At 48.3% G+C, this 71,642-nt stretch overlaps 1 protein-coding gene across 1 annotated transcript; it reads right to left on the reverse strand.

The window, feature by feature from the left end:
• Positions 1 to 5,941: 5,941 nt before the first annotated feature.
• Positions 5,942 to 23,535, reverse strand: DISP3 (dispatched RND transporter family member 3). The gene is made up of 20 exons (XM_009811232.2): positions 22,608 to 23,535; positions 21,107 to 21,326; positions 19,329 to 19,465; positions 18,758 to 18,892; positions 18,386 to 18,546; positions 17,853 to 17,992; positions 16,922 to 17,067; positions 15,279 to 15,440; positions 14,703 to 14,864; positions 14,160 to 14,282; positions 13,409 to 13,545; positions 12,542 to 12,723; positions 11,956 to 12,086; positions 11,648 to 11,820; positions 10,517 to 10,643; positions 9,252 to 9,397; positions 8,730 to 8,889; positions 8,233 to 8,346; positions 7,064 to 7,230; positions 5,942 to 6,337 (listed from the first exon to the last, which is right to left on the reverse strand). Exons 1-20 carry the CDS (start codon positions 23,533 to 23,535, stop codon positions 5,975 to 5,977), a joined length of 4,014 nt encoding a protein of 1,337 aa, XP_009809534.2. The 3' UTR covers positions 5,942 to 5,974.
• Between the last annotated feature and the right edge of the window lie 48,107 nt (positions 23,536 to 71,642).

Here is a 71,642-nt window from a genome sequence, read left to right on the forward strand (position 1 = left end):
TTACAACAGGGGTTTCACCAGGGACTTCGGCCTCATCCATAGAAGTGTGGGCTTGAAAACATGGGAGGTTTTTGCCGCAATGTGCTGTTGGTGCTGTCCTTCCCAGCAGCGTCATCACTGGGTGCAGCATGAGCACACCCACGTGAGAAGGTGCGGGGAGCAAACCTCACTCAGCACAGCTGCAAAGCCAGGTAAATGCCTGGGTTCTCCTCCTGTCCTGCTGCTGGCCTCTGCGCGCATCGGTTCAGCGTGGTCCTGGGAGGTGCAGGGTAGCACTTCGCTGCTGCAGCGCAGGACACAGAGACAAAACCTTGACCAGAAGCTCACACCAGGCATTGTGCGTAGTGAGAAACCGCGGTGCCGCAGGCACACGCAGTTGAATTCCCTTCTCATGGGGTCAGCACAGAGGTGCAATCTTCACACGCTACAAGTAGCACAGTACAAAGGAGTAAAATGCCTCCGCAAAACTTGGATAAAGCTCCCATGTGAGCCAGCCCTCTTGCAGACTTGTGTAGGATCCTGAGCTGGCTTTTCTGGACTGACAGGTTTTCTGGATGTGGTAAGTTGGCTTCAAGGGGCCTGATTTCAGCCACAGGAGCAATCCTGTGCACGCTGGGAACTGGTGCTGTGGCCTCATCCCCACTGCACTGCTTAGAGACAACACATAACGTGTCAGCGCCACTCCAGCCGCGCTACACTTACGTGCAACGGTGACACAGTGATGAGTGAAGGATCCAAAGGTGCGAATGTCAAAATTTTTTATTTACAACAGTCTCCAAAAATCAAGGAACACTGAAAATAGTGAGGGTAGGAGACGACTTACAAAAGTAACACGCGTACGTTACATCAGGAATTGTGCTACATCACTCTGAGAACCGATACTCTAAGGTCTGCAGACGACGTGGTGAAAAGGCAGTGCCCTCCCTCCTTGGGGTGCTCACACCTCTTCTCCCCTTGGCTTTTGAACCATTCTCCCTCCCATTTGTTCTCTTCCGCTTCCCCCTGCAAACCTTTCTGCTCAGCTGCTTGTTGCTCTGCTGGTCCTGGCCATTGCGCTCCTGTCTCCTCCAGCAACTCCCCAAAGGAGGAGCGGCGAGGAGAAAGCCAAACAGTCAAACAGCTACGTCCTCAGGATGGAGACAGGCCTTGAAAGACTTTTAGCTCTGGGACCCTGGGTACTAAGCCAGGGCACTGCAGTTAGCGAAGGCCTTTGAAGAAGTCTAACCTGTGAACTATGGCTTGCGTGCTATCTGGGGTGAGGAGTGATTTCGGAAGAAATAACCAAGAGACTGCGAGTTTGTCCTGCCTGGCTGCAAATCGATCAGCACAGCTTCCTTGGTGGACAGTGTGGGAGGATTTATACATGTCACAGGGTTAAATAAAAAGCCTTTTATAATCTTCCAGGAGGGCAGGCTCCTCTGATAAGAAAATTCAGTGCAGGACAAGCTAGAAGAATTAGATGCCATGACATAAAGCAACATCCCAGTTTGCTCCAGCGGAGACAAAGTCAGGGGGTGTCTGGAGACGACTGCATCCAGACTACTCTATCAGTGGTCTCAGTAACTCTGTAAGCATGCCCCATGTCCTTCTCTTTGGGCATATTTCCCAGGCTGGCTTTGCTCTGGCCTGGTTTCAGATCCAGCAGAGATCAAGAAACACAGCCCAGCTCAGCCACTGATCCCCTTTCAGCACTTGCAGCCTTTGAAATTGCCGAGGTCAGTGGCCAAACCCGATGCCCCGGTTGCCTGTGCAGACCCCGTGTGAACCCAGCACCTCAAGAGGCACCACGACATAAGGCAACAAACAGAGCGAGGAGACCTGGGTCTATTCCTTCCTCTGACACTGACCTTTGCAAATCACTTCAGCTCTGTTCCTCCTTTCTCCAAAGCCGATTTTGACAGGAGTGTTGTGAGCAGAGACCCTCTCCCGGAGTGTCCACCGCCACGGGGAGCCTTAAACTCACTCAGCAGCAGCTCCACTGAAGGCAAGGAGCAGCAACACCAGCTCTGTGCATGTATCACAGTGCTTCAACGCTGGTGAGCGGTGCCCTTCTGCAGCTGCCCTGGGCTGGCAGGGAGAGAGCTTCTGGTCAGGACGGGACCCAAGCCGTTTTGTAGGAGACTGCAGTTTCAGAATGACCCCCATCCTGAAACATTAATATCAACTTTTCAGAATGTAACCCTCAAAACAGGATTTACCAGAAATAAAGGAGTGGGCAGTTAACAGAAATATTCCATCGCAGTGTGCTGTAACTGAGGACTTGTGCACATTTCTTTTTAATTGCAGCAAGATTGTTTTGAAATGGAAAATTGGAGCATTCTCTTCCAAGTAAGGCTGGCTTGCTGTGTTCTATTGTTTAAAAACATCAAAACCGACAGCTTCGTTCGAAGCATTTTAACTCCCTAGCTGCCTCTGCCTGAGAAATTCTCCCTGAGCCAATCTCCAGCCATTTTTAGTCCAGACTCTGTGAGTACCTTAGGCACGAGCAGCTACCATGGAGAAGGCTGAACTTTGCTCAGCAAGATGACAGGGCCCAAGAGATGGTTTGGGAAACAGGGGAGTCATTAGAGAAAGAAGATAGGCAGAGATGTGGGAGGAATTAATTTAGGGTGAGCATCTGCTCCCGGAACAGTGCCAGACAGGTGAGGCCTCGCTTTTTATTGCTACGAGCGTCTGCCTCGAAGCACCGATTCCCAGCAGGGTTGTGAGCCCCACCTTCGCATTTGCTCAGATAAACCGATCTGTTTTCTTACCTCTATAATTTTATGAATATTTTCTAATCCCAAGGAGGACACTGCCTACATGAAGATGGATGTACACATCTGCTACTCATTTATTGTCTCCACAGATGCTTGGGGATATCAGGGTGCTGTAAGCATTTTGGGGAAGGCTGGGCCCCACCTCTAAGCCTCTTTCACTCCACAGCTCAGGGAGAAAGCACCGGCCACTCTTGACCACAAAGCTGTGCAGAGTAAAATGGTGATGGGGCAAATGTCTAGTTAGACCTTAAGTGTCATGACCATGTTTAATCAAGTTTTCAGCTTACCAACATCCCGTGGGTCCCTGCAGTGAAAAGCATCACCTAGGATCATCTCTTGGCTCTTCTGCCATCCTACTACAATCTGGAGTAAGTTCCTCCTCCTCTCCTTGCCTCAGTTTCCTTGCTGGAGGGACACAATCTCCTCAGTAAGTCTTTGTGAATCATCTGCTACAGCTCTGCACTTAGTGTCTCCTTGTCCTTTCTGAACCGCTCCAGCCATTGCTCTCCCAGTACCACCTTGGACAAACAAGGGCAAGGTGATGCCCTGCTCCTGCTCGTGCCAGCAGCCCTTCCGCACTGAGTGAGCTTGCCAGAGAGGAGGAGGGAAAATGATAGCTTGTCCTTTCCGCTGCCTGCTCCAGAAAACAGGACAGATCCTGTCAGGTGCCAAGAACTCTGTTATTTTTGTCTGCAGATCAGACACTGCCAGATCAGACCCAAGAGACATAAAAGGTTTTCCGCTACTTTGAAATTAATTTTTGCCTTCCAAGAGTGGCTGAATGAATGGTCCCAGCATGGTGTGTCCAGAATCACTCTGGAGGTGGGGGCTTACATAGCCTCTTCATAGTGAGTGCAAACATAGGACACCAGGGGCTTAAATAAGCTTTAAACTTCGCAGGATTCAAAGCACATCTATGCCTTGTCTTAAAGGCCTTCCAAGGCTTCCTCATGTTCACAGAAGGAGGATCCTCCTCTAAGGGTGCACTCAGCACCTTATTCTCTTGTCTGGTGACCTGGAAATAATCCGTCAGCTTTAATCACCCCAAGGAGTTTGAAGCATTAGCTAAACTCAGGTCAAGCCGCCAGCCAGAGCATCCTTGGCAGCAGCACTAGGGCTACCTTGCTCTCCCCTGCAGCACCTACACAGCCACATGGGTCTCATGGGGCTGTATATCATCAGCACACTGCCCTCTGTGCTCGCCGCCGCTTAGGAGTGCTCAGGGCACCACTAGTAATTAAATCTGGAGAACAGACAGAGGGAAAAGCATGGCTTACAGTTCAGTGTTGGGGCTGAACTGTGCACAGCAGCCATCAAAGCAGCACAGCTTAAGTAAGGGTAGTCAAAAATCCTTTCCAGAACCATTTATTCATGGGCACAGGGTTCATTATGAAGGAACTGGTGCAGATCAGAGGTAGGTGCCAAGGAACATTTAACACTTTGCAGAAAGGGGTAACTCAGCTGCACCAAGGGATGGCGAGGAAGAAACCATGTCTGTTCTGCTCATGCTGTCACCACTCTCGCTACCTGCAGCAGGACCAGGAGAGAAGGATTTCTCCTGGCATCAATGGGAGTCCTGCCCTGGCACTCCTCTCTCCAGCTGACACCTTGGGGAACATACTTTAGGAACAAACATTTGATCCAGTTTCACAGGGATGGCACGACGTGAAGGTGTAAGACTGCCAGGGATCAGAGCGGGGATACACTGAGCCAAGCAGGAGCAGCTGCTGGCCTGTCTCAGCAGCACAGTCCCCAGAACTTGGCTGGCAATGGGGATGGGCTTCCTGAAATTTCCATCTTAAAAAGGGGGTCAATCCAGACAGAGAACACAAAGCCACCGGGGACATGGTATCTGCAAACAAATGGAGTCAGGCTGCTTTCTGGCCACCCCTCTATTGGCAACCCTGTAAATAACGTTTAATGCATCTCCCAGGGGGCCCAACCCCTCCCCTTCTGCCGAGGACCAGATGTGCTGCACATCAATGCACGCACTTAGCTATTTCAATTTTAAAAATATGATAGAATCAGTGATGCTTAAAATGTACTTGTTAATGGCACCAGTTTGCGATTTCATTTTACTTTAATATAAACCATCTGCTCTGAGCAGGCAGCAGCCGCAGGCTGAAACTCCGCTGCCCTTATGTCTCCACAATGGAGGGTGTCTCTAAGCTGCCACAGAGGATGCACCACTGTTTATTCATGCATGCCACCAGGCATGGTCTCTACCTGGTCCCAGTAGTTAGCTCGTCCTCAGGCTAAGAGCTGACTGCCATGACCAAAAGGCTCTGCAGGGACCTCAAGGCTGTTTTCTCTCCACCATGAAGAGCACAGGCAGTGACTGGTAAGGTCACACACTAAGCAGGAGGTGGGACTGGGCACTGATAGTGCCTTGGCCTCACTACTGCAATGAGGGAGAGGACAGCAGGCCACTGAGGGCACCGACTGCATTCCTGACGGCTGTTGACAGACCCAAGAAATCCCAGTGAAAGGTGCGCTATCCCTTCAGAAAGAAGGGGAAAGACATGCGTCCTGATGCCTGCCACCAATGATGAAAGCAGGTCACTGCAGGTGGTGCCTCCCAACATCTCTAGTTTGGATCCCACAATGACCCCCATAAGAGCTCCTGTGCAGCGAGTTCACTGCTGGTCTAGCTTGGGGACCGGGCATGGCAAAGGGGTCCAGACGACGCTATTTCCCAGGCCCGTCCAACAGCTCACTGCTGTTTTTGAAGGCTCAGGTAGTGAGGCACGGGCTTGGCATAGGAGCAGGACATCACCTCAAGAGCCATCATTGCAATGCTGACCCTGGCCAAGGGGGGGGGGCGGGACAGAGGGAAGCGTTTTTGAAAGGGATCAGATGACCTTCTCAACTTCTCCACTTTTAGCTTTGCGGTTCCAGAAAGCTCTGTTCATTTAAAAAAAAAAAAAAGAAAAAAGAAAAAGAAAAGCAGAAAGAAAATTGAGAGAAGGAGACCTCCTCCCCTCCCACTCATGGGCTGAGGTATTCCCTGGGCAGCCCTCACTGTCCGTCATCCACCACTACCGAAATAAATACAAGTTCAGAGCAAAACCCATTAGAAAATAAAGTGCATCTGGAGTTGAAAAACTTCTGGAAAAAGGGGATTTTTTTCCTCTTTTTTTTTCTTACAAAAAATATCTTTAAAAAAAAAAAGAAAGGGAGCAAGAGGACAGAGCATGTGGCTCTTGGCATATGGTCTAGAGGGCTGTCCCATTAGGCAGAGGGATCTTAAATCCACTCTTCAGCAGGGTGAGGCAGATGCATAGACCCAGCAGGCCAGCGAGAAACACCCCCACCACGGCCTTGAGGCAGGAAGTCCTGCTGCGGATGAAGGTGCCAGGCCCCATGATGCTCAGCAGGGCTGTGCTCACAGTTAGCGTGTACAGGATGGAGACTCCTGTGTTGAGGGCCACAATCTTCCCAAACTTGGCAAAAGGGGCTATGATGCAGAAGAACAGTGGGACGGTGGCAATCACTGTGGTGACGGCGCTTGAGACAATTGCCACACCCACGTGACGGACTGCTTCAATCGTCCTCCACTGGCGGCACGCTGTGGGGTCCTGGCAGAAGGGACAGCAATGTTAAGGGAGAATGGTGACAAGTACATGGGGCTGCACTAATATTTTAGCCTTTGACAGGGTGGCTTAGCTCACGGGGTCCTGGTCCAGGACAGAGATGCTGTGTGAGTGCGGATCAGACAGTTCATGCAGTCTCTGAGCACGCTGGGCAAACAGCCATGAGGTTAAAACCCAGTAGAGGCAAAGTTGGCTGGATTTTGTGCCTCCTTTCAGCCACATCAGACTGACTGCTGGGCTGACACAGAGGCACTGCATGCAGGCACTATACCTGGGATCAGAGATCCCCCAGCTTTTGTGGTCTCCTTCTTCCCAAAGAGGGAAAAGGTGTTAACAAGGCCGGAGAAGATTTTGAGGTCCAGCACAGCAAAGCAATTTGCAGAAGTTACAGAACAAGTGTAGGGCCATTCCTGCCCAAGACTGTCTTCACTGGGGCATGAAAGGGGGTTGCTTCGGACACAGCTGTGGCCAGTAAGAAAGGGACAACCACGTGGGTTGGACCCTCAGCTGGGTTTACTGTACTCCAAGTACACAAGCTCACATCAGTCTCTGACCAGTCAGCTGGACAAGCAGCAAACATCCCAGGCATGCTGTGAGGGTGGCAGGATGCATCCCCCCTTGCCCATCATGCCTTAGGTCCTGCATCACAGCCAAGTGGCACGGAGGGCATAAGGGGAATGGATGCAAGGCTATAGGCAGAAAAGAGCTCACCTCTGCCTGGTGTAGTGGCAGGTTTTCCCCTGCCAGCAGGTAGCCCTCCACCAAGTGCACGCAATAATCGACAGAGGAGCCAACGAGGATGGAGAGGGAAATGGCTTCCACAGCTCCCATTTCCCAGCCAGACCAGTACATGATGGTCACCACCAAGCAGACCACCCCTGTGTGAAGAAGGTCACGTTAGGCAAATTTAAAGGGGACTGCTGCCCAGGCCTACTGACACAAGTCAATGACTGGGGAGTCTGGGATCGTACCCCTGCAGGTCTGCATGCTAGCCAGTCTGAATCTTCTACACACTCCCTCCTGCCCACAGAGGCAAACACTTCCCTCACCTTCCACTGGCCACAGGGACCATTCAATCAGATAATCAGACCTGCTGGGGACAGTGAAGCACATAATTAAATATCAGGCAACAGACAGACTGATGCCAGTCTAGACTAATGCTTGCTAAATGAATCCAAGCCCAGGCAAGTGTGCCTGTGTGCACACATGCGCTACAGGGAAGAGGGCCCTTTGTTTTGCTTGCTGGAGTTACACACAGGCTGAGTGCATGTACAAGTTTTTCTTAACCACAAGAGTGATGTTTGTTTGTGAGTCATGTGTGGGAGACTAAGTGGTTTTAAAATGATAGATTTGATTTTTAAACTGAGAAGTTTAGCAACACACTTAGTCCACGATATCATCAAATCACCAGCCAGGGAGAGGGAACTATTTACAAGTTTGCTTCAAATACTAACAAAACCACTAAAATATTCAGCTTTTAAAATCTCCCCTGCTTGGAAACAGCAGCCGTGGTACAGATCCTTGGGAAGTAGTGCGATTGTTATTCAGAGCATGTGGGACTTAATCACATTATTATACACAACAGGCAGGGATGGCATTTGTGTAGCTAAAACCCTTATTTAAACAAATAGAAGGGATTGTGTAGATAAAACACACTGGGAATTCGACACACAAATCTATTTTCCCAATGAGGTTCCTGTGCATTTGTTGGGAGTTGCTCCCATTCACCTAGGTATATATCAGGACTGGCTCCTGGAAAGCCAAAAGAGTTTACACAGATTAAGAGCAACTCGGTTCAAATCACCAGAGACTCAGCAGTGCCACAACCCACCAATTTCAGACAAAGGGAAAGCTTGACACATTGGAATTGGTGTTTTTACCTAATATGCTGAGCAGCACTGGCAGCAGGAGGAGGATGTGAGTGGTAAACACCGCCACTGCAGCCACACAAATAACCAGCGAGAGGACAAGACCGTACAGGGCACTCTGCACTCCTGGAAGAAAAGAGCCAGCTAATTTGACTCCTGGAAGGTGACAGCCTGGATGAGAAAGGCACTGTGTGCCTGCTGGCACCAAAGCAGGCAGGCACTCACACTGGGAGAGATGGGAAGGGGAGCGTGAAAGTGGAAAGTGCGTGATCAACTTCTTGCCTCTCACATCAGCGGGGCAGAGGCCCTTCCCTTCTCTATTTCCCTGGGCTCTGCCTAGGATTTTGACAGTATACGCTGCTTGGGGCAGAAACAGGCTTTAGGAGTTTGCACAGCAATGGTAAGGGACTGAAGATATAACACGTGCCCATCAGATGGGACAGAGTGTGCTGTGAAAATGTATCAGAGAGCATGGGCTCCTCAGGGAGAAAAACATGGCAGTCACTTGCCTATAATCTCCATGAAGATCTGCTTCCAGTGCTCACAGGTCTGGAAACCGTGCCGGAGAGCAGAGCCCTCTGGGAAGAGCTGGAGTTGCTGCTGCAGGAATGTCTCCCATTTCAGGTAGTCAGCATAAGTCTGGAAGGAAGATTTCCCTTTGTAGGTTGTCTGTAAGAAGATGAACATGTTATTCTTGTGTCCTACTCTTTGGGACAGGGTATGTATGGAAAGGGAAGAGATAGAACAAGCCAGCCAGAGTTGCAGCACCAGGGAGAACTGGCAGTGGCAGACGGGCAAGTCTGCCACCAGCTCTTTGCCTGAGCTCTCATGGTAAGAGCAAGTTGTGGCATAAGCCACCACTTCTAGCAACTTGTGAGTGCAGGCATCTGTCTGCAACAAGGTACAAACACTAGCAAACACTAAGTTATGGCTGCAAATGGAAGTGGCCAGTGCGGAAAGAGCAGAGCTAAACGCCCAGAAGTCACAAGAAGAAACTGTCACAAGGGTAAATGGCGATGCCATGTGCTCACCGATTCAAATGCCATGGAAATCCACTGCACCTTCCCATCCTTCACCCCCACTGCCCCATGAGAGAGCTGTCCAGGCAGCAGGTTTGGCTCAGGGATGTTCTTGCACTCAGGGTGCAACATCTGCAGGAAGGAGGAGATGCTGTATCCTGGAAAGAAAGAAAGAGCAAGCGATGGAAGACAGGACAGTGAAAGGAAGCACATTGGAGCAAGGCGGGTAAAAAACCCAAGAGAAAGTTGCAGGCCCCATTTGTCAGCAGCTGCTTCCCCTTGTAATTCTGACTTGCCAAAGCCCTTGAGGTCTCAGCACCAGAGCCCTCAGCTGCTGCCAGCATGCAGTGCCATCAGCACTGGACAGGACACTACCACCAGCCAGCGCTGAGTTACATCAGCACAGGAGCCATCTGCTTGGCCTGGCAGGCATTTTCTCCAGGCATGAGACTGGCTTTTGGCCTGAAGCCAATGTACACTTCCCAGACTCAGCTCCACAACATTGTGACCTCTGAAGTTGGAAGGCAGAGTTACTGGTTAGGTATGTGAAGCCACAGGGGTGGCTACTCATTGGAGTAGCCTCATCTCAGTGAGATCAGGTGTGATTTTCTGGTTATTCATGAGCTACTAAGATGACATTTACTAGTCCAAAAGATTGGAAGTGTATCAGCAGCAACACCCATGACTGGAAAGAACAGATGCAATTCTGTTCTTATCTTCACTGGATTAAATCCCAAAGAATATGCCCAGTGTCTCTGGAGTTAAAGAGACGATTTCTTTTTCTCATCTCCCAGAAAGCATGACCAGGGGCATGTTCTAGCAGGCTAAAACTGCCTTGGAAAGAAAAGGAGGCAGCAAGAAGCAGCCACCCTTTCTGGTTTGCTGTTGAGGACCCCAGCTCAAAACACACACTGCTGCCAGCAGAGCTGCAGAACAGGAGTCTGATCTTCCTGTCCCACTTGCTATGTATTTCTCATCCCCAAAATGGTTGGCACAGCACATGGAAGCATGGGCTGAATGGTCCACGGAGCTGTGACTTAAGCCAGGTGGAAACAGGCAGAGCTGTGCTGCAGCCAGGTCAGGAATGCTGACTGCTGAGAAACACCTCTCCTCCCTGCATTGCCTGCATTTATCACCGACTGGTACCCTTTCCTTTCCCTGCTTCATCAAGCAGGGATCTGAAGTTTAAAAGCCCTTAGCAGCCGTACTCCTCAGACTGGAGGGTGAGAACCAGTCTCCAACCCAGGGACTCTGTGGCTGGTGTTAGTCCTACCTACCAGAGGGCAGGCACTGAGCTCCTCCTGGCTTCACCAGCTCGGCGTTGCTGGCGATGGCTTTGCAGAGGCGGCACAAGTTGCCAATCTCTTTGAAGAGGTCGAAGCTGTCATCATAGATAACGCTGCCCTTTCACAAGGAGACACAACAACAAGAGCACCACACATGAGGCACACAGACAGCAACTGGCACAAGAAGGCAGAAGCTGAGTCCTCTCCTGGCTACACGGCCTGGGACTAGCTTATACAGACCACAGGTTATACGGTAGAAAAACCCACCAGACATCTTTGCCTCATCAGACAACCCAGGAAGAAACTATGTCAAAAAAACCACAAAATAAAAATCGGCCAGTAAGACAGAAGCACTGATAAATGCACAGCCACCAAGCCATGCCTAAAACCATTAGGGTCTGCCTACGGAGCAGCTCTGAATCCCTAGCAGTCACCAGCACACAACTCCAGCTTTCTGCCCACTCCACTGTCTGCATTTTACGCTGCCCCCTCCAGAAGAAACAGTCAAAGGCCGATTCCTCACAGTGCCCCCAAATCAGAAGGCAAGAAGAATGGCAGAAAGTGCATCTGCCAAGTGACCAGAGTTAAGCATAATTTTGCTGGGGCAAGGCTGTGAATGCGTCAAGGTATCAGATCTGCGAGATAAGCTGTTCCTGAAAAAGCCACATGTAGTAACCTTTCCCCAGAGTGATTGATTTGTGTTTTTTCATGTTAATATCTCATAACTAGAGAAACAATTAATAGAAAAATATCAGTTCCCTGGATCTTGAATTTGTAGTGAGATTTTCATACTGAGCTCAAGATGGGTTTGCTTCTCAAATCCTCAGGAAAGCCAGATTTAGACTCAAAATTAGAAGGTTAGATATTGCACTCAGAAAGGGATTTTCTGAAAAGTCTAAAGTGATTTCAGTAAGGGCTTCCTGATCTTCATTATTTGTGAATTTGCTAAAACAGAAATGTACTTTTGGCTCATCACAATGCTACCATCTCTACTATTCCACCTGCCTAGATCGCTGGACCATGCTGCCTGGGCTGCGGGGATTAACTAAACACCATCCAGGGAGACGGTCCTTCACTCATCAGCCCCGAGCATGCCTGTCCAGCATGTCAGAATGTGTGTACCATGTCTCCGATGACGTGGTTGTCCGGGCGTCTTGTGCGATTAACACCTCTGATACCAAACACTACAAACACCATGGCTCCTGTGTCTACCAGTGGCCGCACCGCTGGCTTCCCGCAGCCCGTGTTCATGCAAGGATTAAATCCAGAAGTGGCTGACAGCTTTGCTTTGGGTGCTGCTGTCAAATACAGAAGAAAGGTTGGTTACATCAGAAGGCAGCAAAAAAAAAAAAAACCAAAACCAAAAACAAAACGTCTGACACTCTGGCCCAGATAGCCAGACATGGCTGAATAACTCCTTATCAGCTCACCTTTCTCACTGGGAACGTAAAGGATGCCTTTGGTGGGTCCATCTGGGCTAGAGCTGAGAAGACAGCCAGGAGGTGCTACACACACTCGGCCATGGTAAGGGGGCTTGTGCGACTGGGCAAAATACAGTTTCCTGTGCAGCAAAGAAAGTTTGTTATGGGGGACCAGAGGTAGTAAAGATGATGTGTCCAAAGTATTAAGTGGAAATAGAGGTTCTCAGGGACACAAGGAAAGGAAACGGTGAGCAACTCCAGAGCTGGATCCCTAGCCACTGCATATTCTGTGCTGCCTGTTCAGCCCAAGAGTTCAGGTGGGTAAGGGTGAGACCAAGATCCGCAATGTCTTTTTGGCACCCAAAGCAGCCCCCAGTCACAGTCCTGCACCTGTCAAGCCTTTGGTACATTAATGATGCTATGGGACTGCAAAATAATTTTGCAAAGATGGGACACATTTGCAGCAAAGCAAGTCCTAGGGCCATGGATGTCATCAACTGAGGGCAGGACTGACACTGGACATTAGGCATCCCCTGTCAGCCACTCGGCTGTGCTGGTTTTGCTACCTGACCCTAAGTGGGTTTTAGAAGGTTACCGTGTTCGCTGCTGCTCCTTGGCGGCCACGTAGAAACTGAAGTCGAACTTCCAGCCTCTCTTGGTGTCACAGGACAAGGTGGTCATCATCCACTTCCTGGGGCTCGTCTGCTTAAGCAGCCCTACTGTGGACACACAAGCTGTCAGCTTCCTGGTGAAGTTACCGAAAGGCACTCTATACACCTAAGCAATGGATTAATGAAAACAGACACTTAACTCCACAGGGTTGCAGCCTGTTGCACATTAGCATCACACACTCCCCTCCTCCCTGAGCACTGGCACAGCGACACAGAATGGGCACTGCAGGCACAAACCCAGCCAGCCCCCAGCCTGCCTCCTTCCCAGGGTTGGCCAGCGTGTGACGGGGCCCCCCGCCATCCCCACTCTCTGTGGCCTAGGCTGAATAGTGGCTGCTCTGTCCGGGGTGAGGGACATCTGAAAACGAGTCCTCCTGGGGATGTGTGTGTCCAATATGGCCTGTGCACAAGCAGCGTTGCCTGCTTGCCTGTGTATGTGGACGGACAGAAGGAGGCAGCGGGAATCCAGCTGTCTCAGTAGCAGTTTCCACTAGAATGAGCTCAGCTGATGATGCCAGGCCTCACCTGATCTCCACAGGCACCCACACTTCTGCTCCCATTGCTGACAGTCACATCGCAACAGCAACAGATCAGTATTGCGGCACTGCGAGTCATAATCTCTAACGAGGCCAGGCACAATGCCCTCCGTGTTAGCTACCTTACTGCAATGCTCCACAGATTTCACCCTGAGCTACCTAGGACCCCCTGGAGAGACAGGAGGAGGCTCTTGTGCTCACCTGTTGAGTGCTGCACTCTTGATAGAGGGGTCCAGCATCCCTGGACTGACTCACCTGGAATGAAGGCACCTCCCCGTCTCCCGGTGACACCATCTGCCAGGGGGCAGGGACACTGGCATTGAGTGAGAATCTGTAGATGGCTGGCCTTCCCTTGCTTCTGGACTTGGAGATATACACAGTGCCCTGGAGATCTGAAGAAAAAAGATGGCATGAGGGCTAGTGGTACTTCTCAATCAGCAAATCCTACAGACACGGACAGCAGCAAAGGAGGGTTCTTCTGGTCTGCTGTCTCTTCTGGGGCAGCAGGCCCTCTGCCTTCTAGCAGCACAGCACACCTTTCAAAGGTTTTCACAAATATATCCTGAATTGCAGTAATTCCTGACAGCTTATTGATTCATGTCATCTAGGGACCTGGCCCAATAACTCTTTTAGCCTCAAAACCCCCTGCAAAGCAGGCTGAATTTACTCTCTTCATGGCCTGCCAACAAGGTTGTGACACAGGACTGGGACGCAAATTCTCTGGGCTCCTAGCCCTGTACCCAGACCAGGCAGACCAGAGGGATTTGTCACTAGACTGTACTGCCACCTGGGTTAAAGGACCACATCCTAGAGAACAGCAGATGTTCAGGGGAAGGGAGATTGTAATGATGCCCCTTACATCCAGCACCAGGCTAGGGCTCAGCGGGGCAGGGTCTGGAGAGAATTATTCCCCATCAGCTAGTCAGATCATATGATTTAGTTTTCACCTGAGAGGACGCTTGGGCCCTGGACCCAAATGTGGTCAGAGTCACCATGCCCCACTTACCTTGCTGCCCTGTATCACTTATGCTCCCTTTGCTTCCCCAAGGTGACCCTGAGCCCCTCTTCTTTTTTTCCAAGGAGGTTCGGATGTTGTTCTGCAAACTGTGGGGCTTTTCCTGAAACAAACCTGTCCCACAAGGTTAGTCAGGGAGGAAAGCATGAATGGCATGACAAGAGACCTACCAGCTCTGCACACATCACAGACTCTGCTATTGAACACAGGCAACACAGAGCCACAGACCCCCAGCTGGTCACTGGCACGTCACCAGCACTTATGAGTAGAAGTAGTCAGTTTTCATGGACTATAAAAGAATTGCAGAAACACTCAGGCAGTTTCTGGCTAAAGCAGGAAATACTTTTCAAAATACTCCACTCCTACGGGCAACTCAACCATCCCACTCCCAGGGTGCACCTCCCTTCAACGGGGTCCATCCAATGTCCAATGAGATTTTTGAACAATGTAGGCCTCTACCTCACGTTTCAGCTCCTCCAGCCCAGGGCTTAGGCCAGGCTGCACCCACGGTGGTCTGGGGACTAGCACTCTCACCTGAGCAGGTAATGCAGGAGATGCCTTCAGCACTCAGGTTGTATTTCAGGTCTAGCAGCACCTGGATGTTAGTGTCTGGCCGGAACAAGACTGGAGCACGGCTAGCTGGATGGAGGCGGCTAGCAAAGAATATGGACAGGAGCAAAACCAGGAGAAAGAGCCCTGCAAAGAGAAACTCGGGTAAATGTATAGGACCCTACATGCATCTTGCACTTAGGACATACTCAGACAGCGGGGGTGTGGCAGAAAGATAGCATTTTCAACAGGAAAAAGGAACAGTCTCTAAAGCACACTGGCAGCTGGGCTTTCTTGTAATGAGCCCCACGCCTGGATAACCCCATCAGGACTTGCCATTTCAGATCTGAGTGAAAGGAAAGGGATGGAAAAGTGAGTTCCTCATGCAATTCCCTTAGGGACTGACTGTTCTGGTGACACTCTTCCACTGAGTTAGAGGCCATCTACTATGTCCCTTTTCTCAATCTCTTGGTCATTAATAATCAAGGTTTGAGGACTGACTGAGATGCTGTCAAACCCTCTAAAATCCATGCAGATAGAATATCCCCCCTCCTTCCTTACCCACAATCACCCATCTGTTCTTCACTGCAGACCACAGCACCCAGTGTTCCAGCAGCTCCTGCAGATGAGTTATCAAGTGACCCCGGTTGCTCTTCTCTGCAGGGAGCTGCAGATTTTCTGGCATCACAGATACCAAGGGGACATCCCCCATTTCCAGGGAGACTAGAAAGAGAAAGAAAACAAAAGCAGTCTCAGTGCTCAGTGTCACAAGTGTCTCTCATAGCCTTCTGCTCTCCTTCACAAAATCTGCAAGGTGCTGTACAAACTCATTCAAGCTAAGGAGACGGATAAGACCCAAGCAGAGGCAATGACTTGCCCAGGATGTCAGAGGAAGCATCTTTGTCAAGTCCCTGCCACATGACAGCTACACTTCTAAATCCATAGCTCAGTCCAAAGCCTATGCTTCAGGCTGTTCTTCCTCTGCCAGATCCCACTAACATTGTCCATATGGTCACAGGGACACTGCATGTTTCTTGGGCCAAGAAAAATTTGTCCCTGTCCCACTAAGTGTGTCTTCCAGCTAATTCCTGACTGCAGCCTGGCTCCTATCTGATCTCTTTACTCCAGCTCAGGGATGCCTAGGGAACTGCCCTCTTCTCTACACGTGAGAAGTGGGCATTTGCTGTAGTGGAGTCCAAGTGTGCCTGGTATGCTGTACAGGTGACCCACAAACCATGCTTGGTCACCAACTGGAACAAGCTGCTTTGCTTCGTCACAAGTTACCTGATGCTCAGCAGCCCCTGGAGAAAAGCATCCTGCTGTTTACTCTGCTCAAGGGAAGGGAAAGAGTTATTTCCATACATTACCATTGCATGTGGCTCTGGCGTACTAAGGAGACAGCTCTTGCAGCACAGTGCCAAAGCTTAGCTGCCTGCCTATCAAAGGCAGCTCAGAGCCTACCGTGCAGGGAGGGGGTCTGCACGCTGCTGTGGGATTGATGGGCTCTCAGCCATTGATCCATTTGCCTCCAGTTCCAGTTTGCTGCTAGGCCTGACGGCTACTCACTGCCCAGACCACTCCTGTCAGGGGTTTTAAAAGGAAGAGATCCCAGCAAGTTTTAAAAGCCAAGTACAACAGAGCATGACCCTGTAAGCACCCTTATCTTCGATCAGGGCTAGAAGGATTATCTCCTGCTAACAAGAGATAGGGAATTTCTGGGCTCTTTTTCTAGATTGCTTATGTGGTCTCTCTCAGAGTAGTCATTGCCCTCTTCTTGCCATGACGCTCTGAGGAGGAGATGCTGGAGAAAAAAACCAAAGTGTTCTCCTGCCTGTTTCCCAAATGCAGTGCTCTGAATGGCAGGGAAGAGGGGAAAACTCTTTCTTTACTCAAAGATGAGCTGTCCTGGTGCTATGGATTAGATGTTTCATGGCTACATCCATGCCACAATTAGCGATTCCAGCCAGAAAGTACAATCCACATCAGACCCAAGAGGATTAGCAAAGTAGTTAGAAAGCATGTATCAACACCCACTGAAGTTCTCAAAGCAACTTAAAACCGTTAGTGAGTTCAGACTCCTACAACCTCCTGTGACAGCACCATCTCCAGCTTAAAAGCAGGAAAACTGAGGCATGGACAGGAAGAACTGCAGGATGAACAGGGCAGTGTGGTCCCCCTGCAAGCACTACACGACAGGCACATACCAGGCTCCTCCTCCACACTGAGCAGTGGGATGTCGTCATCGAGATAGGGAAGCGTCTCTCTGCCTGCTCTGGAGATGGCCTCCGAGGCAATGAAGAGATCTTCAGCCAGATGCAAGGCACTCTTTTTGGTGCACTTCTGATTACAGCTGGATTGGAGCAGGGAAGGAGACAAAGGCATGAGTTTTAAGCCACATAACCTGCAAAGAGTTACCAGTGGGCTCCTTCAGTGACAAGGAGAGCAGCAACAGCCTGCTCCAATTACTTGGAAAGACAACAGGCACTGCCATGAGCAATTTCCATTGCTAAGTGCTGAGAGGTCAGGGGCTGAGCTGCTATGGCAAAGCAGTAGCAGGCTGGGCTGGATACACAGAGCAGGGCTGAACCATGAACACTGGGCGCTGAGTGATGGGAGTTTCAGCAGTTCATCTCCCTGCTAATGAATTAAATCAGGCCAGGTCATCTGCACTGCTAAAGAGCAGGGGAAGGGGAAATGTGCTGACTTAGAAATACAAATCTGCATGCACTGCTTGTGCTTGCAAGCAGGAGCAATGTTGATCTGTCTGCCTTGCAGAGCCTGTGTCGCCACACCTTGAGGATTTAGCTGTGCAGTAAGTGCTCTGAGGACACAGATAGTCCCAATACCTCTTCGTTGAATCCCATGGAGTATGACTGCCATTGCAGTCTGGCTCCTGGGAGGCACCTATGTGTACACCAGGGCTAATGAGACTGAGACCCGGCCCTTCCATTTTGCTCCAATCTGGAATGGCAGAAGTTAAATTTCCCTTCTGTTAGGGACTAACAGGGAGTGGTGAAGCCAAGCTGCCTGACAGGAATGAGGATGACTAAGAGGATAGGGCAGGCATTTGCACACTGCCTTGGCCATGAGTTCCACAACAACTTCCCACCGACACGAGGAGGCTCCAGGGCTCACCTGCTTTGGCAGGAGCTCTCTAGTGGGGACATATAAAGGGTCCATATTCCAAGAGCAGCTGGCATGGTGAAGAGCACAGCTACCCAGCAGCAGGACACAATCAGTGACATGAAGAGTCCAAAGTCATGCACGGCTGGGATCTACATGAAGAGAGAGAACATGGAGTTGGGATCACCTGGGGCAGGAAACCTGGGCAGACATCAGGCCAGAAAGAGCTATCTGGAGGAACCCAAGAATAGCACACGCTGACCTCAGTTACGGTAGTCAGCAAACCCAGCAGGTACAGAGCTGAGCCAGAGGCTGACAGCCACTGGATCCTGTTTGATCAGTGGCACAGGAAATACTGCCTTGGATGCTTATACAGGGAGAGTGTCCACTGCCTTAGAGCAGGTAAGGGACAGTCCTCTAGGGCAAGCAAGTCCAGCATGCTCCTGTGCTGGAGGAGAGGACAGAAAGACGGTGCTGGCAGCTTCCCTCTCTATTAGGGCCTCTGGCAGAAACAGAAAGCCCCACATACCAAAGCTGCAGTGTACCTGAGAGAAGATGTTGGCAGCATATGCTGCAGCCGTGGTCAGGGAAGTGAAGAAGGTGGCCTTCCCTGCTGTCTGGATAGTGTGGATCATGCGCAGTCGCAGGTCCTTGAGGTGGGTGGCTTGGCGGTAGGTGTTGATGAAAACAAAGACATCATCAACCCCTGGGAAAAGATGGGGGAGATTTTGATACTTTGCTCACAGTAGGGACACATGCTAAAAATCTAATATTCCCTGCAAATATTTCACTTACAGGTAATGGAGGGAAAGGGCTTGAAAATCCAGTCTGCATTTGCCACCATCACCTTTCTCTCTCCTGCAGGCAGGAGTTATGGTAAGGCAGCACAAGTAGGTTTTGAGTAAGGATGTGCTTACCAATCCCCACAATGACGAAGGCAGCCACACCATTAAGTATACCCAGGTACTGGATCCCAAATACGACGTGGTACAGGAACAGAGCCACCAGGCAGCTTAGTCCAATACTGGCAATGCCAAAGAATGACAGGAACACTATAGGAGGAAAGAAACATGGGAAAAAGAGTACTGCTGGCTGCCCCCTGGGAGAACAGATACCTCTCACCTGCCCTGTTGGGATACTGGCTCCCAGGAGTGAGCTGGTGACACAGAATAGCTCAGGGCTGCAAGAGCACTGCTTGCAGACTGCTTCCCAGGAGGCCCATCCATAAAATTACATCAGCTTTACACTAGCATTAATAAGATGGGAATTTGCATCTTATTCCTGTTCTCCTGCGAGCCTTCCCCCCACCATGCCCACAAATCTCTGCTCTGGAGAATCAGACTTGCATGACCTTCTACATGCTACTGCGCCACAATGCCAGGCTGGTGTCAGGGCATCAGAGCCTCTCCTGGGGCTTGCACACAGACACAGGGCATCACAGCACATTTGGATTTGTGAGAGAGCAGGGCAGCCGTGACTGCAGCCTACCTGAGCAGGAGGTAAGGATGTAGACCAAGACAGCTATGCAGCTACTGCTGATGAAGGCCAGCAACATGTCATTGTTGAAGGTCCTCCTCACTTCATAGTCAAACAAATCCGTCCCTCCATACAGCACCTGGACTTTGCTAGAGTGGGAAGACAAAGGAAGGAAGAGGAGCAGGCAGAGTTGAGTGTAAAGGGAGCACAGCCAGGGGATTTAACAAAGCAATGTCTCCCCTAGAGCCAAAGGAGGTCACGGCTCTAACAAACTTGGCAGTTCTCTGAGGAAACAGCCCAGAGTGGTGAGAGCAGGTTGAGCAAGGTTGCTGCTGGAGGTGAAGTTCACACAAGAAGGGAGAAAAATAAAAGAGCAGGTCTAATATTTTTCAAATTCCTCCAGTGCATGGTGGGTCTTTGGCACTAATAGACTTCTTGCTGTCAGCAAACAGCTCCTGAAGCCTCCAAAGCCAATTCCATCTGGAATCCTAATCATTGCTTATTATATTAAGCACAAAGGTAATAACCAGTGGATGCAAGCAGAGTCAGAGCTTATCAGGAACCATATGATTTACCAGCTTCTGCTTCTGGAAGCAGGCTCTGAGCGGAAGTAATCCAAGATAATTTAACCAGGAGTACAATAACATTGCACCATAGGAGGCTATCAGGAATCCAAGCTTCAGAACTGAGCCTTGGCCCCAATTCCCTTTCGGCTTCCCATAACTGCAACCCACTCTACCAGCCCATTGCTGAGAACGCTCTGTGGCTGCCTGCTTTCAGGGCTGACAAGGGCTGGCTGCGTTTCGCTCTGCTTTTGAAGATCGGCATCCCTTCGTACTGGGAGTTACTGAGATTCAGAGCAGTAGAGAGCTGGAGACTGAGAAGTTACACTGACATTGGGACTCACTGCCTTCCCTCAGCTGTCTGGATACTGAGCTACTCTTTTAGCCCTTTTAGCTCTATTTTATCATCTCCCTCTCACAAGCACTGAGCAAAGCTCTATTCAACCAAAGTCATACAGACCTGATGGTGAAACAAGCGTGCATTTCCTGAAACTTATTCTGCCCTGACACTCCCCTCCCCGACTCTCTGTACAAAGAGCAAACACTTTTGGAAGGAATTGCACTGGCATGAGCAAAAGCAGAATCAGATCCACAGATTGATGCCTTGAGTAAGGACCACTTCACCCCCCTTCATCAGACCAACTGGGACCAAATTCAGACCAGGAAGGCAGAGAAGCAACTATGTTGGAGCCAGTGGAATTGGACTTGTGAGATGGAAGCAAACAGATCCAATGCCAGAGAGGGGCTGAGTGGAAAGGCAGGCGCTGGAATCTTTGGCTCCCTTTCATTGTCTCTATTGTTGTCTCTGGCATGTTGCTGCAGTAGGAAGTGGCATTAAAGGGAAGCATATAAGTGGTTTTCTGCCATATGCTTCCCACCCTCATTCACAGCACTGTGCCTGAGCCCAACTTCAAAGGAGATGCTTTTTCTCCTTCCTCTGGAGCATTGCGCTGTGGCCACTGTTCGAGACTGACTAGCAGTCTGAGCTGGAACACCGAGCCTTCTGTGCCTAGTGCCTTCCAGGTGAGAGTCAATGCTGCAGGGCTATCGGAGCGGAGCAGGCATGACTGCCCTGAGTAAACCTTAAGGCAGAGCTTTTGCACCCTGAAGGGCCTATTCCACCCATTCCTTTAGTGCAACAGCAAGCACCACGCTCTCCAACCTCTGCCTTTCCCTTCTCTCGCCCACTCCCAGCAAGACACATGCCCTGCCTGCACACACCCTCACCTCGTGGACTGCTTCGCCAGCATGGCCACATAGGTGATGACAAAGTTCTGGAACTTGCGGCGCTGCTCCTCCCAGCGGTCCTCCACTGAATAATAGTTTGGCAGTGGTGCCCCAAAGAGGATTTCACTCCGCAGCAGGGAGCTCTTCATGTTCTCGGCAGACAAGCCCTCGTCCACATACCAGTAGAACTCGGGGTGGGTCATGGCCAGCTCCAGGGACCCTGCAGGAGAAAGCAGTGCCACTTTTGTTAGGTCCTGCTTAGCTGACTTGGCAAGGCACGGGGTCTAGTCTGACAAAGGGAAACTGGGAGCGATCCTGTCTTTCAGAGTGATGCTGACTGCTGCTGCCCTGCAGAGAGCAAGGAGGGCTGGGAATGCTGGATTATAAGACTCACCTTCCACTTCTGCTTTGTGACTTCTGCTTGCGACATTGCCTACATGCAGTCCCCATTAGGGACACATCTTCCACCCAAGTGTGATCTGAACCACAGCTCCCCCAAGCAGCAATGCACACAACATCCCCATCAATACCCCCACTGCTGGATGCACTTAGCTCTCATACACTGGGCCAATATTTGCTCTATCACACAGGGAAGCACAAGAGCTAAACAACGCCCATGGAAGATGAGGAATCCTGGCTCTGCTGTGACCTGGTACCTCTGCCATCTGACGGTGTCAGGAATGCAGAGATGGAGGCACTCAGCCAGTTCTGAGTAAGAGACACTGCCTGTCTACCGCCAAAATCCAAGTTCGCTTGAGTTTGTACCAGAAAGACCCAGAAACTAGGCTCTTTCCTGTTTTGGTAGCAGAGCTGTTACTCATACTGGAGCAGATGGAGTTAATTCTTTGCCTACTCGCTGTATGGCTCCTGGACAGCTATCATCTCCAGCCTTTGCCTGGGAGACAGATGGAGGCTTCATCCCACAGCCACATCACACCCACAGACTCCTCATGATTCACCTCTTTTTTACCATTCAGAGCCTCTGCTCTACTAGAGGGGCACAGTACAGGGTACGAAGCTGGAAGGAGGCGGCAGGGCCTTCCTCCTCCTCTCCTTATAGAAGCCTTTCCAGCTGGTGACTCACAAACTGCCTTTCAAGCTCCAGAGCAGCCCACAGAACTCTTTCATCTGCTCCATGGTGCAGGGAAGCTCATGCCTACTGTCTGTCCAAGACCTGACATTCCTCTAGTTAACCACAGTCATTCAGGGGGGACAAGGGTCAGTAGAAGGCATCTGTACAATGGAGGACTCCCCCTCATTTGTCCCTCTTGCTTGCCTGTTGGGGCCTGTGTGGCCCATGACTGGGGTTGCAGGGGCTTTGCTGAAAGGGTAGAACAGTGGCCCTAGTGCAGAAAAGATCACTCCTCAAGGCACAACATGGCAGCACCTTCCTCTTTGCACAAGACAATCGCCCCTCTTAGCTGCACACCAGTGACTGCTTGAACTTGCAGGAGATGCATGCCTTATATATGCCGGCCTGCACCCACAGCCCCCAGCTCACCTTGGATGTCAGCAAGGTCTTGTCCCATGCCATCGTAGTAAATCTTCCCTCCTCTCTCAGTGGGGAAGAAGTAGGTCATGAGGGAGCTGGGAGGGGAGCAGTAGGAATAGGAGCCCAAGGGCAGGTCCTTCAAGACCTCATGGGGCTTCCAGCAGAACTCCCGGAAGCGAGGGTGGTCCATGATCTTGCGCTCGACCTCATGGATGGTAACCAGGCGCTCAGTGGTGAAGATGTTGTTCTCAGAGTCCCCCCGTGCCAGAAAAATGAGCTCAATGCGCCAGTGGGCATGTGTCTGCGTGTTGGCACTGATGTAAGTGCTGGAGTAGTCCCAGCGCGGGGCACCCCTCCCAGTTCGGGAAGTCCGGTTTCCTGGGTTCAGGTGGGCATGCGGCTTGGGGGAGCTCGTCCTGCCCTCTGGGGTGCTGCGCTTGACCCGCGCGCTGACCCCGAGATGGGAAGCATTGAGGTGAAGTTGCTGGAGCTGCTCAAAGATGAGCCTCTGCAGGGTTTCAGAGGTGAAGTCAGCCAGGTCCCGGCGGTTCCTCCCCCATGACCCAAACTGGGACTTGAGGGCCAAGGCAAGTGCATCAAAGCGCTGAGAGGACTCGTGGTTGCGGATCTCAAAAGCATTGTAGGAGATGTCAATATCCAGGGCTGGGTAGTGGAGGAACATGACAACAGCAAGCACAGCAGGGATGGCACAGCCCAGGAAAAGGATGAAGCCAGCGCAGTACGGGTTGGTGAATACCCAGCCAACAATATTCCAGAAGCCAGACACGGGCAGCGTGACACGCAGCGGCCTGACTCTGCATGGGCTCTTCCCACACAACAGAGCACCCTCCCGCCTCTTCCAGGAGCTGAAGGCTACCTCTTCATCTTCCTCGTCTAGCCAGGCATCCTGTAACAAGGGGTCATCCTCTGTGTCCATGTCCAGCACCTGCACAAAGGGGTAGGGAAAAGCAGTCAGCAAGGCCCAGCACTGGGTGTCACCAGGCACAGCCATGAATCCACAGCAGTTGCCAAAGGGCCTCAGCAGCAGAGCCGGGGAGGGAGGCACACTCCAGCTCTCTCAGTCCTGCGCCTCAGCAGCAAAGCACGACTCCTTTCAGCGACTGTAGCAAATCTGTAGGGTTTGAAAGAACAGGCTCGCCATGGGGTATCCCACACCCGGCCTGGTAGAGGAACCAGAGAGAAGTTCAAACTACCAAACTACCCTCCCAGAGCTCAGCGCTCTGGCAGAAGAGAGCTCTGCGTGGCTCCAGGAACACCAGGCATGGAGGTGGCAGGGGAGTCACAGTATGCTGCTCAGACTGCAGCAGCAGGAATATTTAATTAGCTAACTTGGTTTTCGTGCTCAGGAACAGTTCATGCTACCAGATGAAAAATGCAAGGGACCCTATCTTCCTCTCCTTAAAACTGACACTAGGTTTCCCCCCAGCTATTTATAGCTGTACTCATCTTTCCCACAAAGCGTGAATGCGGTGCACACACAGAACTAGAAGCACATGCACCCATGCCTGCAACCACACATGTATGCATGTACTTGCACATACCAACCCCAGAGAGAACTCGCTGTAACCCTGCTCTAGTCCCTGAAGGGCTATTCACCACCAGCATGGGAAGGGAAAGGCCTGAACAGCCCTGCTTTCCTTTCACCCCTGTGGGATATTGTTTATGGAGTGAGTTTTCCCGGTTCCTATGGAAAAACCAGGAAGCAAAAGCAGTCACTGGTCCCATGGAATGACAAGGAGGAAACTCTCCCTGATGAGGCCACACTCGGGCAGGAAAGAAAGGGAGACTCCCTGGGAGGTGCTCTCCTTTGCAGGGGGCTGCCAGCACACACAGGTTCTTGGACTTTCCCATGTGCCCCTCCCGGGTGTCGCATGGAAGCCTCTCAGGCCAGGAAGCCACGGGTGGTGGTCCCGGAGAGCAAAGCCCAGAAAGCCCAAACCCTGTAAGCGTCACTCCCGGTCCTGGCAGCAAAGCCTGCAGCCCCCCCTCACTGAACGAATGAAGAGATTCAGTTCCTTGCTTGACCCTGATAGTTGCAAGCAATTTACACACAGGCCAGAAGCAATTTACACGCTTTGCTCCTAACCAGAATTTCTATTTTAACAGGACTTCTATCAGCAGGAAGATGAATTGCCAGCACCCCTTAACTCTAGGTCCTCGAGGACCTGGGAGCTGCCTGAACTTGGGCTGAGAGGAAAAGCAATGGGGTAGAAATGCTCCCTGGCAGAAGAGGGATGTGCAAAGGAGCAAGGGTCACGGCAATCTCCCTGGCTCTGCTCAGCCTGGGTGATGCCTGTGGCTTTGCTCACAGGGAGTGGATGGGAGCTACAGCAGCTCCCATGGGATTCACGCTGGTCTGGATGGCATCTGTGCTGGCAGGCTGGGCAGAGCGCTCCCAGTGTTGCACAGCCTGTGGAGAACAGGGAACCTCCGAGCTCCAGCCTCCCTGCTCCTGCCCACACCAAGGAAAGCACGAATGTTGATCAGTGGCTTTAATCTGCAACTGATATTGTCTCAAAACATCCCACCCTTCCTGTCAGCGTAAGAGCAGGGACTCTTCCACACCCTTGCCGTGGTTAGGCTCACGTAGCTGGCTTATCCACCTCAGCCAGGCTGCACAGAGCTGTGCAGAAGGGCACATGTAAGCCTGCGCCGAATCCTCCTCCTGCTCTGCGATCTCACAGATCAAAAACAGACGGGCATCACTGATGGCAGATGGCCACAGTCCCTCTTCTGCCAGACCTCCGCATCCTCGGGAGGCTAAGAAATACGTTGAGGAGGGGGCAGCTCACAAAACTCTGCTGTGTTGATTGCCCCTTCACATGTAGGGCTGTTAGACAGCAAGAACAAAGCAAAGTGGCGTCTTTCCAAGTCTCTGGAAAGGTTAGCAGAAATCTAGCTGGTTTTAGTCTCCATTAAGATCTCTTCAATATTCAGGGTGCATAATTCTAAACAGCCAGGGAGCATCTGAAAGCTTCCCTGAACGGCCACGCATTGCAGCATGAGCCTTGGGCCCTGGGGCAAGCCAAGAGAATACGAAGAACGCTGCCCAAGACAGCTATATGTGCGCAGGTGTTCCTCCGCCTCAACTTCATGGGCACACATTCCCATGTGGTCTTCTGTTGCTTACAGAGAGCCTTACTTGCACCATCACACAGAGGAGGCTTTCCCAAGTGCCTGAATCTTGCATATAAACCCTCTCCCAGCTACTCCTTACTGCAGTCCTGCCTTCTCGCCCCCTCTCTACACTCTCCCCACAGAACAACCATAATCCCATCAATGCTGACAAAGCAGTGGAGGGCAGTGACATCCTCCTATGTGTCCGAAGCCTGCTGGTACGCCAGCCCCCCCCCAAACACAGCACAGCACCAGCCCCAGCTCACAGGTCGCCCCACACTGCTCGCCTTGGCAGACGGACATCCTCAGCACATGCAAGCCCTTGGCCAGTGTGTAACTCCCATCCACTGCTCGGCTGACAAGTACTATCACCCTTCTGCCTCTAAGAGACAACCAAGCTACAACTTCAGCTCACGTTAGCAGTGCAGATTGGTGTTGCATGAATGTAAGTGCAAACCTCACTCATCCCATCTGGGCAAGTTGGTGTGTACATGCAGTTACCTCCATGCCACCCAGCTGCCCTTCCTCCCATTGGCCTGGGCTCTCCTCCAGCAGAACGGAGTTACCGCAAGACCTGATCAAGCACATGTATTCTCTCTTTAGAAAGAGAGGTAAAGAACCATAGTAATTTCCCATTTATTGAGCTACTGAGGAGAAGGAGGGAAAAGATTCTAATCCTGAAACAGAAGAGCCTGCATGTGACAAGAAAGTGAAATGAGAGAGACTGAGATAGTAGTAAGCCAGCAAAAAAACCCGATCATACTATCTTCTTTTTTAACCAAGAGCTAAATCCCCAACTCAAGGAAGGGATCAGACCTCAGACATCTCCCTCTGGCTCTTCCATCCACTCTCAAGGTGACTGCAAAACCCACCTTATATCAGATGGGCACCCACAATGTATGAAGGCCATTGCATGCTACCCTCTAGCTAAAGACTGGTACAAATTCTGACACTGGTGTAAACCCCAGCACAGCAAATGCTGGAAAAGCCCCAAGATTATATGCACTCACATGAGAACTGAGTCAGGGAAGGATCAAGATTCGGTCCAGGCAGAAGGGCAAGGGCAGCGAGGGAGGCACCTGGGCTGTGCCGTCCCCGACAGTGACAGCCTCCCTCTGCATGCGGGGTAAGCACATGCGTGCATGCTGCCCTATTCCCCCACAGCTCTGAACTCCCTTCAAAAGAGAGTTTACCACATGATTCAGCTGCAAAGCCAGACTCAGCTCACTTAGCATTGCCCTCGGGACTCGTCTGGCTTTACGGCCTTTGTCAGATCCTGCCTGGGTCAGGATGAAAGCTTATCCAACCCAAAACACAGCAAACTGAATCAGCGGGGGAGATAAACCCTGAAATCAGCCAGAAGGGGAGTGAAATGCATTTTTTCTGCTTGAATTCTACTCGGAGGCTGGCCTGTTTTCCCTCCACCATTTCCCATACTGCCCAGGGACTTCCAGCATTGAGGCACAGCCCATTTACTTTTTCAATTCCAGGATACGCACAGTGGACCTAATCCTGCAGCCCTAATCAAAGCCCTGCCTCACTTCTGTGCAAGCTTAGCCTGCTCCAGGTTGGAAGGAACAGAGGATAAGAGTACTCCTAAGATTCCTGGGTCCATTTCTTTGGAGAAGAGGCACTAATTCAGCCTGTTAGGGTGGGCATTCAGATTTCTTGGGCTTCCCTCTGCCCCTTCCAAAACAAACAGGCTTCCTCCGGGTTCAAACCCAGTCAGGACTCTGTAGGGTGGCAGAACCTCCTGTAAAGAAGGTTCCTGGCTCAGATTTAAGGTGCTGCCACAGGCATAGCTTCCATTACGTCAGAGAAAGGTAAAGGAAACTGGGCAAAGCAGTTAGTAAATAAATAGTTTAATTGAAAGCTTCTACCACCATGACAGGTTCTGCCTCACAAAACACCCTCTGCTTCCCGAGCCACTTGCTTGGCCATACGAAGCCAGATCTTGCAGGAACCTACAATGTCACATTAAAGACAGCCCTGATCCAGACTGCAAGCAGGGAGCAAGAGCCACAGCTGCAGTCACCATGGGGTGCCTCATGTCAGGGACCCCACTTCACTGTCCTGATGCTTTCAGGTTTGTCTGCCAGAAACATACAGGCATTGAATAGATGTGTGGTGAGAAGGGCCTAGGCTGCCACCACACACTCAGTGAAGGACAGACCCTGAACCAACTGCTTGAGCAAAAAAAGCTCCTCAAGCCAACCCACGCAGCCCGCAGCAGCTCCTGCTTTCTGCACAGCCCTGCAAAGGCAGACTGTGCACACTGGATAGCCAGCTCACAGAGCAAGACAGGGGCAAAGCAAGCGACAGGTCTGCGCAGGGTACCTGCCACAGGGAAGATGTGGGGTGTGAGGCTCTTTCCCTTCCCCACGCTACCACGGTATGGATGAAGTTCAACAGCAGGGCTGCAGAGCTGCTTACAGAGAGGGTCTGTGGTTTCTGTGCAGCCATTAGGCAAGAGGTTTGAGATTGAGATTGTGCCCTCCTCGCAGCATTGTGCCCTCCTCGCAGCATGCCTAATGGCTGCACAGAAACCACAGAACCTGTGTTCTTTTGGCAAAGCTGGGCCTGCACAGTTCATGTCCAGCTCACCCACCTCCTCGCCTGGCGTCGGCACATGTTCATCTGCACTGCCTCGTTCGTTCAGCCAGCCAAGAACCACCTGGGGATGGGGAAAGGGGAAGAGGCAAGCGAGCTGCTGACTCAGCAGCACAGCTGAGCTTGGAGGAACCTTGTAGAAAACTGAGCTGGAAAGGGAGGGTAGGAAGGGAATTCAAGAGGGGAAGGGAAGGAGGAGTCTGTAGTACAGTACATAAAAAACCCTCTTCCCTTCACACTCAGCCTTCAGACTGCCAGGCAGTTTCAGCATCCTCCCAGGATGAAGATTCTTCCTGATCTGAAGATGTGAGTTCAGAAAATCCATCACAGCAAAGAGACATGCGGCCATGAAGAGACTCGCATCTTCCTACCCTGTGCCGGTACAAAGACACACAACTTTATGGAAGGTACCAGTAATGCCAGGATCCAGCTGATGATCTGGTTTGCCTCTTCACACCCACAGCAGCAGTGTGGAGACATGACTAGGAGGCAGACAAGGAAGGCCTCCTTGCCAAGGCTACTTTTTCAGCACCAATGGGCGCTTCTGTCTAGAGGAGCATGGAGGCTATCTCGTGTCAGATCTGAGCCACTCCACCCCAGCCCTGCACACCAGACAACCTGCAGCTGAACCTCAGCACCACAGCCACGAATGCTACCAGAGCCCAATGGAAGAGGCTCACCCCTTTCCTCCTTGGGTGACTGTCACAGATGAACCAGTGACTGGCAGACCGGGCATCCAAGCCCCTCAGTATTTGCACCCCCATTCAGCAATTTAACCTGGGCATCCTCCATGTCTTGCTGCAACTTACCAGTCTGACCGGAGTAATGAATTAAGCATTTAAAGCACTGCAGGGCTATGGAGCACAGGGTAGGAATAATTATGACTCCTGTGAGCCTGACACACAGCAGAAAAGAAGGGACAAAGCCAAACATGTGAGACCTTAAGATCAGCAAGAGTTTTGCCCCTGGCTGCAGCAAGTGGGATCCAGCTCAGACCCCAACAGCTCTGCAGGTATTGTCACTCACTTGCACCCCAACCAGGAACAACATCCATGTAGCTCCCACGTGACAGGGTTCTTTCTTTTCGGTGAAATCTAGGATAGAAGAAAGTCATTGACAAGCTGGGGAGAGGCAGTGACAGATGAGGAACCTAATTACACCCGACCTGACTAATTAATGCTGACTTTCAGATTAAAAAATCCTCACTAGTGTTCCATTTCAATTACTCAGTTGTTCCTTCTTACAGGAAAAAGGAAGCCTTGTGCATCAGCAAGCTAGAAGGAAAAAAGGAAAGAAAGCACAAGGCTACAAGGGGAGGGAAAGACAATTTCCGTAATATGGAAGATTCCTATCGACAAAATAATTAAACTTCACATTTGTTTCTCCCATGGGCAAAGCTTTCAGAGCAGAGCTAGCAGTTTTGTGGTCCTATTTGTATTCCTGAAAACTCAGAGTTTCTACCAAAGGCAGCTTTAGGTCCCTTTGTTAGCTATATAAAGTTCTTCTAAGAGGGAGAGAAATGGGCTTTGTGCTTGCAAAACCATGCGAAGAGCATCCTGCTAAAAGCCCCCTCTCTGTAATGATGCACAGTTGATAGCAGGGACGGACACAGTGCCTCCCAGGCCCTGTTATGCTGAAGAACACTGCACACAGCTCTGGCCGTGTAAAACAACTGGAGGGCATCATTAATGTATACCCACTCTAAAGCAGGGCTCCACAGTGACACTGAGACTCAGGACCCGAGTTCTGCTCTGCACTTGAATCACTGAGACCAGCCTAGAAATATCATTTAAAAAACCAACCAAGACAGGCTTTCTCAGGTCTCTGCTCTCCCTTTATCAACACAGCTGTAACTGAGCGCACCGGAGTAAGCCATGTGCTGTCCCTTGCCAGTGCAGACAAGTCTTGCTACCTTTCATGAGTGGGAAAAACGAAACAGTAAGGAGGAATTAGATACAATTTCTGGGCCCCTAAGTGGAGGTCTGATTTTCAGAGATGCTGCACTCCTGGAAAAGCAAAGCAGGCCCAGGAAACCTCAGACTGGGCACCTGACCCTGACTCTCCTGAAATTCTTCTGAAAACACTGGCTTAATTCAGCCACTGACCAGAACCTGTGCCTGAGGATACAACCCAGAACGTATTTCAGTAGGATACAAACCCAAAGACACACATGGTGCTTAACGTTACTGGTTTAAACTGCCGGCTGGGCTGGCTCCACCATTATTAATCAAACAGATCTACTTTCCAAGCTGTACAGCACAACGCAGAAACAAGGCTTTAATCTGTTTTCTTTCCAGGCCCTTTGCATTTCCCTTTCCACTTGCTTTAAATCCTTTGGAAAGATGCACAAAAACATTGCCAGACCCCAGGCACTTTGCAGATCAGAATGACATCAAAATGCTCCAGCAGCACAGTGCTGTTGGAATTGTAACACAATGATGTAAATATCTGCTTGCTGGGAAACAAGTTAAACAAAATGATTTTGGAAAAAAAAAATGTTTTTCAAGCTCTGTTGTCTGCAATTCCGCTTACCCACGGGAGGCAAGACAATAGATAGGGCTGTATACAGGATGGAGGATTGTTTGATCTCCCAAGCTTTATGAAATCAAGCACATGCATGCACACTCACTCCTAACTGAGACGTCCTCTTTCACTGCTGACTGTTCTACCCTTCTTTCCCCTTACCAGCACTTACAGACCCTGGCTAAGATAAGAGCAGCTGGAAACGGAAGGAACCAGTCAGATCTATCAACCTGCTTTCAGAATGGACAAAGGCTGGTTGGAGCATTCTCAGCCTACGTCGAGGATCTCCTGCCTGCACCTGCCTGCTATTACAGGTGTCTGACAAGCACTGATTAAATCTACTCATAATTACAGGCCAAAAACAGCCTGGAAAAATTAGCTGCAAAGTCAAGCACTCACCAGTCAGGAAATGCCAAATTCAGGGCTGACACAGCATCCTTAATTTGCCCCCCTTCCGTAAATGCTTCGCAGTGCAGTTTTTCTTCCAAGCCCAGCGTCCAAAGGCAAGGACTCTGGCCTCCACCAGTGCATGCAACGGATGATGCTCCCTGAACCCAGCAGCTATTCGCTACCTTGTTCTCTCCTCATTGTTCAGCGTGTGGTCTCACGCCTCATTTCCTGCACGCTGCTCATGCCTGGCTCAGAGGCAGAATTATTAATTTCCTCATGAGCTTTTCAACACTGCCTGTCACGACAGAGTCTGAGGGCTGAGCAAACAGGACTGAGCTGAATCTTCTCCTAGCATCTCTGAGAAGGAGGGGGTGGTGTAGTCCACATCTGACAGATGTGGGACCTCAGGAGATCAGAAGGAAAAAATAGACACACACTTATTTTGGGTGCCTAGTTTAAGACACACAAGATACCTAATTTCTTAGTGTGCACAGAATGGCACAGATGGGGGCTGTGTGCAACAAACTGCCAACTCCGCTTTGCTCTGTGAGACTAATTTGAGCTGCAACATCAAGCTATGCGGTGTAAGAAGCCATACCTGCACACAGAACAGACCAAGAAGAAAGCAGACAGAAGAACTAGGTAACCTTACAGTGGTGATCCACACAAGGATGTACAGCAAAAGCTTTTGCTTTTGTTTATTGCTTTCAGAAATCAGCAGCTCTACCGTGTTTTGCCAGGAGTAAGATGCCTGCAAACAAGAACTAGACTCAGCCATCCCAGTTTCCTATTTTAACACAACACTTTTCCTGAATGTTTCCTTAATTAGGAAAGAGTCATCCCACAGCCTTGGATCAGGGGGAGACCTTCATATGGCACTACTCTGGGAAACTGAGGCAGCCCCACCATGGCTCCAGCAGGTACCAGCTGTGAGGTCTGTCCTAGGGTGCTACTTCCCAAGTGACTCCAGGAATAATCTGTGTCCTGACAGATTTAAAAAAAAATCCAAAAGGACAAAATAAATTGCCCCAAAATACTTGCTTCAAAGTACTGACACTGGCAGTTTTCAAAGAGAAAGGTCGCCAGGATTTGTTGGCATCAAACCATGCACATTCGGTGCCCTGCTATCCCAGGATTGCTGCAGAGGTAAAGCTACACAAGAACTTTGCTAACATGCATGTCATTGCCAAAGAAATTAATTTCCTGATACAATAATTTGCTCCTGGTTATTGTAACTAATGATCGTGGGTGTTGGAAGACAGCTCCTTGGTTATAATCTCACGAAACATGCCTTGCAGCCTTGTGCCATGTTTACCACTTGAGTTACTTGCTTGTGTTAATGATAAGGCCCCGCTGTCACTCAGGCATGTGGCACTTAGCGGTTTCTGCACACAGGCACCGAGCAAGCTGAGATTCTGATACGCTTCAGAAATGACTTACCTAGCCACTACAAAAATTACTTAGATTTTGTCTGAGCCCCAGCCACTTGCTGTTGCTAAGTAAAGAGTTGGCTTCTGGGTCAGCTGTGTGCCTTTGGGTGCCTTGACACAGACTTCAAAAGCACCCTGCATCCCACCAACCAGGGGCCCAAGATAACAAGCTTGTTAAAGGTGTGTGGATTTCCACACTCCAGTGTCTACCCCTGAGCACCTGTGTTCATAGCAAAGCCTTTACAGAGCATTATATACAGATGGCTGCCACAAACCAGGGCCTTGTATAATTGTCCCAAGAAGTGTCACTCACTCCAGGAAAGAATCTCGGACCACCGAGAAGATTCACCAATTCCCAAGCCCCTGGAATAAACAGCCATCCCCAAAGCTTGTGTGCCACTCTTTTATACATAAACTCAAGCTTCCCACACCACGGTCACCCTGAAAAGGAAAGCCAAGTCCTGCTGTCAGCCCCTGCCAGTCATTTATTATTCCACCCCGTGCTCAGGCTCCCCAGTTTATATCACCGTGGGCACTGATACCACTCTATGCTCAGCTGCGTGATTCCCAGCTCTGCCCCTGCTCCCCACACCTGCTCCTGGCAGCGGGAGGAAGTATGAAGACAAGGGCTGGCTGTGCACTCTGCTCCATCTGCAGCTCCCCAGCAATAGCCTGCTTGTGTGCACACTGTGCTTCTGGGACTAATCAAAACACCCTCTCCTCAAGGCCCCGCTCCAGAGTCTGCCCATAAGCTGCTAGTTCATTACTGAGAAGGAGGAGGGCAATTTCTTCCTCACCATGCATGTCAGCTGCTTTCTTGCCAGCAGCCTAAGCGACAGTTTGCAATGAGGGGACTTTGCTGGTTGTGGTTCTGCGGACAGCAATATGAAAGGTTAACGCAGGAATGCCAACCTATGCTGCCAGTCCTTCTTGTCAACCACAGCACAAGCAGCTATTTCATCTCCACTTCTTGCCACTCCAACATAAAAAGGACAGTTAAGGTTAAAAGAAAACGTTCCAAGTACTCCCCTTCACCTGAAGTGCCTGTGTCCAGCCAGCTCTGCTCATCATGCTCTGACCTTCCAGGAAAAGGAGGTACAGGTAGAAAGTCCCATCTGCACATGTGTCTGAGTCGTATGGGTCAGAGTGTCTCACTCCAGATGCTACCTAGCCTCACTCTGATGGATCTAAAGGTCTTGCCTTTTTGCTGCTATAATTTATGTCAGAAAATGCCAGATTCACAACAGGAAGGCTTTAAGAACCACAATCTGTGGTGGGGACACAGCTCCCACAGCATTTCTATCATACTCAGTTCTTCAGCAGGGCTTTCCACATACCAGTATGAAAGAAGGTGACGCTGTAGTCCTTTCATAAATGAGGAAGCAGAAGACATACCCAAGGTTGTCCAGCTTCATGCACCATTCCAGCTCCGTGCACTGAGCTGAGCTCATCTGTGCTGTAAAGACGGCCTCTTATTCCTAAGAATGTGAGGGCCTGAATTTTGGGGAGAATTCATCCTGACAGTCACTACAGCTGATTTGGAATAACTGCAGCAAACCATGCTCTGTTGTCACCCATGGAAAACTTACTACTGGATCAGGAGGGACTCACAAGTAGCTTGTAGCTAGCTGGCTCTCAGCAGCCTCTGAAGTGGGATCTGAGCAGGTACGTCTTTCTTACCTCTGACACTTCTCTCTCCCTGAAACATATGCAGCTAGCTGCTCTCCTCCTATGAAAACCTGGTGCTTCTGGAATTAGATTAATTAGCGCTGCTTTTTCATCTTCCCAGGATCAGTGAGAAATCAGTGTAAAACCCAGAGGCTGGAGAGTCTCGAGTGCCACAGCTGACTGCTCCAGAGCAGGACCTGGGTGAACACAAGGTTTTTCAGAACAGAAGGAAAACTTCCTGAGGGGAAGGGGAGGATGGGGAGACGAGACAAGATGCCTCAGTGCCTGAACAGCACGTCAGCAGATCCCCTGCCAGCACAAGGACTTAAAGCTTACTGCCAGCTGCACCAACCATGCAGAAACTCACATTAAATGTTACCACAGCTCAATGAGCACAGTTCTGCAGACTGTTAGCAGAGGAGGGGGCAGGGTCTCAGAATAAGCAAACAGGCTTTAATGACACATTAATCTCAGGGAGAGTCCAGGATGCTTCCTAATACAGATAAGAGCCACTAAGAGCTGGTTCCTGTTAGTCCCTGTGCAAGGGAGGCAAATGTTGCTGGCAGCAGCTCCCAGAAGCTGGCAATGAAGCCATGTCTATAGGATACAGATTTAGGCCACCAGCACTGAGCTGAGGCAGCAGCAGCATCCCTTCTCTCTTCCCTCTTCTCCTCCCTCCCAGCACAGACCCGGAGGAGTGTGATCTAAGCCTAGCACAGGAGCAGGTCAGTAAGAGGCAGACACCAACCCTGTCCCTATTCCCCTTCTATTAGAGATTATCAGCCATGCGAGCTGCACGGGCCTGGGAGCTTGTGAATGGCAATCATCCAACCCAAAGGATACCAAGGGACTGCCATCTGGCAAGCGATCAAAGCATTTCAGGCAACGGTTCCCAGTTCCTTACCGCATCCCACACTTAGCCAGGCATTCACAGGCTGAGATGCTACTTGTGCTAACTGCAGGACCAAGTCCTGCAGTTAAAACACAAACAAAAATGAAGCAAAGATTCACGGCTCTGCTATTAGCTTTTCTAGCTTTCCTGGGGCAAATCACATCATCTGCTTCTGAAAGGCTCTCATATTCCGGAGTCTGAGACCCCATCTTCCATCCTTTCACAACATGCTTTGTCCCAAAACCTCCTGGGATCCCCCTCCACAAGCAAAGACAGGCTGTTCTTTCACAGACATTTGTAAATTGATTTTCAGAGGGACTCACTCCACTGCCTGATGCTGAAGTGGAACTGTGTCTGGCCCTCTGGAAACCAGGTCCAGCGGGCTGAGTGAGGGAGCAAACTCACTGCAGGCACTCCCCAAATCAGCCAGAGGAATGGAAATGCAAACAGGACCAGGATCTGCAACGTAACCGAATAGATGGGAATGTAGGCAGCTGGTGTACATACAGGAATGAATTTGGCCGCATGTGTGCCAAGATTTGGATCCAGAAGGAATGATCTCCCCCACAACACAGCAGAAATACAGGAGAAATACAAGAAACAGCAAGAAGTCTGTAAAGGAAATGTCATCACAGTCTTAACTTAATCTGTCTCTGCTACTTACAGTACAGCTCTCTGTTACTGGAATCTAAATAAGGTCAAATGCTTTACTGTACCACTTACACCAAAACCTATGCTGTGAACTCTGCAGTTAGTGTGAGGTAACTTTCACCAAGGAATTGGTTTCATGTATCAGATTTACGGGAATGAAGCTTCTTTTCGTCAGCTTAAGCAGTGCCACAGGGGATGAAACATTTACCTGCTGATATATCTTGTTTCCACTTGTCATAGGCTGGTGTTTTATAGCTCCCTGTGATGCTGCAGCATTTCTACCATGCTCCGTGCACAAGTATTGACATCAGGGACAAAAATGAAAGGGACCACAGAACACCAAAGACCACAGCTCAGTTGCCCAGTTGCTGCCTGTCTCAAAGACCCCCATGTGAAGTGACAGAGCTGAGACATAGGGTTTAGGACTGGGAGAAAGAGAAGGGGTGGCCTTAGAAGCAAAATTCGGTTTGGATGTGGACAGGACAAGAGGAAATGGCCTCAAGTTGCGCCAGGGAAGGTTCAGGCTGGATATTAGGAAAAATGTCTTTCCTGAGAGAGCGGTGAAGCACTGGAAGAGGCTGCCCAGGGAGGTGGTGGAGTCACCATCCCTGGAGGGGTTCAAGAAACGTGAGGCCGTGGCACTGCGGGACATGGTTTAGTGGGCATGGTGGGGTTGGGTTGATGGTTGGACTTGATGATCTTACAGGTCTTTTCCAACCTCAGCGATTCTGTGATTCTGTGTGAAAATGGCTCGAAGCATATACATCAGATTCCGAGACACTCCATTTAAAAGCACGTCTCTAGATTTGACACTCGGGTGAGTCCAAGGCACTGACAAGTGCTCAATGGGTCCTGAAGAACCACCGCTTGCAACGCCTGGGCCTGGAGTCTGTTACTTGCAGGAAGCACCAGAAGGAGCAGCTTTCTGCGTGGTTCAAGAACTAGCCCAAGCTTTCCAGCAAAACAGATTTCGCTTTCAAAACAAGCTGTTGTCTATATTGTCCAGACTCACAGTCCTCAGTTTAAATGGAGCCCACTGTTTTATTGAGTCACTTTCATGCTCTTGTGGGCCTGTCCACCTTTCCATTTCAACTCAGCCATAAAAATTGGCTTGGAGATTAAACTCGGCGCATGAGTTGTTAGCTGGAGAACAAGTGGGAGGGAGGAGGTGGAGGGAAAGAGGTGGCAGAGGAAATATGAAGACAGAGGATTTGGCCAGGTTTGATTTACAAGCAGGAGCCAGGGCTGCTCTGGGCTTTTCTCAGACACGTTTAAAATGCCCCGTTGGGCTCTAGTTCAAATCTGAGTTTGCAGCCCCATCTTCTTCAGGAATTCATTTGCCTTGTCAAAAGGAGGAACAAAAAGGCAATTTATTTGATTCGGGGAATCAAATGTGCTACATGTTCAGCAGTTTTCCAAGCAGTAGAAAGGATTAGGATTTTTTTTCCCCCAAATTGTCTCTACAGACCTTAATACAGCACTCAAAAGCAATTCATTCTCAGCTCCTGGGTGTAAAATGGAGCCAAGAAACAAGTCAGCATATAGCACATCCCCCTAGGAGCAAAGAGCACTTCGCATTTGTGCATCATATCAGCTTCCATCAGAGACTGCATAAACCCTTTGCAAACACCTATCAGATCCAATTCTCTCATTCCTCTAGGGAAATAGGTCGGATTATATGCAAGTTTACAGGTGAATTAAGCAAGGCTCCACAGCCTAGCTCCAGCTCTGCTGGAATTCAGCCATTACTTTTGCTGACTTTAACAGAAGCTAAATACAGACCAGGCAAGTTACAACTAATATTGTTAAGTGGACTCTGGTTTTAGTTGCCATTTGGGGAGCAGCAATAGCAATGGTAGCTACAACTGCAGTTAACAGTGATGCAAACTGGGTGCCCAGAAACTGAGGCATCCAAAATCCAGTCTTTTTTGCTACAGCAACCTTCCAGATCTGCTCAAAATCACAAGATTTGTGGTGGAGCAACAAGAGGACCCAACTCTTCCCAATCCTCTGCTTTGATTATGAGATGTCCCAGCTCCTCCCGTGCTCAGTATCATTAAGTGGGACGAAGTTAATACCCAGCAGAGGCCTGTAATGCTAACACATGAATTTCCTTCTCTGCTATTGGTCTGCAAACACACAGATCCTTTAATAACATGGCAAGGCAGGGGTAAAGGGGGCTCCTATAATACATTTTTGTAGACAGACTGTGAAAGAAACAATGTATTGAGCCAAATGATCCTGGAAATGAAAGTGCCAATTTAATGCAGGGCATTACTATTATTTATTAAATACATATCACCACATATAGATGAAGAAAGAGAGACTCTGTGACTTGCTAGCCCAACATCAGACAGCCAAGTGAGCTCAGAGTAAAACTAGAGATCTGTTAGAACCCTACTCTCTGTTCAAGTCAAAGAAATTTCTGCGATGCCAAAGTAAGATGGGAAGAGAATCTGTGGCAGCATCAGACAGGATGCCCTGAAGCCCATACTAGCTCATCCATGTAGTCATCTTAGCAGGTAGATCCTGAGCTCACACTCCCAGTAACAAATCCAAAGTGACTTCACTGATGTGACTGCACTTACACAGAGTGAGTGAGATCGCAGCTGCAGAACCAGGCCCCAGAAGCAATAGCATCCACACCCTGAAGTCCAGGCAGAAAATAATGATTCTCACCTCTGACTCTCCCCCATAAAAAGCAGAGTGTCAAGACCAGCAGCAGTTTAAGAACCAGAAGACTGCCAGGATGCCTTTAACCCCCTGCAAACACATTGGCCTCTCCCCCTTCTCCACTATTTATGTAACATGAACTGCCTTCTATTCAGGAGGAGTCGTTCTCTATTAACAGATCTTGGCAAAGATCAGGAATTAACTGTGCCAACTTTCAAGCCTGCTGCCTTAAGGCAGATGGCAGGGAAAGTATTCCAGCCTTGTTCCCCAAACCTCTTGTCCCACAAGCAGAGGTAACTCAAAGCAGGAAAAAAGGGTCAGGTATCTGTGAAGCCCTAATTTCAGCGCAGCAGACAGCCTGTGTCTGGGGTGCCCGGCTCCGCAATGGGCATGCTTGCCTTCCCGTGGGCGAGCGAAGCCTGCTGCGCTGCCAGGACCTGCAGGCTGAGAGCAAGGGCACAGGTTTCACTGGAAGTTTTATACTTCCAGAGTTACAACAAGAAAGAGGAGATGCTCTGCCCCTCCAAGTCAATGATGCTGCTATCATCAAAAAATCAGCACTGCTTATGACTAGCGCTGAACTGTACCTTTACAGGAAAGCAAATCCTTCTGGGCCAGCTAGAAGGACAGGATTCCCGCAGTTACTGCAGACCCACAGCACAGAACAAGAGCTGCAGGTGAGAGCATCCTCTGCTTCCTATGAGCAGAAGATAGCTGCTCTGCCATCCCCACCACAGTGGGTCTCCCAGGAGAGGTTCCAGTGCCTGGGGGTTCAATTCACCCCATGAAGGCGGATTGCTCTCAGCCACTGGCAGGGATAGACACAAGTGGACTCCTGAGCTGTGAAGCGCTGAGTGTCCAGTTCTGGTGAAATCCATATGACATGCAAGTACCTTGTTCTTGCAAAAGGAGGGCATCATCGCCAGCTCTAAGCAACCAAAATTAAACCTTTGAAGCTTATTTTGACAAACTTTTTGTGTCTGTATTTTCTCCTGTGAATGGAGTGGCACTCCCGTTATTAATATTTTCTTGTTTTCATTACTATAAAAGCATGACTCAATAGTAACGCTGAGACCTCAGAAAACTTCCCTCACGGTGCTGTAGAGGAAAGTTAATGGCAGTATGACAGGCAAGAGGGTCATAAATAATATTCTACTGGGTGCTAGTTCAGACAGTTGTAGCTCATGCCTGAAGCACGCTGCCATCAGTGGGACAACTTACAAACTCACAGTTAAGCCCATGCTGAAATATATTCTGGACTAGGGTCAACGTAAAGTCTCTTACTGACTTCACCTAGAGCTGGATTAAGCACTTCACTCTTACATTGTCTCCTCCTTGTTCCTGAATTATTCATTAAGGGCCAGACACTGCAATCCGCACTCACACTGAGCTTAATCTGTCCTTTAAATTGACTTGCATTACCCTGAGTTATAGGCACCACAGCACCTTACTCTAAACAGTCTCACTGAATGCAGCAGAGCTATTCATGAAATAAGGTACTCCTCTGCAAGAGGAAAGGAGGCAGGATTCAGCCCTTAGAAAAGGCATCAGTAAGTAAGGCTAGACCTCAGAGAAAATTCGCCCTGGTAAAGCTGCATCAAGATGAATGAACTCAAGTAAATCTGTGTGAAATCAATCATTTAAAGAGATAGTCTGTTCCGTGGTATCACAGGGGAGACATAAGGGAGTGCTAGAAACTAGTATTTCATTGTTCAACTTCATCACAAGGTCTGGAAGCACATTCCCCGGCCCCTGGCCACACATTCACAGAGCCGAATGGCAGCTTGCACACACACCTTCTGAGGACTGGTTTATCTCTCTATAGAGAGAGAAACAGGGGTGTGTGTGGAAAGGAAGAAGGCAAAGGACACGTTCCACTCCTCTTGACTGGCAGAAAAGGAACAAAAAGTAAACCAGACTGCTTGTCACCAAGGAGGTAACAAGTACCCACACTTACCAGCACTCCTTCCTCTGCCAACCTTGCAGCTTCCAGTAACCAAGCCTCCCAGACCACATTACTGGCTCTGATCCTGGAATCCCCTGAGGCTACTTAAACAGCAGATAAACGCACATCACAGGAGAGCCGATTATGAGTACCTTTCACCACTGAGCCCAAATCTATAGTCGGATACTTTTAAACAAACAATGGATAAAAAAAATAAGCCAATCAGGTAAATGAAAGGAGAAATCTTGCACACTACATTGAGAAATATAACAGGGTTTGATTTTCTAGAATGAATTAATCTGTTCAGGTCTCATTTATGTCAGTGCTTGGTAAGATTAGAGGATTAAACCAACTGTATGCTAAATGCTTCGTGCTAAAGAGAGTCTTGCCAGGATTTACTGCATGTTGGCATGCACAGAGACCGTGGCAGCATCACCCAGAGACCCTGGGACTCACAGTAGGACCTGTTCAAACTTCGGAAATAAAACCCACAGCTTATCCAGATTTTCCATATGCCGTCAGGGTATGAACTCCTATCCCTCTCCAGTTTCAGTCAAGCTTACTTATTAAGTACTTGTACCCAACAGGCAAGTCTTTGTATAAGCAGCACTTATCTCAGAGCACTGGCATCACAAGAGGATTTCAGATGTGCTGTCGTTTTTTGGATGCAAAATGTTAACACTGTATTCATACACTCCCCCAGTGCCATACCAAAATGCACACATCCTATCACTTTCATGCTATACAGTTACATATACATACACGCACATCGCAGCAAGCCCATAAACTCACGCACAATGCAGCTTGTTAAAAACACTTCTCACTGACAGTTCAGAAATGACAGGTACAGAAATGGTCAAAGTGCTGTAACTTAGTAACATTTTCTATTGGCCTGACAAAGACATTTGTGATGTTTAATTCATTAATGCTGAAAAAGTACAAGATCTTGGGAGGCATGGCCAAGGACGTATTAGGTACTGAGAGAATTTTTAGCACCTAGCAAAAGCATTCTTCCCAAACACATGAAAGCTAACAGAGATTTCACCGGTGTGAAATCCCTCATTTCTGTGCCCCCAAATTACATAGAGCCAGTCAGATATTGTCACCTTAACTCCCTGTAAGTGCCTTACTCCACTGTTGTAAAGAGACAGTATGCACAACAAGGGCATTTGTCAATATAGCTAAGAACACTAGAACATAGCCAGTGAGGTAAATCTAGATAGAGTGTCAGTGACTTCAGGTGGTGGGGGTTTTTCACCCCCGAGGATGAATTTGGCCCTGTACGTTGCAGAAACTGAATCACGATCATCTTCACCACAGTGGGTGATTGGAACGATGCTGATGTTACCTCCCAAATGCCAGTCTGGTTCTCACATATCATATTGTTACATACTGCTCTGGGTCATTTGTCCCTTAGCTTTTCCCCGCGTGTGTCTAGGTGAAATGGTCACAAATTCTGATGGCTAGCTTCCCCTTGAATCATTTTTCTATTAGACTAGCATTCTCCCTCCCTAGTGGAGTGTTTTCCCCATGGGAATACAGCAGATATTCACAGGGGTAGCAGGAAGAAAGGAGGAATGGATCTTTTATCATATTAAGCATTTCCATTCCATCTGTGTTGTCTTTTTCACTAGCTCAGGTCTGTCTTATTCCAGGCTTAGGGAATCAAACTATAAAGCTCCAAAGGGGTAAAGAAACTGGCTTGATGAGTCTAACCTCTGAAGATGCATCCAGTGTGATAAAAGAAGTGTAGCTCTTGAAACATCTCCCTTCAATACAGTTATTGTGTTGCTAGGTTTCCATCTAGACACACAGCCTAAAAGAGCAATCAAAAGAAGCTGATGCTGTGGATATCATCTTTATCAACACTTCACAAGGTTGTTGGGGAAGAAGAGGGAAAAATATTGTCCCCGAGCAAAGTTTTAGTGGTGAGAATAGAAAGCTAGTTTCAAAGGCTCACCCGCATTTTATTGGGAAAATTATTTTTAAAAGTTGAGCTTTTAAAGTAGCAGATTTTATGTGTATGCACGTATGGCATTGTAAGCAAAAAGTCTGTGTGTTTATTCTGTCATTTGAATTGTAAAAGTACTTCTCTTCCAACACACAAGTCCTCATCCCACTTAACTTGAGTCACGTCTTGCAGTCGCCGAAGAGGGCATGCATCAGCCTTGTTTTAAAGGAACTTATTCGCTTGCATATTACATTAAACCCTAACAGACTCAGCACAGCTGTCAAAATACTATCCTAATAATTGCATAAGCTAAGGTTGCTAACCAGCACGCTGCTGTGCCTGTGCACAAAACAAAAGTGCAGGCGACACAGGATGGAGCGGCAAGGCAGATGCAAGGTCCTACACATGCCCGAGGGACCTGCCACTTTCATCTTACTCCATCTGTCCCAGACGTTTTCAGTTATACTCAGCTCCCAGCAGCTCCCACCCTTCTCAAGCGCTTTCAAATACCTGGGCAGTGGCAACCAGCCTCACTCTTTTGGTTTGGGCATCACATCACCAAATACGAACGAACATGAAAGAGTTCATTTTCTCCGGGACACAGGCTGTTTCGCTGGCATGTCTTTGCAGACCACCTGGAAGAGGAAGGGCCCAGGACTGGGCTGCAGTTGGGACTGTGCTAAGCAATGTAATGCCCTTACTAAGTGAAAAGTCCATTTTTACACAAGCCACTATAAACCCGGAAGGTTACCTTGCGTGTGCCAGGTACATGATTCTCTTTACATCTTCTAGACAAACATCTGACACCAGCTGCTGTCAGAGATGAGGCTCCTGCCTAGCTGGACCTGCAAACATCCCCTGAGCATGGAGAATGCCTCTTCTGGCTCTCCTCCTCCTCAGGGAGGCAGGCCAACCCTCCGTGAAGTCAGGGACACAAAGCTGCTCAGTTCTGGCACCCAACTTTTCCCCCAGGAGAACAGCCCTGCTGCAGGCACAGCTCAATCAGCTTATTATAGAGGCAGGCTCCCCGGGAAACGCTCTCTTCTGTGCATATTCATGAACTCCCCGGAGCTTCCAGGGAGAGTTGGCTAAACACACAACTGAGGGATTTATCTGTTGTATTCGCAGCAAAAAAAAAAAAAAATTAAGGGGGGGGATTAGGGGGGTGCAGGGCTTGGGAAAAAAGTAAACAGCGGAGCGGGGTGAAGGGGAGCGCTTGCAAGCTGTGCTCTCCTCTAACCACCGCCTGCCACAGTGGGACCCGGGAGCCCGACCTACCCCCCCGGGCCACCTTCACAGGCAGAGCCGAGCGCCCGGGGGCTGGCGGCGGGCTGCGAGGAGACGGTACAACGGGAGATGGCTGTGCCCCAGAGACACCCCCCCCCCCCCGACCCCTCCCGGGGCCGCTTCGCGGAGCGCAGCACTCACCTCCGCCCGACCGGGGGGCAGCAGCCGTGTGCTCGCAGCGATGCCGGGGCAGAGCCGGGGACCGCGGTATCGGATGTCCGCCCTGCGGCGCCGCGTCCCCCCGCCCAGCAGCAGCAGCGGCGGCGGCGGCGGCGGCGGCGGCGACGTGCACCGGTCCCGGTCCCGGCCCCCGCAGCCCTCACCCGGCCCCGCCGCCGGGCGCCAGCGCGACCAGCCGCCGCCGCCTTTTAATGCCGCTCCGCCGTGCGCCGCGGCCGACTACCAGCACGGCCCGCCGGCCCCCGCCGCTGCGGTGCGGTGCGGAGCGGTGCGGAGCTCCGCGCCCGGGCGCGGCCGCTGCCCGCTGCCGCCGCCGCCCCGCCGGGCTGCGGGCGGCGCTGCGGCCGCGCTATAAACCCTGCCCCGTGCGCGGCCCCCGCCCGCGCCGGCCCCCGGTGCGGCGGCGCCGGGAAGGCAGCCCCGCCGAGGCAGCCCCGCCGCGGGGCCCGGCGCCGAGCGGGAGGGCGGCCGCCTCCGCCGGGCGTGGGGGACGCGGCACAGGGCGCTTGGGAGCGGTCCCCGGTGCGTGCCCCGCACCGTGCAACTCCTTGTCGGAGAGGGCCCGTAACGGGAGATGCTGCCCAGGCCGCCGTCGGGCAGGCGCTTGGGGTGCACCCGGACCCCTCCGGGGATGCGGGCGCCTCCCGGGGTTGCCCTGCCCACCCTCAGCGGAGGGCGCCCTTGGTTTAGAGGCTGCCGTCTGAAGAGAGAAGGCAAAGCCCCGTGGAACGAGCTCCGGAGTAGGGGAGTGGGAATCCGGCTCTGCCGGGACAGGCACTACCACAGGCAGATCTTGGAACAGAAACTGCCAGAAAGTTTTGCAGCAGCTGGCCAGTGCTGCAGGTTCACCCCGAGTTAGGAGCCAGGACTCTGGGAAGGACTCATCTGGTTTCCTTGCTGGTACTCTCACTGCTAGATAAACACTCCATATAGGAGACATCTATATGCATTCAGTAGCAGAGGTATGCAGCAACAATCCCTGAATTAAGCAGGAGTCATTAAATGGGAGGTGGCAAGGCTATTAACTAGCGTGGTAGAGAAAATCTTTTTTATATTCATGCTTGCCCCTTATGCAGCGAGGCATTCTGCACAGCCGGTCATCTAACTTGACCACAGACCCTTGCCTGGCTTTCAGGAGCCAAAAGAGCCCCGTTTATGATAAAGACATCCCCGAGCACAGGGGCTTTGCTTAGTGTTGACAGGAGGTCTCTAACGACTGTGCTGGATACAGCGGTCTTGCATTTATTTATTGTGTGCTCTTCTGCCACTCACTCTGGTTTTGGAGGCAGGGAGAGAACAACATTCCCCCCATCCTTGGCCTGTTTACTGGGGTGACCTGTTACTACAATGTGGACTCCTGCAAGAGCGGGATTATGTCAGTAAATTGCTGAACAACTACCTGATGGGAACAGCTTTTAATCAGGCTACGTTACAGAGGTGACCTAAGCATGTTTTTCCCAATATTCTTGTTTATTTGAGTGTTGATGGTGCCCAGGAAAAATATCCCTCACCCCAATTTTTAGATAGATTTGTCAAGTCAATAACAAATAGAGAGCAGCACATCACCTGAGTCTGTCTCCAGGCAGGTGGCTGTGTCAGAGGCATTGCGCTCTTTCTGATGCACCACCCAAAGTGAATAGGAAGCCAGGCAGACAAAGCCAGGCCATCATCTTCCTTGTGGGGCTCCAAGGAATGCAAATTTAATGATGCTGCTGAGGTAAAATTGCATTCCACCAGCTTTGCGCATTTCTGCCAGTGATGGAGGTTTCTGCAGAGAAGGTGATGGTGAGGGGTTAGCAATTTTGTTGAAAACTGCAAGAGCACAGTAAAGGGAAAAATCGCTTTTTCTAACTTTGCTGGTGATGCAAGCGGAGCCCACGCTGATGTGAGGGACAGCGCTCAATCAATCACGCGGCAGAGCCCAGCAAACTGCAGGGAGTTATCAGTCAGCGCTGCCTACGAGCACCCAAACAATAACACGGTTCTCCTCAGCAGCATTTCCGACAGCCCTCCAGGCACCGACAGGCACGCACGTGTGAGCCCATCATCGGCCCCCTGCTCCCCTCTTTGCACAGGCATGCAGCGTACCGAGTCCTGCAATGCACACACGGGCAAACAGACACAGAGTGATGCTGACGCACCTGCTCACGGACGAACTGCACCCATCTCCTCTCCGCATGTGGAAGTACATCAACTTGACAGCTTTAGCTTTTAAAACTTGTACATGGTTTTCCGACAGCATAAACACACGCCACCTTCCTTCACCACACACGCCACAGAGCTACATTAGCCCTTAGTTGAACTAGAAGTTTCTCTTGCTATGTTAGCACCTGCAATATATACATGAAGAATATACCTTTCCCTGTCAATACAGAGACACTCAGACTGCCACATTCATCTGTTAAATATCACTCCATGAAGACACAGGGGTCTGCAGAGCACTCGAAAATCCTCGTAATGGAATACTCACCTGGATGGGAAGGGGTGACTGAGGGGTTGACAGTCCTGCTCTATGGCAACTTCTGTGATTTCAGTCTCTCTTCATTCCGCATTGGAAGGAAATAAAACATTTCAACCATTTGGGGATGTGAGGGGCAGGATGGTCCATAGTGGAAATCTTCACAACTGCCTTAACATTTCCTTCCATGCCCTTCTGTGCTCAGAGAGCATCAGCCTCTGACTGCTATCATTTCCCTCCCTCAGGCCTCACAGAAGTCTTCAGCAAAATAGCATGTGTTGCCAAAATGAATAAATAGTTCATTACTAGTTTAAATCAGCAATACTGAACTTCTTTTACTCAGACACAGGTTACAACTGTCTACATAAGCAGCAATACCCGGGCACATAAACACAAACTGTATCAAGCTGTACCTACATTACTTGCACGTACCAGTACACAAAGGTTTCAGTGCTTTATTGCAGACTCCACTAACAATGCAAATGCATCTACAAAGAATTAGCATTATTTGTGGCCTTTATTAACCCCACACGTGCACTGGCAAACAGCTAGGATGCAGACTGATGTGCTGCATGCTGCTGTTGTCCTCATTAACCACGCAGGTACACAAACACACGCGTGACACCAAGAGACATTAGCACTGTACTGCAGTCTTCGTTAGTAAGCTGCGTATTCACAAATGCCTGGCCACATGCACAGAGGCACACAGTCACAAGCTGGCAGGAAAAGGATTGCTACTGCACCTAAAGCCATTCCTGGCTAAAGGATGCCTTTTGGAGTTGGGAAGCTGAAGGAAAACATCTTCCCCTTTATTCACGCTCTCTAACCTTCTCACAGTCTCAGCACGACTGCCTTCCATGCCAAAATCAGGTACCATTGGCCATTCCGCGTGCTTATATTTATGGCCCCTCTTTGAAATTCTGACTGCTCATCTATGCAGGATAAAACTACCCAAGCAATCTTTCCTGTTCAGGTGCTCATTACTAAAGTGTTAAATAATGCCAGGCAGGCTCTCTTAGGCCTTGTAAATTTTATCTGGGGGACTCCCAGCTTCCACAAGGTCTATTACTGCCTGATTGCCTGAAAGGCTTTCAAGTTTGTACCAGACAGCAAGCCATACAGCAGAGAGGGCTGGGTAACAACTGAGAACTGAACTTCTATTAAACACCATTGCTGGCTTGGGAGCCAGGCTCAGGAAGGTGAAATGCATACCTGTGAGTGCATACGCCTGAGTGCACGCAGCGTCTGCCAGCGTGTCCCTGGAGAATACACAAGGCTACCAGTGTTTGCGTAAATGCGTGTGTGTGCCTGCCTGTTAGAGAGAAGTGTCTGGATCGAAGGGTGACACCGTGCATGAGTGAGTGCAAGATTGTGGGTGTATGAAAAAGGAGTGGGCTTATATGTGTGGGCCTGATCTCAGCTACACAAATGTTGCTGCAGGATAAGTGCTTAGGAGTCAGCGGGGTTTGTGGTGGCACAGCTGAGAAGAGAATCAGGCTCTCTGAACTCAGACCTTTCCTGTTTGAGCAGCTTTCTCCAGTGCTTGCTCTTAGCCAGGGCTCAAAGCAAGGCTGTTTGAATACACCAGTAAGCTTAATAAAGTGGAGAGAAAATAATGGAGAAACGCAGGAAGGAAGGGCAATAGTCCTCAAAGCCAGAGAGGTTCTGTTTCATTTCCTTTAATTTCCTTTCATTTATGGTTGGACTTGATGATCTTAAAGGTCTTTTCCAACCTAAATGATTCTATGATTCTGTGTTTCATCAGTGGCCAGCTAAGTGTCCCAGGAGAATCTGCAGATACATCCAACACCCCTCAGCTGCTGGGGGCAATCCCTAAAAGATACTGAAGTGTGGATAAAGCATATTTTCAGAGGAAAAGAATGGGGAGTGGGGACAAAATGCTCGGTTTAGAAACATCTCTCAGCCTTTTTGGAGTTGTGCTCTTTGTTTCCTAGTGTCTTCCTGTCAGAGAACTCAGACCTTTCCTCCTTGTCCTTCCTAACCCAAACATCCTGCTTGACAGAACATCAAGGAAAGGGATATTTCCTATCTGTCCACAAAACTAACAAAGCCACATCACAAGCTATTCCTATGTGCTGTGTATTTATAAACCTCAGCCCTGACCTGATCAAACAAAACAGCTTCTAGTTACCATTGACTCAGGCCTGAATTAAAACTGCCAGCCTATTATTTCTTACTCAGGCAACACTAGTACTCAAAAATTATGTTAAACATTTCCCAGACGCAGAAACAATCCCTTCCCCAAAGAGCACAGAGGTGAAGGCACACAGCCAGCCCGCCCTCTCTTTTATTGGATAACATTTCTCATATATTTCATGAGAGCCAGATGGCACCATCTGAACAGCAGTGAGGCTGGAAGCCTTCAGCCACATCAGCGAAAGGGAAGCGTGACCCCGTCCTGCGCGCACAGCAGCTCAGCGCCGGAGCCCGCTCTGGCTCAGGCGGAGGGCAGCTGCCTCTGTTCAGGCACAGGGGCACGGGGCAGCACAGGAGGGGTAGGCTTCTATGCGTTCAAACAACAGCATAAATTTGCACGTGGAAACCTAAATCGCCTCTGCTGAAAGGTACAGTCCTACACTGTTGAGGGCAGGAAGAGTCTCCCCAGTCCTAAAGCTCTCTGGGAAAGGGAGGCCCATCTGCAGATTGCCTGAGAAAAAGAAACAGATGTAAAGAGAGACAGAGTGTATTCTAAACCCCTGCTGCGTGTGGGGCCTTTTCCTTGCAATTAAGTGAAGCTAATGGTTTTATGGAAGCTGTTTGTTCAAAAGGCCTTCACTGCACTGTTTAATGGAGTTTCACCAGCATTCCCCAAAGGCTTCCAGGCTGCATTAGTATCCCACAGCTCACATCCCAACCAAACGAGCCTTCTCACCCTGACGCCTCTACCCGGTACGTATGGAGCGTAGGAGTATCAGGGCTGCCATGCCTCCTGTGCTCGCCTTTCCACTGGAGTCTTGAAGCCCCAGGATGTCATGAATATTCATGACATAAACATTAGCAATAAGTATTGTGCAATTTGGACAAAAATATATTTTAGGCAAAAGAACTGGGAGAGAACAACTGAGAGAGAATCTTTCCTCCTGAGCTCCGGGAACTACTGAATAGCATTTTCCTGAGCTGTAACTGGTGGTTTTAAAATGCAAATCAGACTTGGGTTTTTGAGAGACATTGTTAAAAAAAAAAAAAAGACCCATGCAGCAAAGCTTTATTGTATTGTAATGAATGCGGGATTTGCAGAGCTGCTCCGTGAATGCACAGTGGATGCAGGCCAGGGACTCGAGAAGCCCTCAGGCTTGTCCCCAGCTAGCTCTGCCACTGACCCATTATGCAACCTTGAACAAGACATCCTTTCCTCTATTTCAGTCTTCTCATCAGAGGACATAGGGGAGGGGAGAGAGATGAGGCCATTTCTGTGCCTCCTGGTGAGGTTATACATTATAGGACACTCTGGAAGTCAGCTGAACAAATGTAGCAGCTGTCTCCCTGCAGGGACCGATGAACTGGGATAGTGTTGCCCTGTTCTTAATGGTCTTCCTCTAGCAGATGCTGCTCAACCTTTCCTACTCCTCTTCCTCTTCCTCTTCCATAGTTAATTTTTGGCTTTGTGTCTCCCTTGTGTTCTTCTATAGAGCTGGTCCCCTCCTTGAGCCCCAGAGTCTGTAGAAACCCCTCTGCAATTGTTCAACTCTTCTTTTTCACATCCACTTGTAGAGCATCTAATACCATTTTACCTGCCCTCTAGTTAAAGAGCTGTCCCTAAATAGACTCAACCACACAGATCATAGTAGGAGTTGAACATAGAAGGGGAGACATAATAAGTGAACTTTTACTATAGATAGATTTTCTTCAAATTATTAATGGTATAAACATAAATAATAATGATCTATAAAGCGGGGCATGGTCTGAGGCACATCCCAGTCCAGAGGATCCCTCTATTCCTCTGTTCCAGAACCCCCAGGATCCAGGATCCACCCTGGGGTCTTGCATAAGTCACTCTGGTTATCTCTGCCTTGGCTTTCCTCTAGCCTGCTCCCTTCTGTACAGCCTGGTGGTGGAAGGGGTTTGCGGTATCATTTATTTGTCCACTGTTGCCTCTTCTTATCAGCTGCCTTCACCACACTCAGACCCCAGTGTTAGTGAACTCAGAAGGGTAAATTGGTGATTTCTAAACTTGCCCCTTCAAAGCTGTTCCCTGCCACCCACAGCCTGTACACCCTCCCACCGCATCCAGCAATGCTCTCTCCCATGTACAGCACTGAAGAAAGGCTGCTGAATCTGGCATTTAGAAACTAAGTTCACTCCACAAGGTCACATTAAAGAGGCCAAAAATCACAGTCAGCTGGCACTAGCCTTCACTTATTACTCACCAGAGAGAATATTAACTGGTAAAGCAGAGGCAAAGAGTGCCGTATTCCATTTCCAGTCCCCTGAGCCCCCCCGACACTAGGGAAGGAGAGCTGTTAACTGAGCTCTTCAACTGCATTTTCACTGACAGAAATGCCCTAGCAGCTGCCTGACCTTCAAGTCTCAGGTCCTCTCAGCTGCTGTGTGTCACAGACAGAAATTGCTCAGAGCCTTCTGTGTCCTGATGCATTTCAGAAATTATCTCTCTGATGAAGGCAAGATCCCAAAGGAGGAATACACCACAAGGAGAAGCAGTCACACTAGGGAAAAGTTAGGGAATTCCAATGAAAAGCCAAGATGCTCAAATCCAGATGCCAAAAGGCAGGTTTTCAAATCTATATTTAAACCCCTAAGTGTCAGACCTGAAGCTCCCATTACCTGTGACAGAATTTGTGAGTGCTTAAAGCTTTTCACACCTGGCCATTTGTTTTCAAATACATAAAAAGGAATAAAGAGCTTCTCAAAAAATGCTCTACTGTACCAGCAGAAAATTTCAGCTCTTCACTGGAAACACAAATCTTTAAAAGGCACAGTCTGGAACCAAAATATATTAGTTTAAGCGGAAGTATTTGGGGTTTCAGATATTCCTTTCTGAAGTAATAAAAATAAAATATGCTTAAGCAAAGCATCCTTTCTTACTCCTTCCCCACCACCTATGCGGTGGGGACAATCAGAAGGTTTTGCATATTGGTAGTGGCAGTAGAAAAGTGCTTCTGAGAATTAAGTGGGAGAAATGCCTGCTCCAGGAAGCCAGAACAGAATAAGAATCAGAAAAAAAGGAGAAGGACAAGAAATGAAACTAACCCATTCACAGGCTGAAATAAGGGTGCATGCCCACCACCACTTTGGAAACACCAGGAAATGTTACCAATCTCTTCAACTACTGGAGAACCAGGAGAACTTGCAGAAGTGATTATGGGTCAGAAAATTACCAGAAAGAAAAAAATTCCTATAAAACAGAAAATTCCTAGGAAGGTTCTAGGTCAGAAATTCCTACCAAGCAAAAGGATTCCTCAAAATCAAACCTTCTTCTCCTGGTATAAATCCCTGTGAACAATATGTGGGAAATGTTCCAGAGTGCACGTAACAAACGCAGGGCACATTCTAGCCTAATGATTAATGCAAGAGAAGATGTCATTCAAATTCCTCACATTTATATCAGGTATTTTTCCTGTTAATGTTACCACTGTGGAAAAAAATTAACTGTGGGGGGAAAACACGGACCAAATTCATAGCTGCTATAAATCAATCCTGTTCCATTTTGACCTCAGAAAGGTAGGCCAGTTCCTAGCAAGGGAGCATATGACTCATTACCTGTCTATTCAAATGCCTAGTAGTAGGGAGTTCTATATGGTATCCACTTGGCAAATAAATCTTTTGTCCCCCCTCTAAAATAGCACACAGAGTTATCTCAGCAACAGCTATTTATATATTGGGAAGCTAAGCAGCTAAGTGTTCCTTTCATCTCTGCGTCCTTCCACCTAGCCAAGAAAAGCATCCTGCCTTAGATGATGAAACAGAATAAAAGCTTGTGCTGTTTTCATACCCTGAGCAAACAGGGAGTGCAATCGAAACCCTCCACCTATTCGCAGTGAAGCTTTGTATTTTGCTTTGTGCAGACATCTCCATCTGAGCATCAGCCTGCTTGAACTGCTGATGTGGGAGAAAGGCTGTTCCACCCCATGGGTGAGGAAGCCAACGACTGGTCTGGTTCTCTCTGAGAGAGCAAGAAAAGGGGCCACGTGTGTGTCTGAGCACCGCAGCCCAGGCAGACAGGAGATGTGGATTGCTTTTTGCCAAAGAGGGTGGCTTCAGTCTCTGACAGGCCAGCTCTGCCTGTTGTGGTGGCTCCAGATCATTCACCAGAGCCCTTCATACCACTGTCAGTGGGTTTGTGTCCATATGGAAGGCTATGAACCGCAGCCATGGCAGTGTGGGGACAGATCCAGCTGTGTGTGCTGCCTCCAGTGTAAAAGTGATGACCTCCAGCGGAGGCTGTAGCTGAGAACTAGAACCATCGCTGCAAAAGAGCCCCTTGCCTCTCAAAATGGAGAAAAGTGTCCCTTGGGAGGTGGGGCTGGAGAAATATCTTTTGCAGTTGCTTTTGGTGGCATGCCCCTATTTACCAACACAGTGTTATTAGCATAAAGGTAAAGTGAGAAGTATAAACAGGGAAGCAGACAGGCAAAACATAGCCACAGGAAAAAGCTAAACTGTACATAAACCCAGACTGGTGGATTGATAAAATATTCTTAGGCGAGAAACAGACAGCATGAAAGACAGGAAGATGGAGAGAGAGATTTAGAACTGAACTTCTGTGATTTATTTGCATTAAGCTCAAGCAGTGTGTGTGGCTTGGGTTTTACTTGTTTATTTTGCTTCCCAGACTGCCTCAGGCACTGGCAGAGAATTGTTTTGTTGTAGTTGCAGTCCATGGGATATTTTGGAAATTCGTTGTCCCTGGGTTAAAATGAGGAGAGTTTCATAAAATCCTGGAAAAGTTCTGCAAGTTCTGAAACTCAGAGAGAAAGAGTTACACATGAAGTAGTCTGGATCTCCTCCCTGTAGTGAAAGCCCAGCTTTGTCTCTTCAGAGCCAGAAGACCAGAAACTATCAGCAGCCTTCTTACGGCGCTTCGCATGAGGACATTCTGCAAATTATGGAAATTTTGTCCATCCAGCCATCCTGCAACAGATGGCAAAGCAGTGAGAATGGCCAGAGCTGGTGGGTGGTGTGGATGTGTTTACTTTAATAAGGCCCAGAGATTAAAGTTCCACCAGTGCCTATCAGCAGTCTGTTACATTCATTCATTTATAATTATTACCCATTTTTCCCTGCAGTTACATTTTAGAATTGTAGTTATTTGGATCTCTATAACCATACAATGTGGCTCACATGACCCTGCCCCAAAACAGGGCATCCAGGATCCCTCACAGGATCCCCCTTGCAATCCAAGCCCAGGCATCAATCTGTGGGGCACTGAGCCCCTCTCAGCCCACAGAGTTAGGACTGTGGTCTTGCAGAACCTCTTCTGCTGCAGTCAGGCTGTCCAGAAGAGCAGGAAGGAAAGTGAAAAAGCAGGGGAGTATGTGGGTACAGGAAGGAGAATAGACAAAAGAAAAAAAGAGTGAAGGAGAGGTGAGTGCGTTAAAAATGGTACAACAGAAGAGGAAAACTACAGCATAGGACTGGTACCTATAATCTCTGCTACAGAATTTGTGCAAGATGGATAGAAAAGTTGCAGAGGAGGAACTTTCTCGTATCTAGCATGAAACTTCAGGAAAAATTTTAATAGAACGAAAAATGAGAAAGTTAAAATAGGAATAGGAGACAGAAAGTCACTGAAGTTATGCAGTTAAAACCACAGCAAGCCCAAGTACATGAATGCTGGAGAAAGGGGAAGGGAGAGGTAGCTAATGGAGGAACTTGTTTGAACATCATAAAAAATCATTTGCTTCCAGATGTAATGTGCTCCATGCTGCCGGCAAAATCTTGGCTTGGAGCACCATCCGTTTCCTGGGCGCTCAAGCACCAGTGAGCTGCACTCTCTCAGGTGCTGTTTGCTTTTGATGAATGCTGCTGTGACAAGGGCATTAAACCCAGTGAAAGAGAGCTTTATTACACTCTGAAAACCAGGGTCCATCACTGCTCCGATTACTTATAAAACAGTCTGGCTTGAGAGTGATACCAACTTTCCCCCGGGGAATGCAGGGAGGCATTGCTTATGCCAGCATGAGTCCTCCCACATACACTGTCCGCATCTGTTCCAGGCCCTGCAACAGAAAGCAAACTGGGTAATTGCCACATCCCCATCCTACAAGTATTAGTGTTTCCTCTCAAGGACACTTGGGTTTAGTGGCAGGTTATCATGAAAGCCTCAAGTGGGCTTCAGAAAGTCGCATACCACCACGAGTCATCCAGTTTGCAGGAGATCCCAGTGGGTGGGACACAGTGGAGTCTAATTACGTTTTGGACTTATGGGATTCAGATCATCACAAGAAGGGTCTATGTGTAAGCTGGGTCACAGGACAGGGATGTGGTTTGATCTGCCCTGTGCTTTACTAAACCTACAGACTCATTATCCAGCTCCTGTTTCCAGGGAGCAGCAAAAGGGTGAGAGCTCTCCCTCACTATGACTCCAGAAATCAGCCAAAGGCTGACAGACAGACTGAGTGTCACCGTCTCCTGCTGTGGCTGTGATTTACAACGACTCTTCATCGCTGTTTGAGCCAAGGACAGTGCCAGCCCAGTTGTGACCTTCTCTGCCCCTGAGCCTGGATCCCCAAACACTCCCTATCTCCAAGCATCTTTTGCAGAGAATCTCAATCTCTGCTCCTGTAATGAGTTGCACAGCACGATATGGAATTAGCAGAATCTAAGTTATTAATTGTCTACAACAATTAGCCAGGACGCCTGGGCCTTCAGGCACCTTGGTTACGTGTGGGAGCCAATTACAGTCTCATACATATTCATGCCACTTCATCCACAAACTGTGAGAGCTGTTTCCCCAGCTCTCACCCCATATCCTTTACTCCAACTCGCATCCAGCCCACCCTGAGCCAGGAAGGAGAAGTAGTTTCCTTTCCTTTCACGTCTCATGGAAATAAAATATTTGCTGTGGCCATAACTGATGTAAAGGAAATGCAGAACTAGCACATTCGACAGGCAAGAACAGAAGTGGCCTGGCCAAACCTCGCTCATGCCTTACAAGAGGAGATGGAGAGATCTTGCTGGACTTCTCTCCCTGCAGTCACCTGCTTTATCAACATACCACAATACATCATTCAGCTGAACTTGATGGGAGATATTCTCACAGCCAGCAACCACCTCAGAATCACAGAATCACAGAATCACTATGTTTGGAAAAGACCTGTAAGATCATCAAGTCCAACCATCAACCCAACCCCACCATGCCCACTAAACCATGTCCCACAGTGCCACGGCCACACGTTCCTTGAACACCTTCAGGGATGGTGACTCCACCACCTCCCTGCGCAGCCTGTTCCAGTGTTTCACCTCAACCCCATCTGAGACCACAATTTCCAAAATACCAGCTCTCATGCTGTAGATCAGCGTGGTCAGTGTATTGCCAGTGAATCTGATGGATTTAGACCAGTTTATACCCACTGAAGACCTTGACAGTAAGTGCTGAGTGAGACACTGGGCTGTACCAGGTAAGACACTTAATGCCTGCATGTGTCCGATTCCCATGGGTATGCTGACACTTCACTGCTTCCCGAGGTTTCTCTGAGGTTGCATCTATAAATATCCACGTACTGTGCTCCTAGGAAAATAGCGACCCTGTGAATACCTCAGTGAAGTTATGCTTGACCCCAACAGGAGCTGGAGCTGGTCCTGGGGTGAGTGCATGGGGCTGCAAGTGAGCTCCATGGGAGTCTTCTGAGTGCCTTCACCACAGTGGAGTCAGAGCCTAACTGAGCAGGGAGACGTGTGTCTTGAGAATCCATGGATCCACCAGAGTGCCCATTTAATATCTCTCTCACAGCAGCTATCCAGGAGCTAAAATGTTAAATCCAGAACCTGCTCTCTAGATTTATTGTCCTGAAGGCCGTTATGACTTTTGTGAGCTTTGGAGTGCAAAATAATGTTAGAAACACACATTATTTATCTGACACACTAGAGTGACTCCTCCTCAGCCATCACTGTCTGCTGTGGAAATAAATCCCTGCTCTGTGTTTAGGAAACAAAGCTATTTCTGTCATATAAGAGACCAGCTGAAGCTTTTGAAAGAATCTGATTTTAATATTGCTAATGTTTGCTTTTTGGTTTTGTGCACCCAAACAACTTTCTGAAGGGGCCCGATTTATTTTGCCTTTCCAGTCATTTTTAATCATCCTCTTCACAAGATGGTAAGAGGCTGGTCACAATTTTCAAAAGTGACTTGTGATTTGCTCTGCTTCACTTCCGTTATGGACACCGCTTCAGTAAAAATCAATAACAAATTAAATCACAGTAGGCAGTGTGACCAGTGAAAGAGTGGCTGCGAGAGGGAAAGGGTTTGTATTTTTTAAAATTAGAGAGAAATTGAAAAAAGATAACTTTGTGGCTTCACCAGAAGGAGCCATGTTAGAAAGGTACTGGTATACACAGAATGTACTTTAGCATCCTACATCATATTAACTTGTGACTAGGACACGGTATTGGCCACTGCTGGGAAGTGAAACACATGTGTAGTACACTACACAGCCTGGTTCTCCCCCATTACTCCTGATTTATGCCATCTAGCACCATTAACTTGAAGAAAGTTCCTTCTGACTTAACGCCAGTACAAGATCAAAATCAGATTCCTCATTCTGAGAAAAGGAAAAAGAGAGGGTAACGCAGTCTTCTGCTCGAGCCTCCTACAAACATTTTCCCGTTCCTCTGAGTCTGTGGGGAACAAACCTTTCTGCTTTAAATTCACAAACCTGTGAGCTCCCCCAGGGCAGTGGGAGAGGCACCACATACAGATTTTAGGTCTCCCCCATGTGCTTTACAGTGTCTGTTTCCCTACATACTCCCCTGAATGACAACAGCAGCATGATTTGAATTGCCCAGAGTAAGTTCTGGACTCTGCCGATCTCAGTGTCTCAAGTTATTGGCGGGTTTTATACAAAGGTTCCTAGCATGTAGCGATCTATGACTGGTAAATGCAAATGTTTTATCTCTCAACAACTTGATTTAACCTCTCAACTATCTGCTGCTTTTTCTCTTCCCCTTTGTCTGCTTCCTAGTTCATAATTTTTCCCTTCTTATTGTGGGGATTCTGCCTGTTAGGGGAACTTTGCAGAAGGGAAAATAAACAGATCAGTACTTGATGTTATGCTTTCTGTTTAGAAGTTTGTTTCTCTTTTTTCTTCCATTGCATCAATATTAACATGTTGATTCATAAGCAAAATAAAGTAAGTATATAAATATACTTTTTTTTCTTTTTGAATAACAAACCTCAAAGTTATGGTTCCCACAGCAACTGTAACTCAACCTCAATGTGCACATACATTAAAAGCAGGGAAATTATCACCCAAGGTGGCAATTGAATATGCGTGAGGGGATTACGTTACTGACGGTGGAAGGACTGCGAGAGGTTGAAATCCCAGAGATATGAAACATTTCAGATCTGTCTGTGACAAGATGTCACACCACAAAAAAAGAAGAGATCTCGGAGATCTTGATCTTTATGGACATAAATGGGATTCAACCTTGCGACATGCAGAACCACTTGACTGGGGTGGTGTTGCCTTTATTGTTGAACTCCACTGGCCTCAAAGATGCTAAGGCACTCCAGAGCCAAAGATAGTGCCACTGAGCCTACACGTGTGCACTTCTGCTTTGTACAGCGCTGATGGGGTGACCCAGAACCACATATAGTTGAAGGATCTGACAGAAAGGCAACAGGCCCCCGTGTCCCCATGAACAGGGCATGCACCGTGTACCAGACCACAAGGCTAGCAGAGTCATTAGAGGATCTACTGCATTCACATACACAGTACGTCATCCATCCCACTTCTTCCAAGCCTATATGCCACCCTTCATTTTCAGCTGCTCTCTAGGACAGGCACAATTCCGAAATACAGCTTCTTAGAAAGGATTGGAGCCCACGGGGATACAGATGAAAGGCTGGCAGCGTCTACAGGCAAGAGGTCTCGGCCCCTCCACCTCTTCCATACTCTGGCTGCCAAAGTAGCCAGTCACTGAAGTGAAGTATTTCAAGCACGAACTGCATCCCAGGGGACTTTGGCTAAGTTATTCTAATTATTTGTACAGTAAGATGAAAGAGCGACATGTTCCTGTTTTATAAAGGCTTTAGCAAATAGAGTCCACCAGGTGCTGATGCTCCTTTGTGAGGCCTGAGAGCTGAGAATTAATTAGTCCTAAATTATACCCCTGACAAAGACACAGCAAGAAAGCAGAAAAGACGTACACATGCCAAACCACTACAACATCCTTTCAAATAGCTGATCAAATAGGCACCACCTCTTCAGAGGGCCAAAGATGCCTCGAGCAACCGGTTGGTATTTACCTTAAACAGCAAGCAGAAAGGCAGAGGAGGGTAGGAGAAGAGAAACATAAAAAGGGCTGGCAGGACTGGCTCTCCTGAATCCTCCCTGTGCTGGTCCCATAGGAAAGGGGTTTCCCTTACGTTCAGGCCTTTGGGATCTGCACAATTGGTCTCAGCACCATTTGCTGTCATTATCCATTGGATGTACTTTTAAAAAAGCTTCACAGTCAGCTCTTCTAAATAAACATGAAGGCAGCGGCTTAGGAGAATACAGCTGGAGTTTGCAGAGCATGCCGTTTGATGTGTTGCATGATGCAGGAGATTGTGTGTGATCCTACAATTAAAGGCTGCATCACAGTCCAGCCCAGAAGGATTAACACATCTTCTGCTTTCACGTTTCCTGACTGCGCAGGGCAGTTCTGTCTGCTCCTTTCACTCCTGCGCAGCCTTTCCTAAGTTTCCCACCAGTGCTGCAAAGAGGAGACTCTCCTCTCACCCCCTTCCAAACCTTCAGAAGGGAAGAATCTACCAATAACCTGCTGCAGGGCAGAGAGGTATCCTGGCCTTTTTATCAGCCAGTTAGCAGCATGCACAAAGCCAGTGCCAATCAAGGGAATGCCTGAGAGGAGACAAAGGCATGGTGCATTAGCCAAAGCAATTTCACACTGAGAGTGTCCTGCAAACAGTCCTCAGTGTTCCACTTGCATGCCTTTATATGATGAATGCTGTGCGGTGTACACATTTCATGTTTCCCTCTGAAGTATGTATAATTGTCCTTTTCCAGTGGCACAGTCCTGGATTAGACAGACCATAACTCTGTTACATTCTGGTAATCCCACAACTAATCTCAGCTAGACTAGTACACATTCAAAGCAACTCCTCTGCTTGGATCTGAGTGGCTCTAACTTCATAGTGGCATGAATGATACCACCTTCAGCTCACAAAAGTAGTGCCAGCCAACAAAGAAGTCCCAAAGCTTATCCTAGAGCACAGGGCATCACAAAAACTAAAATCAACCCTTAGTCCCATTAATTCCATTCTTCAACAAGGCATTTCGTCCTGAAGTGCAGAAGCTGTGTCACAGCTGGGCTCAGTTTTGGCCTGAGGAATCACACAGCAGTCCCTGGGGCAGCACCCAGCTGGCTGGGGAGCAGAGCTGGGTCCGGGGATCAGACAAACACCCAACATGTTCCTTAACAGCAACTCCTCTCTCCTTTCCTCCTTCTCTTTTCTCACACCTGTGTTTCATTAATCATGGCATAACCTGCTGCTCACATCTGGACAATTCGCTGCTAAAAGGGAAGTTTTAAGTGCTCAGGGTAGCATGTTAATAACATCCAGGTCTCTGTTTACCCCTTCCAAAGCTGCCTGAGGCACTGTACATTTGGGAATATGGTTTGCTCAGTGTTTCTAACTCAGGAGCAGCAATGTGGTGCTTAGTGCAGGCAGACACATGGTGCAAGTACTCAGAGGCAGCTCGACAGGCTCCTGCATGCACCGGCCAGAGCTAAAACACAAGGCCAGAGTTACTGTGGGCTGTTGGCACCTAATGATGCAGACACTCATGCAGCAAGACCCCAATAAGCATCCAAAGAGCTGAGTGACCCTTTCCTATTCACAGTCTGACACTCAAACTGCTTAGGTGCTTTGAACATTTTGCTAGATGTGTTTCTCTTTCTATAGATGCCTCCATACCTTTGAACTTTTGTCCCAAATCAGAGTCAGTCAGGAATCACAGAATCATTAAAGTTGGAAGAGACCTGTAAGATCATCAAGTCCAACCACCAACCCAACCCCACCATGCCCACTAAACCATGTCCCGCAGCGACACATCTAAAAGTTTTTTGAACACCTCCAGTGATGGTGACAACACCTCCCTGGGCAGCCCATTCCAATGCTTCACCACTCTCTCAGTAAAGAAATTTTTCCTAATATCCAGCCTAAGATATATCCAGAATGCTATAGACTTCCTCACTGGAGGGTAGGTATTAAGTTATTTAATAGTAAAATCTATGAGATATAAAATTGGAAAAAGCCCAGTCCCTTTGCTGGCCCTTCCCTTCAGGATTTAACTAACCCATCTCAACACAGCTCCACTCTCCTTCTTGACCAGCACCTCATCCCTGGGAAAAGCAGGTTAAATACAAGTTGCTAAATCCCCTGAACTGTCCTGTCTTGTTCTAGCCATTCCCCTGATGTAAAGCAAAGCCTCTAAGGCTGAATGCCACTGTGGCATGAATCATGTTTATCATAACAAGAAACAAAGAAGGAAGAGAACAAAGGAAAAGGGAAAGAGGAGAGAAAACAAGAAAGGAGAAGACAAATAGAAGAGTGAAAGGGAGGGATATAGATAGACCCATTAATTTGCCTCTGTTTGCTCTGGGATTTAAACAACAAGCTGCTATGTCTCTGGTTTATCTTGGTTCCTCAGCTGTGAAACGTGCTGTGCTCCACCGTCTTCTGAGCTTTAGAGATTTGCCGGGGAGCTAGGAATGAAGCAAGAGGCTCAGCAAACAGAGATAGCAGAGGCGGCTTCATACATCACACTCAGAGGAAATTCATTCCTTTCAGCGCTGCCCATGGGTGAAATTACATTATATTCTGTTTGGATAATTGGATGTCATATACCACCCGACTTGTTATAGGATGGCATTTCCTTCCCTAAAGAGGCTGTTAGCAGGATCCCAGGACAGAGAACACAAGGCACAGGTCCCATGAAGTAAGGAGAAAAAAGTAAGGACACAGAGGTGTTGGCTCCGAGCAGTCCCTATTACAAACTGGACATCTCAGGGTCAGGTTAGTAATGGAGAGGGTGAAAAACAGGACAAGGCAAAGCATATGGAACAAGAGAGAGATGAAGAAAATGAAAGGGAAGGGAGCAAATCTAAAAAAGGAGAGAAAAGGAGGAGGAGAAGGAAGCTTGGTTTCAAAATGTGCTTTCTGGCTTTATGAACATGTCTTTTAGTGCATGAACATCTCCAGGTGTCTCTCTACAGACCTAGCAGGACTGGTGTGTAGGTCTCACATGGTAGATATTGGCTCTGGTCTTCCAGCTACGGCTTTGGGGAACAGCCTCCACATCTAAAGGGAGGACTGATTTACTTGGAGTTTTTCCCCAGCACAAACACAAAGCATTTACTTCTTAAATTGGGGGGTGTGATGCAGAGGTCTTATAGCTAGAAATTCTCTGGGTGGACAAGACTGTCCCACTGTGCAGCAGCAGGTCACATAACAGCTGGCTGTTAATCCTGTAGAAATACAGCAGTTTTCTTTGATCTCTGTCACTGAGGATCACTGAGGAATTCAGAGTTTCCCAGCCATGCCTTGCTGCGTTTTTTATTCACCACTTACCTACATTTTGTCTAAAATGCCCTCAATTTCCCCCTCATTGTGTCCTTTCTTGCAGCTCCTCACTCCAGTTCGTTGATGGCTTTTTAATAGCACAGTTAGAGTTGTCAACACAAGCCAGAGGACAATTTCATGTGTCATATTGTCCCAGTGCATCTTGGGAATTCCATCTGGCTCAAGCGAACTTATTTTATTGAAATAATCTCTCCTCCCTGCTAGTTATTGAATCGTCTTGGCTCAATGGCCTCGCTCAATATCAACTTTTCATGCTTAATAATTAGTGCTGGAGAAAAGAGTTTCATTGAATAAGTGTTTAATGTCACACATGATTAGGAGAGGCAGAGATGACCTAACTAGGCAATTCAATTTGGGGCTGCAACTGTTCAGATGAGGGACAATTAGGAACATGTTCTAGACGGTGGATGTATGCTAGTCAGTGCCAGCGAAGTTCTTTATGGGGACTATACCCTTCTCTTCCATCCCATATACTTTGATCTTGCCTCAAGGCGTAAAAACAGATGTTAGCCCTTATTTTTCCACCTGAGGTGTGCTGTTCCCCCATGCAAAGTACTTCTTCGGAAACCTATATTGCTGTCAGTTAATTGCAACAGTTTCTGCAATTCTCCATTTAACTTGACAGAGTCACCAAGTTTGGAAGGAATTTCCACAAGCACAAACAGGCAAATACTTGGTTTCATTGAAGCCTTTAAATGTCAGTGGGCCCATGACTGGGCCCCAAACCACACGCTCGTTTCCTGATGAGAGCAGAAATTCAGAAAGTGACTTGCAATAGTGAATCTTAGATAAACTATAGAGCAAACCATACAGCACATAGCACTTTGTTTGCCTGTCTGCTTGTCTCTATCTATCTACCATTACCTACCTACCTGTTTGTCCACCCACTGCTGCCAGTCGTTCCAGCCAGGATGTTTGTGTACTGTGTTAATGGCTGATGTATTTAAGTCCCCAAAGGCTCTCTGCTAATATCCCCTATTACATGTATGGGAAAATGACATATAGATTAAAAAAAGAGACAGACCAACAAACATATCTAGGAGTGAAGATGAGAGACAGTGCCTAATTATTCTGGGGGATCTTCTAAATGATTTTCCCATGGCACTCTTAAAGCGAGTTCTCCCAGTTCTGGGATTACTGTCCTCACTGATCAACTGTCCTTCCTTTGCATACTTAACTAGTTACAAGCACTCTGCAAATGACTGTGCTCTCCATGCTCACAGCGACTGAAATCCTGTCTTAAAGCATTTCCTACAAAAGTGATTTTTCCCACTTAAAATTCACTAACTCACCAATCTACCACATCTTCATACATATCACATACTGCTCTCAGGAGTGATAATGAGAAAACTTGCTCAATGGAACCTACATTACTCCCTTTCTCTGGCTCCCTCATCCCTCTTCTCAGGGAGCCTTCTCCCCCACAAACTCTTCAGTGCAACATTTTTAATAGGATTTGGAAAGCACTTGATAGCAGCTGTCACCCCTTTACACCTGCACACAGTCCGCACTCCGCTCTTCACCACAAACGAGCACGTCGATCTATCCTCTGCAAAATGTATTTCATTTTCCTGGAACTTCTGATCTGCCTGTTTGTCCCAGAAGAAAGAGTGACTAGATGAGAAATGTGTTCCCTGTTTATAGTGATATTTTATGTGCTAGAGATTGATTTGCTATGATAGCCACCAACTTCCCGATCTGGAAACCCAGCAGTGCCCTGAACAGCCTCCTATTTCTACCTAAAAGATGCCTGTAAATACAGAGCACTATTCCTCACCCTGGGGAATAAAACAGCAGAAAAGCCAGCTCACCTCTGTGCCTGTTAGTTGGGTACAGCAGGACAGGATTTTCCTCTGGGCTAAAGGCTGAGGGGCTGGATGTTACTCGAAAGGGACAAGGATGGACAAGCGGAGAGGCACAAACAGAATGACAGTAACCCGTTCTTGCTGTCTAAAAATCTGCAAGTCAAGTTTTCAAAAATGAGCATTGTTGCTGCTTTAAGATGCTACAGGTCTTGAATCTGCCCAGAGTGATGGAGTCACACAGGGGTTGTCAGGATGCTGCTGGAGGGAGGCAGTACCAGGCTGCCTGAGAGGCATCACTGGAGTGAGCGGTTTCTCCTGACTTCAGTGAGCATTGCTCTGTGCGTGCTAAGAGAAATGCTCTGCTCCCTGCAGTACAGTTGTGTCTGGGGAGGAACACAACTGCTACTTAAACTGCACATAATGATGTGATACACAACGATGTCTGGACTGTGTGAGTCTGTCCCTGCTCTGCTGAAGCGAGACAAGGTTTTGCCACTTAGAAGAGAGGACCTGTGCCAGGCCCCCCACCGTAAGAGCCAGGAATGCAATGGAAAGAACAGGAAAGCACGGAAAGGCAGTTGGACAAATCTCTGCAACTGATGAAAAACAATACTACAACTTTTCAACAGCTGGTCATGATAGAGATGGTGTCTATCCTGCACAAGTGCATTCTCCATAACCAAATGTCATGCCGGGCTTTAATTTCCAGCTGGCTTGGATGGAGATGCTACTGAGTCGCCTCCATGCCTGAAGCTATGGATCAGCCTTTGATCTATTAAAATAAATACATTATTTCCCTGAGATGCCATGGAGAGCTTCCATCTGACAAGTTAGCCTGCTTAGCTTTTTGAGACTGATGTGATCACTGTTCAGGACAGCCTGCCTGCAACCAAAAGGACAAACAAAGTCTTGCTTCTTGACTGCAAGAGGCTGCAATCAGCATGCCCAGAGAATGCAAACTTTAAATTAAGAGGCCGTGATGCCAGTGCAAAACTATAGATCAGATGGTGCTCCTTACTCTGTGAGAAAAGTGGAGGTCTTTGGGTCCCTCCAAAGCACACGGTACAATACTTGGAAAGTGAGTTGGCCAACTTTAGGCCTGGGGCCTGAACAGACCCCGGAACATAGACATTATTGTTTTCACAGATCGAGACTATTCCCAAAGTCCAACACCATAGGCCCTGGCTGAATGATTGCAGAGGGGAGGGCTGAGAAGAAGGGAAGGGTGATGGTCAAATCCTATCAGAAGAGAAATGGCCTTTTCAGTCACCTGGAGTTCTCCCCTACGAATTACAAAATAATGAGAGAAATCCATAGCCTGTGATGGTTTCCCTCAAGGCACTGTCAACCAGTGGAGACTGCCCTAAGCTGGCCTTCACCTACTTGGCTGCTCTGGTATTTTTCCTAGGCAACTCTGCTTTCAAAGTGATTACACAGGTGTTTTTATCAGTAAGCTAGCGGGGATCCGGACACTCAGCACCATCCTCCATCACCATGAATATTTAATTTTTAATTAATCAATTGGGAGTCTTTTTATTTTGCTAATTTCCTCTCAGTCCCTGTGCTGCTGCAGCAGAAGGAAGGAAGGAAGGGGCAGCAGAACACATCAGGACTACCACAGATTATCAGAGTGAGATTCAACTTCATAAGAATCCCAGGCAGCAGGGACTTCTCTAGAAAAAAAATAATCTTGATTTCTCAGCTGCTTTAGGGTCCCTGGCCAGAACTTCAGTTAATAAGAGTCTGCATCTTGAATAGGATCATTTCACAAAGACTTTAACCAGCTGTTTCTTCTCCACTTCCTTTCCTCACTCTATATTATTATTCATGCTAGGATGTGTACAGTAAAGCAAGACGGCTTCTTTCTTTCCCACCTGGTCTTCACAGACAGACAGAGTGAAAAATTATGCATGCAAGCACTAAAAAGAAAAATCACTTGGATTAATTAGGGACTTTATTTCATTGTTTATTTGTGGGAGTGAGAAACTTACCCTGGATCAGACTGTATTGCACATGGTAATGAAACACAATTACCTATTCTTCTCCATCTCAGATGAGAACAAAGAAACCTGAAAGTCCTTGGAAGGTGAAGGAGAGGGAATTAAAACCAGATTCAAAGTAAAAGGAGAAAAAGACCTTTGAAAGAAGTGGAGGCACTAGGAGCTTATTTTGCTTGTGAGATCTCTATTAAAATCAGACATTATTTTAGAGGCTTCCAGCCCTAGCACATTATTAATGAAATTAAGGTGAGGATTTGCTGCTAAATATTTGCTCACGCTACAGGGGAAAGAAACAGTGCCAAAAACACCTGGAATTTTATGGGCAAATAAATTAAGAAAGAGAGGTGTCTCAATTACTCAGACTACAGAGGGGAAAAGCACCTCTTTTTTCAAGAGAGACTTTTCAGTAATGGTAAAGATTCATAGCTTTTCAAAGAAGCCCACTGCCAGTGCCCAGCTTTGCTTTAAAATACTGGGACCGTCTCTAAAGCAGTCTGGGGCTGTGGATAATGTAATCAGGAAATAGCCAAAAGGCTGACATTTTCAAAGCTGCGAGTGGATTTGGATGCTGCAGCTGGGAAGGTGATTATGGGAACCTTAAACAACCTCTGTCCAAATTTTGCGGGAGTAACAGGGCCAGACAAAGCCATTGTGACAATGGTTGTTAGGTAGGACTTCCTCAGTCTCTCACTCGTGATGTGACATGGGGTGTGCTGCACCATGTAGCTCCCTTACTCTGCTGAGCTCCCTGAGCATTCATTTCTTTGATTAATCTGATTCCTTTCAGCTTGTACGAAAGACACCTCATAGGTTTTCCAGCTCTGGCAGTTTCTAAAACCAAAATTAATAAGGGTCAGTCCAAACTGAGGAGATGGGCAACCTGGGTTAGAGTGTTTAGCTTGTGTTAGGCAGAAGACCAGAGCGGGTGATCAAAATCTTGCTTCCAGATTTAATGTTCATGACTATGTACTTCAGTGTGCTACTGGGGTCAGTAATCACAGAGGCAAAGCTGTGCAGAGGCATAAATGTGTGCCAGCTTTGGCCATTAAGGTGGACACCCAAAAAACTAGTGACACCAACCGCTAGTACATTTGGAAACTAATCCACAGGATGCTTCCAAGTAGATTTAGCCTTTGAAAAGGACTTGAATCCATACTAAGCAAGCTATAGGAGGGATGAGTTTAGCCCTTTTTATAATACTTGTAAGCACAGAGTTAATTTAGGGACAGTCAGGCCAGCCTTAGGTGCTTTGACACTTTAGTCAAACTGGGAAATGCCTGCCCTTCAGCTCTGAGCTATTTGCACAGTGAGCAACTATTAAACTTTTTACTGACTTAGGCAGCCACTTGCCTGACAGAGATGGCCCCAGGGCCCAATACAGCTGCAAGCTGGAAATGCCATCTGCACAAATGGCATGTGCAATTAAACTAACTAAGCTTCAGACAAAATATAAGGGTGATCAGCTCCCACCCTGCAGGCCACACACCATAACCAACTGGGATCTGGGAGGAACATCCCTCAGACCACCCTTCCTCATGCCATGAGATTTACAACACAGTTAGTCAGGTACAGTACATCTTTTTTGATGCACCTATCACTAGTCTGTGAGAGAGTAGAAGACAAAATAGAATTCCACTCTCGTCTTCCATGGCAATTCCCAGGTATGTGGGGATGAATGACGTACAGTAATAGCAGGTCATCACATCTGTACTGACAGTGCTAAAAAATGGGGTCAGCAGAGAATCCAGAGGTTTTCCAGGGGTCTTGCACTCAGCAAGCAATTGCAGGTTAGTGCGTGATAGACTGAGAGGCCACATTGAGGAGACAGTTAATAAAAGCAGGACTAGAAGAATCAATGTGTTCTGACACACCGGTGACAGATTGGAGAGAGGGACAGATTTAATATCCTAGCATTATCCTTTCCCAGCCTAAGGGCCCTGAAATTGATTGAATAAATTAAAGCATTGCTGTGGATGACACTAGAGTTAAGGTCGTATCAGCACTTCCATCTTAACTCCCTATATCCTTTCCTCTGAGGTTTTCTTTTTCACATCTTGGTGCAGAAAGCTTACTCCTGTGCTACAATTTGGCAAAGAAGATCTCAGCTCCCATGCAATTTTACTATTACAATTTTCAAGAAGAGGGAAAAAAAGCAAGAAAAGGGGGGAATTACAGAAGGAGGACTAGATAGATAGTTCTATCTGGTGTGCTTTTGCAATCAAAGGATAAACAGGCCATGTCAGGCTACTCCTAAAACTACCATGTGCTCATTCTGTGTCATAGTCAATCTCTCTTTGCAAATAGTGAGCAGAAAAATAGACTTTGAAAAGAAAAATGTACAGAGAACTCACAAAACAATAAAGCTGTAGGCCAAATTAATCTCTGTGTAGCTCCACTTGCATGCAAAATTATTCATTCTTTTGTTACTAGAAGCAGCTAAGGTAATTGCAGATGAACACTCTTCCACTTTTATTCTTTATTATCTCTTGGCAAGTCTCTCTCAGAGTCATCAATAGGATTTTATGTCACAACAAATCCAGCTGCTTAAATAGAATCAGGTGCTATGAAAGAATCGGGCCCTTCATTGAGTTGGTCTGATCATCAGTATTCCCAGGGCATCTCTTACCCGGGTATAGAAGAAGTGGGTCTTGGAAAATGCTCAATATTTTCTTTAAAGCACTAGGCACATTCATCCGAGGGAAAAAACTAACCTCTGGACCTCAGAAATGGTGCCATGCCTCTTACAAAATGAGATTTAAAACTGCGCTATATAATTTTCATTTTTACAGGCTGTGTCATTGTCCAAACTCCTGTAGCAGCCACCACTGGGTCACTAGCATCTCAAATATTACCAAAATGCTACCCAAACATCTGTTTACATGCAGCTGGCTAACAAATAAGGGGCCAGTAGACCACGCTCTGAAAGTTGTATATTACACATAATAAAGATTGTGTACAGCAAATGGCCTCTGCTGTGCAGTTCTTTGCATTAGTGTTTAACATCACAGCCTCTAGGAGAATGTCAGCTCCAACAATGGCAACAACAAAAACTTTCTCTCATTTTTTAATTTCATTAAACTCACTGTGCACATAGCTCCAATGCTAAAAAGTGTGAGCATTTAGCACATTGCTCATTTTAGCAATTACCCATCTGACCCCAACTCCTTCCTTATCTTTTTAGCAGCGTCTACAGGGCATCAGGGAGCAGTTTCAACCTTCTCCCTTTGTGAAGAAGCAGGTGCTCAACAACTTCATACAGCATAACATTTCACCAGACCACACAACAGGGAAATTCACCACCTTTCCCTGACTGGCAACTGCCAAAAAGCAGAATGGTTCCCGATAGCTGCATCCCAGGATGCTTCGGGATGAATTTGCACATGAGAATGTAGTACGTCACCGCTGCTGTCTTTAATGGGAGTCACATGGCTAAAGCCCCAAAGAGCTACTTGGAAAATTTTGAGGCTGGATGTTTAAAAATGAGAAAAATGTACACGAAACGGTTCAGATCAGCATTCAACTGAGATACAAGGCAAAACAAGCTAGAACATTCAAAGCAGGCACATTAGTGTGCACCTCATCTCTACGCCAGCCAAACAATATGGGTTAAAGTCAAAGTATCTGAGTCACCCCTGTATTAATCTGCATTTATACCATCAATTTATGGGGGTAAACATACCAGTGATTCAGGCTTTCAGTGTCAGGCTCCGTGGGGACTTCAATGGCTCTGTCAGCTTGTATCTCAGTCCACAGGCTGTTTGCCCATGAATTTAAATATAGATTGAACGTCAATGCCTCTTTCCACAAATCAAGGCTTCTCATTTAAAACATTGCACTTGCATGTTAAATAGAGACTAATTAGACACTCAAAGGGAGGACAAATCTAATTTGACTAGAAGGATATGGAGAAAATTAATGCAGTGCTGGGGCAGTACGGAAAAAGCCTTTCATACTGGTTAAAGTGGAAGCAGAATAGGACCCGTGACTTCTCTTCCTGCTCCTGATACTCGCTTCCTTGTATTAGTCCTTTACACCCTCCTGGTTTCACTGCTTCTTGGGTCATCATTTACATGAACATACAAATAGCCACCCTGGTGCTCCAGCATCCCACACACATGGCATGTTTGTTCAGGGGGGACGCAGACTTCACATCCGCTGTGCCTGTATTTGTTATTTTTTAAATCGTCTGCAAGAGTGGTAGGAGTGAGCTTACTAGCCCTGCTTCCTGAGCAATGTAAATGATGGATTTAATCTACTATAACACAGCTATCACCCCCAGAAAAATCACACACGTTTTTGTGAATAATGGGAGCCTTCTGATGGGTTTCTCTAAATAAAATGGAGCACAGTTGGCTAAGCAATCTTTGGAGGCTACTTTTTAAACATCAACAGCTCATAGCATCCTCAGGCAGTGGAAGTTTATGAATCTCTCTCTGGAAGTTAATGCACTCATTAGTTTTAGGCTGAGGGAGCAGATGGCAGTAGACTTGCCTTTCCTTGGACACAGGTGGTAGAGTCTGCACTGCCCTTCATTAAAGGCTTTGAGACTGTTAAAGAAACTAGTAATTAATCTAAAGATCCACGTCAAAGGTTTTCTCCCCTTCCATGAGGTCTGGGTTTCCCACCACACACTATCACTACTAAGTAGCCAGCACAGCGTAGAAGCTGAAAGAGGAAGGGATTCAGCTTCCTGGCTATGATTTTTGTTAGCACCAGGCAAAATGTGAATAATGACATCTCGAAATAGGAAAGCTCACATACTTTGGGGTACAGACTCAGGTTTGAAATTCATCCCAGGCTGAGACAGAGGCTTGTCAAGACTTGCAAAATTTTGGAGTAAGCTTGGGTCCAGTGCAACATCGTCCAAGGCCCAATTCCAAACAGAAGATGGCAAATTTAAAGCTGGCTTCAGTTCTGATCAGACCTCTGGGAATTCGTGATTTCCTTTCAGAAGACCGGAAACAAGCCATTTTACAACTGCTATTGCTAAGCCAGGTGGAAATGGCGATTTCAGCTATTTATCTGTGTGCTATTTCTGTTTGCACTCAAAACAAAAATCAGGAGATCTCAGCGAAGTGCAGCTGGAGGAGAATTGAAGGAGAGTCACGTCTGTACACATGCCCTGATCCTGATACACTCCAGCCATGAACCGGTCTAACCACACTGACTTGTCCTTTAATGCAGCACAACAGAAAACAGCCTCTAACCTGCACCTGATAAGGCTCTGAGTCAAGCCTTCATCTGAAGCCTGCTAAGGACAACAAATCTTGACTGTTGATCAAGAAAATCCTCTGACGCTATCTGGTTTTCAGGGCAGAACTTGCCTGAGTTCATACATCCCCTGTGATGACCCTAGGAGCACGAACTTTTATCAATAGCAGCCTGTGTCCTCAGCAACAGTTGGCATCCTATTGCTGGGTGGTATCTACCGGCGGTGCCTGCCGACGTAGAGACACATGAGGAATTCTTCCTCCCTGCTCCAGCTCACCACTCTCCTCTCACCCAGCATGCAGCTGTTATCTCAGAGACATAAGACATCCAGAGAGTAATTGAACAGACTCGGTTTTGACTCAGGATCAAGTCAGTGGTGTTTAGCCAAACCCCCTTCACAGCCCAGCCTCTTGATGCTTCTGGAGTTACACCAGCAGAAAATCTA

Source organism: Gavia stellata, chromosome 27, assembly GCF_030936135.1.
Source record: "Gavia stellata isolate bGavSte3 chromosome 27, bGavSte3.hap2, whole genome shotgun sequence".
Classification (NCBI taxonomy): Eukaryota; Metazoa; Chordata; class Aves; order Gaviiformes; family Gaviidae; genus Gavia; species Gavia stellata.

What these genes read in the sequence shown, in the direction of transcription:
- DISP3 (XM_009811232.2), bottom strand. Translation starts at nt 23,535, where the DNA reads ATGGACACAGAGGATGACCCCTTGTTACAGGATGCCTGGCTAGACGAG. An exon ending in AGACCTTGCTGACATCCAAG is followed by an intron (nt 21,327 to 22,607) that starts GTGAGCTGGGGG and finishes TTTCTCCTGCAG; the next exon opens with GGTCCCTGGAGCTGGCCATG. An exon ending in AAGTGATACAGGGCAGCAAG is followed by an intron (nt 13,546 to 14,159) that starts GTAAGTGGGGCA and finishes TTTTTTCTTCAG; the next exon opens with ATCTCCAGGGCACTGTGTAT.